At 42.9% G+C, this 72,089-nt stretch overlaps 1 protein-coding gene and 1 long non-coding RNA gene across 2 annotated transcripts in view; one reads left to right on the forward strand and one right to left on the reverse strand.

The window, feature by feature from the left end:
* Positions 1-8,590: 8,590 nt before the first annotated feature.
* Positions 8,591-56,900, forward strand: LOC143648725 (uncharacterized). The gene is made up of 3 exons (XR_013158747.1): positions 8,591-8,796; positions 13,849-13,937; positions 56,388-56,900. It is a non-coding gene; the product is annotated as an uncharacterized LOC143648725 (long non-coding RNA).
* A 5,104-nt stretch (positions 56,901-62,004) lies between these two features.
* ETS2 (ETS proto-oncogene 2, transcription factor) overlaps positions 62,005-72,089 on the reverse strand; it is a 17,987-nt gene continuing 7,902 nt past the window's right edge. Inside the window, exons 4-10 of the mRNA XM_077119070.1 lie at positions 71,843-71,962; positions 71,239-71,439; positions 69,253-69,336; positions 67,640-67,864; positions 67,055-67,318; positions 64,794-64,912; positions 62,005-63,530 (exon numbers count right to left, since the gene is read on the reverse strand). Coding sequence (XP_076975185.1) covers positions 63,315-63,530; positions 64,794-64,912; positions 67,055-67,318; positions 67,640-67,864; positions 69,253-69,336; positions 71,239-71,439; positions 71,843-71,962 — 1,229 coding nt within the window. The 3' untranslated portion in view covers positions 62,005-63,314. The remainder of the gene's footprint in view (positions 63,531-64,793; positions 64,913-67,054; positions 67,319-67,639; positions 67,865-69,252; positions 69,337-71,238; positions 71,440-71,842; positions 71,963-72,089) is intronic.

A 72,089-nucleotide genomic window follows, 5' to 3' on the forward strand; every position in this document is an offset into this window, starting at 1 on the left:
GGAAGATAGTTTGGCAGCTCTTCAGAAAGTTAAGCATAGAATTACCACATTGGGTGGTGTGATGGTGGCTCGGTGGCAGAATTCTTGCCTGCCATGCCAGAGACCTGGGTTCAATTCCTGGTGCCTACTCAGGTTAAAAAAAAAAAAAAAAAAAAAGAGAAAGAGTTACCATATGATTCAACAATTCTACTTTTAGGTATATAACCCAAAGAATGGAAAGCAGGCACTTACAACAGATATTTACACACTGATATTCATAGCACCATTACTCACGATTGCCAAAAGATGGAAGCAGCCCAACTGTCCATCAAACATTGATTGAATAAACGTGTGGTATATACACCCAATGGAACATTATTCAGCTGTAAAGAGGAATGATGTCCAATCAACACATGTGACAACATGGATGAATCTTGAAAGACAAGATTCTCTGCTTGAATGAAATAAGTCAGGCAAATATTGCATTATCTCACTGATATGAAACGATTACAATAAACAAATTCATAGACTCATAATTTAGAATATAGTTTACCAGGGGCTGGGATGAGGGTAGGGTATAGGGATTTAAGGCTTAAAAAGTTTCTATTTGGGATGATGGAAAGGTTTTGGTAATGCATGGTGGTGGTCACAGTACAACTTTGGTAATGTAATTGACATTATTAAGTCATATATTTGAATGTAACTAAAAGGATAAATTTTGGGGTTGTATATATCTTATTAGAATAAAACTTTTTTAAAAATCCATACAACTGCATAAAATAGACAAAGAAGCCTAAATTAAACGATGGATGACAGTTAGTGGTACAATTATAAACACTAGTTCTCATTGGTTGCAACAAAGTAACAGAGCAACGCACTGTGGTATATGGGGATCCAGTAATTTGTTGCATGATTGTTCTATAAACTCACAACATCTCTTGCAAAAAAACAACAGAATTCACTTCCAAGAGACCTGCTCTACAATAAATTTAAACCAAGTTGTTTAGGTTTATGAACCAACTATAAAATGACTATATGAAAATTTGGATCGATACAAAAAATGGATAGCACTGAATTTAGTAAATTATATGGGTAATTAAAAGGTTTTTGTCTAAAAAATTTCTTTAAAAGAACTGATTATTTAAGGCAAAAATAGTAAAACTGTATTGACAGGTTGAATTATATGAGAAATAAGTTATGTGACAATAAAATGTGTGGCAAGGAGAGCAGGAAAAAACAAAAATATAGTATTCTAAAAATTATACATTAAAGAAGAAGTGGTATAATAGTATTTCTAGATAAACTGTGATATGTTAAAGATAGATATGGTAAACTCTGAAGCAACCATTTAGACGATAGTAGTATAAGCCAATAGCACACATAAAAATACAAACTTAATCCAAAAAATGTGGGAAAAGAGGAAAGAAGAAACAAAGCAGGGATGGGAAAATAGAAAATAAATGCCAAGAAGGCAGATTTCAACTCAACCATACTGGTAATCATTGCATTACATGTAAATGGTCTGCACGCCAATAAAAAGACAGACACTTTAGGACTGGATAAAAAAAACAGACATAGCTATGTGCAATCTATGGAAACACATTTTAAATATAACAAAGACACCTTAAAAGTGAAAGGATAGAAGTCGATATACCAAGCAAACCCTAATCAAAATAAAACAGGAGTGGTTATATTAATGCTACAGAATGTAGACTTTGTAAAAGAATTATGAACAATGCTAAAGAAGGGCATTTCTTACTGACAGAGGCCCAAGTCATCACAAAGACATAACAATGTTAAATATGTTCATATACAATAAGTGAAGCAAAACTGATAGTACTGGAAAAAAGACAAATCAACACTTACAGTTGGAAATTTCAGCACTCCTTCCCCAATAATTTATAGAACAAGTAAACAGAAAATCAATAGGGATATAAAAGACTTGGATAACACTATTCACCAATTTAACTTAATTGACATAAAATGTCACCCGAGACCAACAGAATATCCATTCTTGTCAAGTGCATATGAGTTGTTCAGAAAGATGGACCATGTGTTCAATTATAGAACAAGCCTTAATAAATTTAAAAGGGTTGAAATCATACAAAGTATATGCTCTGAACACAAAAGAATTTAAATATGAAATCAATAAAATAAAATATCTGGGAAATTCCCAAATATTTGGAAATCAAACAACATTTTCTAAATTGCTATGGATCATTGAAGAATCACAGAAAGACTAAGACTATTTTGAATCAAATAAAAATAAAAACATGACGTATCAACATTTGTGAGCAATAGCTAAATAAAATAGAATAAACTTCCACCTTAAGATGCTAGAAGAGCAAAAAACAAAAATTACAAAAATTAACCCACAAATAAAAGGACAAAATAGTAAAAATAAGTGAAATAGAAAAACTGGAAAAAAGAAGATGTGGAATGAATGAAACCATAGCTGATTATCTGAAAAAAAATTAATGAAATTGATAAACCTCTCGATTTATCCTGAAAAAAACAGTGGACACAAATTACCACATGATGAATGAAAGAGAAGCATCAGTACAGATCATATAGACTTTAAAGGATGATAAGGAAATATCATAAAGCATTTCATTTCAATATAATTCTTATTTTTTTAGTGGAGAATATCCTTATTCTTAGGACATACATGCAGAAATATCTAGAGATAAAGTGCAACGCACTTTCAAGTGGTTCAGCAAAAGGTTAAATGTTGGAACTAAGTGGTAGATATGCAAATGTTCATTGTATTCTTTACTTTTTCTATTTGTTTGAAAATTTTTATAACACAAAATTGGGAAAAATACATTGGGCACAAATGCTTGTAATAGAAAGGCTTCCATTGTAGGAAAATTAGTTGAAATAGGGTTAATGATGGGAAGGACTCTCTGTTGACCTTTTTTTCCTTGAGGGCAGTGTGGTGACATCCCTGTGCCAGAATGAGACATCTTGATGATGCTGGTGGACTGAATATCCTACAGACAAATGCAGAGAAGGACCTAGATCACTGGGAGGTCAGTTTTGACCCTTTCTCTAGCAACAAGGGTCAACGAAAAACATTGAATAACTTTATCTAGATGTACATCTTCTACAAACAACTTGTGAAATGCCCATGGCAGTCAGTGTTGGGATTTGCTTAGTGAACAGGGGCATAATCTACTTAATTCTTTGCAGAAGTTGGGAAAAGAGGTCTTGACTCACCCAGACATGCAACATTGACCTAATAGGATACTAATTACTCATAAGAGCTTTGTTTACCCAAACTTGCTGTAAACCAAGCTCAATATAAAATGAAAGCATGCATAAAGAAAACGAATCGCTTCTAAGAATATGACACAAATAGATTAACCAGGCTTGAAACTCCCTTTTTCAGAAATGATGTTGCTAATAGGAAAAGAATAAACAATAGAAAAGTTGATAAAGCCTACACTTAGGGGCTAAAAATAGCTTTCCTATATTTCTAGGAGATACATATTTAGAATTGAGCAAAATTGAAAGTAAAGATAATTGGCAGTCTCAAGACAAGTTAGATGAAACAAGCAGAGTTTCCCATATTTTGATATGCCACTTTGTGACTAGAAAATCTGCAAAGGAAACAAGCAGTTGAATAGTTACCGATTGCAGTAATATACAAGGAAAAAAGCCCTGATAACGTGCTTCCTTTTGGCCTTGTTTCTTGCCTGATGTTTACGCATTGTGGTGGGGCAGAGCTAGGTATCCTGTCCCTGTGAATGTGAACCCATTGTAAGTAGGACCTTTTGATGAGGTTACTGCAGTTAACATGTGGCCCAGCTCAATCAAAATGGGTCTTTACTTAATCCTATTACTGGAGTCCTTTATAATAAGAAGAATGAAATTTAGATAGATAGAGAGAAAGCCATGGGAAGAGAGGAACTGAAAATCAATGGAACCTGGAAGAGGAGGGAGAGGCTAGGAGAGTCCACCATTTGTGCTGCCATGTGACAGAGGAGCCCAGGACCAAGGATCACCAGCAGCCAGCCCCAGAATGCTGCCTTTGTGAAGAAAGCATCACTCTGATGATGCCTTGACTCGGACTGTCACCTAGCCTCAAAGCCGTGAGCTAATAAGTTCCCATTGTTTAAGTCAGCCCTTTGCATGGTATTTGCTTGAGCAGTCTAGGAAGCTAAAACAGGCATAGATGACCCTCTCTGTTTTGAATGGAGACTTGAGAGTGGGTGGAAGGTACAAAAAATGTCAAATTACTTATTTGCAGGATGTAATCTTACCATTTATTGCTTTTTTTAAAAAATCATCTATCATTCAACAAATGGATTAGCTCAGTTACTCTGATGCTGCTATAGATGCTAGGGTATCATGCTAAAAAATATACAAAATAAATTTCTGTTCTTATGTCACTTATATTATCGAGGATATAGTAAAATACAAATTATTTAAATAAAGAGAAGAAGATGTGAGCAAGATTTTGGAGCCTACAAAACCTGGACTCATCCCATCCATGTCTCCAGCTTGTTGGGGGGCAGTGAGTGATACCTTTGACCTTCCCCCACCCTCAGACTTCCAGGTCTCATCCATCCCGCTAGAGAACTTGACTAAGTTTTCAATAACAGCTCTGCTAGCCCAATCTTCTCATGAAGTGGAAAGCTGAGTGTGGCACAGTGTTGAAGAGCTTGGGCTTTAGAGGAAAGCATTTCTAGTTTGGTCAATTATTTAATCTCTGCTCTTGGTCAAGTCTTTTCACCATGCTGAGCTTCAGTTTTCTTGCTGCAACATGAAGTAATAATGCTTGCCTCAAGTGAGATAGCTTAGGCAAAATAATAACCATGGGTCCTGGCACACAATATGCATACATGGTTTTTGCTCCCTGTGTGAGGTTATACATGAAAAAACACTCTGCAATGCAAAGACAGTATTCGTAATCATTTAGATAGTGAAGCAACTAAAAAATTGGGGGTTTATCCTCAACCAGTTGGCAGTCAACACCCAACCTAAAGAGCATTTGGTTAATAATGGATGAGTTCTTACCATCTCCCTCAATTTTGACCATCTTTGTTCTAAAGATCTGGAAAAGTTCCTTGTGTTGACAACATTCCTGATAACATATGCATTATTGTTAACATAAAGCATATACTTCTTGTGGAAAATAGGTCCATTTAATGTTAGGGCCATTTTTCTTCCAGCTTTTCCTAGGCACTTCAAGACTCACCAAGAAGTTCGGAGAGGAGCTCTAGTTATTGCTGCGGTGTGGTCACTTCTAGGGAAGACAATGGCATGAGACAGTTCCCTTCGGTCCAAGCATCAAAAGGACAGCTGCCCTCCATTATTGTGATGACAATAATCTTATCTCTAATTTAGGAACATTGAGGGTAAAGCTACAATGATGCTTGTAATTTATTTTAATCTCCAGAACATAATAAATGAGTAACAATATAAGACTGGGATCCCAAACTTGCAAAGATCTCTTATAATCAATTATAGAAAGACAAACAACTCAACTTAATAAATGGGCAAAAGTCTTGAGCAGGTACTTTACAATAGAGTAAGGGTCAGCAAATTAAGGCCTCACAAGCTCAATCCAACCCCCCACCCTCACTCCTTCTTCTTTTTTTCTTTTTGTATGCTGTATGGCAGGGTCACATTTCATTATTTTTCCTTGTGAGTGTTCTGTTATTGCAGCACTATTTGTTGAATTTTTGTTTGTTTGCTTTGTGGGGGGGAAGTGTACAGAGCAGGAACTGAACCAGGTCTCCTGCATGGCAGGCGAGAATTTTACCACTGAACTACACTTGCACTCCCTCTTCTTTTGTAAATAAAGCTTTATTAGAACACAGCCTTCTCCATTCATCTGGGTATTGTCTATGGCTGCCTTTGCACTACAATAGAAGAGTTGAGTAGTTGGAACAGACACTATATGGCCTGTAAAGCCTAAAATATTTACTATCAGGCCCTTTACAAAAACATCTGCTGAGCCCCACAATAGAGGATATCCAAGTGGCCATTTGAATATGAACAAAAGCATATGAAAGGGTGCCCAACATTGTCAATAGAAAAATGAAAATTAAACCCAGAGTAAGATACAACCATTTGAGTTGTTAAAATTAGAAAGACTAACAACACCAGGTATTGGTAATGATAAAGTGCAACTAGAACACTCATACATTGGTGATTCAAGTATAAATTGGCACATCTTAGAAAAACAGTTGAGCAGTATTTACTATAGGCAAGCATAACATATGTCTACGATTCAGCAATTTCTGGATATGTACTTAAGAGATATGCAGGAGAATGTTCATAGAAACTTTTTTTCAGTGGTAAAATTCTCACTCTCACTCACTGCCATGTGGGAGACCTGGTTATTATTTATTGATAATAATACCAAATTATTACCAAAACGAAACACAAATATCCATCAATGGTAGAATGAATTAAGTAAATTGTGGTATGGTCATTCAATGGAATAGTAGCTAGCAATTTTTAAAAACCTAACAATATGCAAGGTTGTCTCACTGACATAACTTAATATTACGTCAAAACCAGACTCTAAAGAGTACATATTATGATCCCATTTCTATGAAGTTCAAGAACAGCAAAACCTATACATGGAACAGAAAACAGAATAGCAGTTACCTCTAGGGTTGGGAATTATTTATTGTCAGGGAAGGGACACAAGGGAGTTTTCAGGATGCTGGAAATGTTCTAGATTTTGCTCTGGGAGGTGGTTACATGACTGTAGACATAGGTAAAAGATCACTGAATACGATGCCTAAGATTTGAGTGCCTACTGTATAAATGCTATACCTAGATAAAAAAAGAATTTTTTTTATAAGACTGGGACTTGAAACTTATGAGAGCAGTTGATATACAGAGTGAATTTGTAACCAGAATTCAGACTAGAATGCTTTTTAAGCTTCGCCCTAAAAAGAAGGAAAATTTCAGAATGCAATTCCTCATTTGTAACTCTGTGATAATTGATTTCTTGACCCCTTTCCCCTCCACACACACACACACAGCTGAGGAGACCATGCCCTGACCTTGGATGGGGCAGGGGGGGTGAGGGGGGGTTTCGAACGTGAAGTCTACAGGGTGTGTGTCTGGTACCGAGGGGACCAGTGACCCAGCTGACGCTTGCTGGGTGCCAATGGAGAGATTTTCCTTTTCTCTTAGCAAGGGATGTGGTTGGGAGATGCACCCTCCAGAATGCCAGCTTGTCCCATGGAGGACCCAGAGACAAATTATGACACAAGGGTTTAACCCATTTCTTGGTGAAGCCCAGCCTGACCTTACAGACTAAATACTGGGGCTCATCACGTCATGCCTCAGATGTGAAAGCGCCTCTTCACAGGATACAGGTGGAGGCAGGGCCCCAGACATACATGAAGGACAGCTAAATGTAGCTTCTTTTTAGGTCTCCTATGCCATCTTAATATTTCTTGGAAGGTGATTTAGATTGTCTGCTGCTTTCAAACAATCCCTATGCAGCATGCCATTATTTTCCAATTATTTCACACTTGCTGGGATTCTGAGTCCAATCAGATCTCAAGTTCTTGGAGGGCTGGAGCCCATTCCCAAATGTTCTTGTACCTCCACTTCTTATCTCCCTTAGCCATGGACATATGCTCACCCTTAAGTGCTCAATTAATGAAGCACATTGATTGGCAGGTCCATAAATGCCCTTTCCAGATGGGTTTGGCTTAAAGCAAACTCTGTCCTCATACAGTAATGGAAGTGTTGCTATATAGAAGTTAGTCAGAGAGAATCTCCTACCCTCCTTTGAATACACTCTCAGCAAAGAAACCTTTATGAGAACAAAATTGTGGTTGCGGGAGTGACAGATTTGCATTTTATCACCCTTTCTTCTTGCCTTTCCGGTGGCAATTTCCTGCCTTAATTAATAGAGTATAACAAAGACAATTTGATTTTTCTTAAAAAATTGAGCATCCTGCAGTATTATACCCTGGTTCAATGTGAAATTAATGTCATTGAGTAGGTTCATGATGCATTCCTGTCAATTCCAGAACATTCTCTAGAAAGTTACTTTAAAAGCAGTTACCTAAAAGGAGGGACTTTATTTTCCAGTATTATTTTCTTTATTACCTCTGCTTCCTTAAGAGTAAAAGGAATGAATATCAGACTCCACTCCTGCCAGACTCCCTCATGGTAGGCGAGAATTTTACCACTGAACTACTCTTGCACTCCCTCTTCTTTTGTAAATAAAGTTTTATTAGAACACAGCTTTCTCCATTTATTCAGGTATTGTCTATGGCTGCCTTTGCAGTGTAATAGAAGAGCTGAGTAGTTGGAACAGAGACTATAAGGCCTGCAAAGCCTAAAATATTTACTATCAGGCCCTTTACAAAGGTTTCGTTTAATCACAGGTTCATTTAATCACAGGATCAGACTAGGTGAATTCCAGCTTTGAGGGTTTGCAGTGTCTATATTTGGAAGTGTTTATGTGGCCCAAGCACCAAATATTTTTGTCTTTCACCCCACTCTTTGCAAGTGGGCAGAGAGACCTGCCTACAACCACATCCTAAAGGAAAAGGGGCTGGATCAAGCAAAGCTGAAGAAGACAAAGGCTGGAGAGCAGGTTGCCATGGCGATTCCATCTCACATCTACCATGTTCCTTCCAGCTCCTTGTAACTCATGAGTCAACACACTGTTACACGCACGGGGCTGTGGGTGGCCAGTGACCTTTCCTCTTGACCGATGGTTTGGAGTCCGGTGATTTACCAGAGAGGCACAACACAGAGCAGCCTCAGAGCCTCTAGGAGGCGTAGGAAAGACCCCCTTCAAGGAGAGGCTGCTGTTGTGAGCCGAGGGTATGAAGGAGTCGACTCGTTGTGTTGCTCTAGAAATGGGGAGGGTCTGTTGAAAGTGGACCCTCTAGGGCCTAACTCAAGATATAACAGTTCTCTCAGCTCTCTACAGGATTAGCTTTTGGTGATAAGGCAAGGGGTCTGGTTGGGATTTTATGGCAACTGATGGCTGAAGCCTTTAAGATTTAGTATCCTCACTATTATTTTATGGAAGCTAAATACCTGAGTGGGGGGTTCTTTGAAAACTATACGTGGGAGCTTCTCCTAAGGCCTTTTCTATTGTGGTATTCAGGTGGAGTGGTCTAATCTACGCGTGGGGAGTCATGGCCACTCCAGCAAGTCCCAAGTTCCACAAACACCACTCCTTACCCCCTTTAGTCTCATTACCTTTGCCCTGGAGAAAAAAGTATACCTTTCATCTCCAGACCAACTTTTAAATAAATCTTTATAGATGCCTTATACTTTTTTTTTTTTTTTTTTTTTACATGGGCTGGCACAGGGAATTGAACCGGGGTCCTCTGGCATGGCAGGCGAGCATTCTTGCCTGCTGAGCCACAGTGGCCCGCCCTGCCTTATACTTTTTTATCCCATTCAGAGAATCTGATGGTGCTTGATTGGGTAGGGATTTTATTTCAGCGTAAAGATTCTGTCTGACACCTAAAATTAGATATTTAGGAGGCATGGGGAACAAAATCGCCTGTTAGCTTCAATTTTACAATTACTCTCATCTATCGGGTTTCATTTATGCTAACCTTGTGATTCAGACTTGAAATGTCATCAGTGATGGGAAAAGTAGAGAATATTCAAGTGCAAAACCGGCTTCAAAATGACCATTGTGGAAACTAATCATAAAACTACATCTGTGAGTATCTGTAAAGGTCAATAATCCGGTGCTGATGGGGGCGAAACGGCAGAGAATCAGAGTCTGTGGATGATGCACGCGCTCCATAGAGCTATTGTGTTAATGTGCCTCTTTCCCTGGTGTTGTCAATGACTTCTGGTGAGGTCTGAAGATGGGGGTTCCCGTCCAGCCCCACTTCTGCCTCTGCTCTCTCGGCAGAGCAGAGACCCAAAGAGAGAGAAGGATTTCTTGGGAAAGTGTAGCTTGTATTTATTCAGCCTCCTTCATATCCACAGCCCTTGAAGAAGCTCAGGAAAAAACATTGCCTTCAGCCTCGGTTTTCTAAGGTTCAGGAGTAACCCAGCAACACAGTCATAAATCCAGAAAGCACATTAGCATCGTGTTATGAGTTGAATCGTGTCCTCCCAAAAGATCTACTGAAGTCCTAACCCCCGGCGTTCAGAGTGTGACTTTATTTCAAAATAAGATCACTGTAGATGGAATTAGTTAAGATGAGGTCATACTGGATTGGGTGGGCCTGTGACCCAGTGTGACTGGTGTCCTACTAAGGAGGAGAAGAGGCACAGGAGGAGAAGGCATGAAAGATGGGGGCAGAAACCAGATATATCAACAAGCCACGGAATGCCAAGGATGGCCAGCAACTAGCAGAAGCTAGAAGAGGCAAGAAAAGAGTCTCTCCTAAGAATTCCAGAGACAACATGACCCTACTCAAACCTTAATTGTGCACCTCTTTACGGAACCATAGGAGAAAAAATTTTGGTGTTTAAGATGCCTAATTTGTGATACTTTGCTGCGGCAGTTCTAGGAACTAAGCCACCCTGTTATATTTGCAGACAGAAAGTCCTAGGTATTAGCTCTGTCAGTCCTCTTCCTTCCCCAAGGGAGTGGTGGGGACCCTCCCAGAAACTTACCCAAGAGGAGAGGTGGTCTCTGCTCACACAGGAGCTGAGAGCTGGGAGAGTTTGGAAGTAAGGCAAAAGTAGTCTTATTCTCTGCACCCCATGCCCCCACCCCACTACCCTGGGAGGAAACAAAGTGGGGTGACCTCCAGAAGGAAACAACTCAACTTTTGAGCTATCCTACCTTGTTTTCTCTGATTGACTCTGACTATGGACAGAACATTCTATTAAGGACAGAGTTTGTTCATTGGCAGAATGATTACAAAATATAACCCATAGGATTCTTTCACTTGCTGTAGCAGAAATCCAACTCAGGTTGGCTTTTGCCTCAAGAATATTGGCTTGAGTAATTTACAAGATCATGATGGGCCTTCAGGTATGGCTGGATCCGGCATTCTAGGATGCTTTCAGGACTGTCTCTTTCCATGTTTTGATTCTACTGCTATTTATGTAATAGCTTAGTTGTCTAGAAGGTTTTCCTCTGAAAGGCACAAAACTGGCCACTGGAGTTCTAGGATTCCAGGGGTCTTGGGACTTATGATTTCAGGAGCAGAGAAGCCCCCTCTTTCTTAGTATCTATACTTAGAAAGAGAACTCTGCCTGGAGCTCCTGGTGTCTCATGTCCAGCCCTGTTCTGTGGGTCAGAATTATTTCCCAGGTTGAGAAAGGCAGTTTCCTGAAGGGAAGAGAAGGGGGCAGAGATGCACTGTAGGCCCAACAGCAAGTTTTCAGTACCAGATATATGGAGACCAGCCTCTCAGATGGAATGTGTTAGGTGGGTGCCTGGTGAGAACTTGGCAATACTTACCCAGCAGAAGTTGGAGAAGGAATAAATTGGGTAGCAGAAAAAAAAAAAAGAACCTGGAAAAAATCCTCAAAACGCACAACCTCACTACTCTGAAATCCTGAAAATGCTGCGTCAATAATGACAATAAAAGGTTTTGTCAGTTCCTTTGCACTCAGCCTGGTTGATAGGCTGCTGTTGGCAAATGTAGAACTTTCTCAAGGCTGTGTCCTTCAGATTCATTTTGTAGTTGACATTTTAAAAATGTGCCACCCACAGGTTTCCTTTGAGAAATTTGAGTATCTGTGAACTTAATGTGCGGGTAAATAAAGAGAGAGCACTTGGGAGAAAATTACCTCCTCTGAAATACTTCTCACTCACAGCCTATTTCTGAGGAGATGAACAAGAAGGGAGGAAAAGGGTAGAATTCCTCTTTGATGTCTGAAGCTTTCACAACTCAGAACAAGATGTAAGTTATTTCTAACCCCCTGGACCTGCTGTGCCAGTCTTGGCCTCCATTGTCAAACTGAGAAGCAACTCTTTGGGGTTCATGAATGAACTTAGATGGGACAATACTTACATTCTTTCCTTTAACTTCCAATTGAAATTTAGCATTTTCTTCAATTGTTGAACAGTGGTAATAGATTACAGCAGCATTTGCAGTGCCTGTGATTTTTTTCACTGATTGCAATTGCAGATGGCTCAGACCATGTGAAGTAAGTAGGTTGAGTCACATGCCCCGACAAAAGAAGCTGCTCTTAATCGTCATCCTCATCCCTGTGGCTGTGAACCCATTGTAAATAAGACCCTTTGAAGATGTGTGGTCAGTGAAAGGGTGGACATATTTGACCTTTATCAGGTGTGGCCTTATGGGGTCAGGTGGGCATTAATTTGTATTACTGGGGGCCTGATAAATAGAATCTGGAAGACAGAAGATTCTAGTTGGCAGAGAAGATGCCAGGCATCAAAGGCCTCCCCATGTGACAGGAGTGCAAGCCAAGGAACCCCAGTGTTTTCGTTTGCAAGCTGCTGGAATGTGATACACCTGAAATGGAATGGCTTTTAAAGGGGGAATTTATTAAGTTGCAAGTCTACAGTTCTAAGGTCATGAAAATGCTCAAATTAAGGCATCCAGGGACGATACCCTGGTTCAAGAAGGCTGATGATGTTCAGGGTTTTTCTCTCGGCTGGAAAGGCACATGGCAATGTCTATTAGCTTTCTCTCCAGGTATTTTCAATGGCTTCTCCAGGGCTCTGTCTGTTCTGGCGGCTGTATTGGCTCTGATACTTTTTCCAACATGGTTCCCTCTTAAAGGGCTCCATTAAGCAACCCCAGCTTGAATGGGTGGAGACACATCTCCATAGAAACCATCTAATCAAAACTTACCACCCACAATTGGTCACATCTCCATGGAAACAATAAAAAAGATCTCAACTAGCAATATTGAGTGAGAATTAAAGGACATGGCTTTCCTGGGGTACATAATAGCTTCAAACCGGCACACGCAAGAATTGCAGCAAGCCAGCACCAGAATGTTAGAGACTCGGGGAGAAGGCATAGTCTTGGCCCTCCCTCCATCATCCTTTCTCTCTTCTGTCCCAGCCCCTAGGACTCCCTTTGCTGTCTAGGAGACCATTCTCTCCACTGAAGCTCTCTTCTCTGAGTACCACATTAGTGAGGTTCATTTGCATGTCTTAGAAATGATAAACAACAAGTCCTTTCCCCAAAGACCCTTCAATAAAATCTCCATGGCCCTGAAAACAAAACCTCACCACCTTCCAGGTGGAAGCAGTCAGTAAAACGATAACCTGGCCCCCAGCTCTCAGTAACCATTTGCTTTGACCCTCATCTTTGATTTCCATTCAAGGGGCTGGGAAGGGGTGGTGATGGGGAACAGGTGAGAGCGCAATTGTTCCCAGCTCAGAAGGAAAATCATGGCCCTCCAAACAGGCGGCCTTGGTCAGAATGTCTTTCCTACGTGACTCACCCAGACACAGCTACAGCTAGACCCTGGGATGGCCAGGCGGGGAGATTGGCTCTTTGTAAGGGCAGCCAGCACCACTGATGTGGAAATCCAAGCTTGGGCTGGGGGGAGGTGGGGAGCATGTCAGAAGGCTTGGCAGAGGCGAGCTTCAAAAAGGGCCTTAGCTGCTGACTGCAGGCGGGATGTAGTCTAATATGAAGCTACTTTATGACGCTGGCTAAACCGCGAAAGGGGCGCTGGAAAGAGGCAGTCTTCAATCCTCCCATAGGGGAGCAGGGGTCGGTGGAGATTAATCTTACTGAGACAGGGTGGGCCACCGTGGCTCAGCAGGTGGAGTTCTAACTTGCCATGCCAGAGACCCGGGTTCGATACCCAGTACCTGTCCATGCAGAGAAAAAAGGTTAATCAGGCGCCAGCTTCTTGCAGTACAGTACTCCCACCCAGGCAGGAAGACCAGAGCTACTTTGGGGTGTCTGCGACCCAGAACAAGGAGCTCAGCTCTGTGCTTTTAGTGTCCCTGATCAGGCTGCACAACGCATAAGACACGGTTTGGACTCTCAAAACCATGACCAGGACAAGCAGGCAGAGCCCCGTCACACAGGAAGGACTGCGAGGTAAGGACGCTTGCACTGTGGGCAGTGGGGCAGCCTGAGTCCCGCCGGGAAGGGTGTACCCATGGGGAGGGAAAAACATGAGGACATGTTCCACTACGTGCCTCAGTGTCTGCCCTGTAGAACCCTCAGGGACAAGTTTCTTCAGACCCAAGCCCTGGTAAAACCTTTGCTTCTTCCGAGGAAGTGGTATGTTTCATCCTTGATCTTGTGTCCTTTCCATTTGGCTCAGAAAGGTCAGGGTTACATTTGTGACTCAACTTCATGGATTCCTAAAGCCCCCTTCTAGTGTTTTCCTCGTCCCATCTTTCTACTTTAGCTCTCTTTGCCCTGGCCCAGATCCCTTAGCCATTCATGTTTCTAGCCCATGGTAGGCATTCCTGCATGTTACCTCAAAGGCTTCGGGGAATGAGGCAGAGGATGAGATGGTGCTGTCCACCAGACCTGCCTAGCAGGGGAGTCTGGGTGTCTTCAGGCACGAGACTCTTGGTGTCCCCAAAGGAAATCCGTTCCCCTGCAAATCCCTCCCATGGGGCTGGGGTCAGGCCCCTAAGACACTCAGTTATGCAAACAGCCCCCCATCCCACAGGGGGCTTGAGAGCTAGAGATCTTGGTACATGGGATGCTGGCTTTTGGGCCTTGAAATTGAACTAGATCTACATCCATCAAGGTGAGTAAATCTTCAATGCAGATTCTGGGCAAGAAAATGAAGCTGCAGAAGGATAGGCACAGGCTATTATTACTCATAAAAATTAATTCAAAACAGTCGTGGGGCATTTGGGAGCTCCCGCTCTCTGGGAGCACCCCTGGGAGACCACCGTGGTGTGCTCTTTAGGGTGGGTCCCTCCTGGAGGAGCCTGATGGTGCTCCAGGGCCCCTGAAGGTAACGCGTCCCCTCTGAGACCCCTCTGCAGGGAAACCACCACTTTCTTCAGGAGACATGGGGAGGACACAAACATTAACTTGTAAGCATTTCTCATTCCCTTGCTCCCTCTTGTATTCGCTTCCTGACCAAGTACCACAATTTGGGTGGCTTAAAAGCAATGTATTCTTTCTCAGCTCTGGAGGCCAGAGTTGGCCATGGAGGTGGGGCAGGGCTGGCGCTCTCTGCAGGCTCCAGGGACAGTCCTTCCTGGCCTCTCCCAGCCTCCTGAGGTTGCCCACTGTCCTTGGAGCTCCTTGGCTTGGGGCAGCAGCTTCCAGCCTCCAGCCTCGGTCACCACAGGCTGTCTTCCCTTTGGTCTCCTCTTTCTCTATCTCCCCACCTCCTTTTTTTAAAAAAAAACTTTTTTTTTATTATATAGTATAACGTATATACAAAGCAAAGAAATAAAAAAGCATTAGTTTTCAAAACATCTTCAACAAGTGGTTACAGGACAGATCCCAGGGTTTGTCATGGGCTACCATATGATCCTCTCATATTTTTTCCTTCTAGCTACTCCAGAATATAGGAGACCAGAGGGCTTAAATACTTTATCATCACAATTGACTTTTTTTCCTTCTTTTTTTTTTTTTGTGAAAAATAACATATATACAAAAAAGCCATAAGTTTCAAAGCACAGCAGCACCACAATTAGTTGTAGAACATATTTCAGATTTTGACATGGGTTACAACTTCACAATTTTAGGTTTGTACTTCTAAATGCTCTAAAATACTGGAGACTAAAAGATAACAATTTAATGACTCAGCATTCACATTCATTTGTTAATTCCTATCTTCTACGTATAATTCCACCATCACCTTTGATTTTTCCATTCCTCTCATTGGGGTTGTTTGGGCTATGGCAATTCTAAATTTTTTATATTGGAAGGGTCTGTCACTAATATGGGGTAGGGAGATGGAACTATCTGATGTTCTGGAGAGGCTGGGCTAGGTTTTAGGACTTATCTGGACCAGGGACCCATCTGGAGGTTGTAGGTTTCTGGCAAGTTACTCTAGTGCCTGGAATCTTTGTGGAATCTTATATATTGACCTATGTGTTCTTTAGGATTGACTGGAATGGTCCTTATTGGGATTTGGCAGGTTATGATAGGTAGCAAGGTCTAACTGAAGCTTGTGTAAGAACAACCTCCAGCGTAGCCTTCTGACTATTTGAACTATCTCTGCTGCTGATACTTTAATAATTACACTTTTTCCCTCCATTGGTCAGGATGGAATTGTTGATCCTAAGGTGCCAGGTCTGGATTCATCCCTGGGAGTCCTCTCCCACATCACCAGGGAGACTTTCACCCCTGGATGTCATGTCCCACATAGGGGGAAGGGCTATGATTTCACTTGAAGACTTGGGCTTGCAGAGACTGAGGCCACATCTGAGCAACAACGGAGGTTCTCCAGAAATAATTCTTAGGCATGCCTGTAGGTAGTCTAAGCTTCTCCGCTACCTACATAAGCTTCACAAGAGTAAGCCTCTTGATTGAGGGCATGCTCTATAGATTTGGATATCCCTACAGTTTGACACAGTATCGGGAGATTCCCTGATGGTAAGATTTAATAGTTCCATATTCTTTCTACCCTCCCCAAAAGTATTGGGGAGTTTGCCAATACTTTTGATTATCTGCTTAATATATTCTATGATGTTTCCAGGCATTACAATAATCTATGCAGGATTAAAAGACCTCTTTCTTATTCTGTGCTTCCTGTGTTTCAGTTGTCCAAATGAGCTTTACAGATAGGTTGAATTAAATTATGCATTACAAAAAATTTCAGTTCCAGATCAAATAAATCTTTCTTCCATTCGTCTCAAAGAGTATGTGTTGTTCAAAAATATACACACTGTCCTCCTTACCCCTATGTTCTGAATTACTTTACCCCAATCTGTTTGGCTCCATTCTTATCTCTGAATATCAGGTAACATAAATAAAACAGCCTCTCAAAATCCAGAAATAATAATCACCACTTCAGACTTAATGTGTCTGCTCTAAAAGCTTACAATCTAGGCCCCTGTTTTCTTATGAACATTTTCCAAAGGTGACCATCCTGCTGTTGTTTTTTTGTTTCTGGCTTATTTTGTCTCACCAAATGTCCCACATGTTCATTCACATCGTTGCATGCCTCACAATATTGTTCCTTTTTGTAGCAGCCCAACCTTCATTCGTGAGTACATGCCATCGTTGGCCAATCTGCTTCTCCATCAGTGCATCCTTCAGCCACCTGCATTTATTGGGCATCAAAGTCCATAGTCCACCAACATTCTCACTTTTAGAAAACTTCATTGTACCCAAGAGAAAGAAAACCAATAAATACACCCTTGCCAAATAGGAAATCTAAACCTCCTCTTAACTCTTGTCCCTCACCCTATCATTTACCTCAGCTGTTGCTGCAGTAGTGCTGATGGTTTCCTTTTGAACATAACTCATAGCCTGCAATAGCAGTTTTCTCCCTGTACCCTGGACTAACCACTCTTTATATAAGAGTTAAATCTTTGAAGTAATTCTTACCAGAACTCATTCATATTTCTAGTGTGAAACAGTGGAACATGTAGGTCTATACAACCCCTTTCAATCTTGTTCATCTTCAAATGGTGATATTACTTCTAGACCCACTAGAGAATCACCTTTGCTCCTTTCTATTCCCTTACATTGGAATTCAACCTCATTAGCCAACAATTCACCCATCTCTAGCTTCTATGTATTTCTAAGTGCCCTATATTCTATATTACAAGCCTCTGATTATACCTTTATGCTGGTCATAAAAGTGGAATCATACAGTATTTGTCCTTTTGTGTCTGGTTAATTTTGCTCAGCATTATGTTCTCAAGACTCATTCATCTTGTCATGTGCTTCAGGATGTCATTTTGTCTTACTGCTGCATAATATTCCATTGTATGTATATACCACATTTTGTTCATCCACTCTTCTGTTGATGGGCATTTGGTTTGTTTCCATCTTTTTTGGCAATTGTGAATAATATTGCTATGAACATCAGTGTGCAAATATCTGTTTGTGTCCTTGCTTTCAGCTCTTCTGAGTATATACCAAGAAGTTATATGGGTTATAGGGCAACTTGATATTTAGTTTCCTAAGGAACTGCCAAGCAGTCTTTCATAGTGGCTGCACCATTATACTTTCCCACCATCAGTGCCTACATGTCCCAGTTTCTCCACATCTTCTCCAACATTTATAGTTTCCTATTTGTTTAATAGCAGATGTATTAGTTAGGGTTCTCTAGAGAAACAGAACCAACAGGAAACACTTGCAAATATAAAATTTATGAAAGTGTCTCACGTGACCGTAGGAACGCAGAGTCCAAAATCCACAGGGCAGGCTGCGAAGCCGATGACTCCAATGGATGGCCTGGACGAACTCCACAGGAGAGGCTCACCAGCCAAAGCAGGAATGCAACCTGTCTCCTCTGAGTCCTCCTTAAAAGGCCTCCCATGATTGGATTTAGCATCACTAATTGCAGAAGACACTCCCCTTTGGCTGATTACAAATGGAATCAGCTGTGGATGTAGCTGACGTGATCATGACCTAATCCTATGAAATGTCCTCATTGCAACAGACAGGCCAGCGCTTGCCCAATCAGATGAACAGGTACCACAACTTGGCCAAGTTGACACCTGTCCCTAACCATGACAGTCCACCCCTTGTCAACTTGGCACATATATATATATATATATATATATATATATATATATATATATATCACCTTAGACCATACTTAATTTCCAAATGAAAACAAATAAACGCACATTTTTTTTTTTCCTGACAATACTCAACTGTCCTGCATATAACTGGAAACACATTAAATCTCTCCAGAATAGTGTGCAAATCCTTGGGCAACATTCATTCTTAAACTTGATATCTTACAACTTAAATAGTATAACACAAACAAAACAGCATTACAGTCCTCGTTTCTGTAACTGATCACGTGGTCGAAGTTCATATTTATCACTACCTTCTTCCACTACCCATTCCATGTTCCCTTTCCCCTCAGCAAGCACTTCAGCTGGCCGTGGTTCTTTGCCTGGTGGGGTGACCCAAACCTTCATTCCTGAAGTCTCAGAGCCATTAGTGGTCCTGCCTGGATTGTGTTGTTGCAGTTTTCCATTGATTTTGATCACAGGGCATGGTAGTACTAATAGACGCCCCAGGGGATCTCCTATATTCCAAGAAAACTCTTCTTTACCTCCATTATGTAGTTGCAGTCCTGCTTCCTTCTGATAGTCAGGGTCAATTACCCCAGACAATAATGTAATTCCCTTCTTGGTGTGTTGATCCAGAGGCATAAGTAGCCCAAAGTGGCCAGGTGGCAATCTTAACTTCCAGTTCAGTGGTATCACTGTTGTTTCTCCTGGAGAAAGCACACCCTGTTTTGGAACTAAAACCTGTAGACCAGCAGAACTCAGGGTAGCAGGGACAGGAAGCAAAAATTTTCCTAGTGGGTCACTAGGAGTAATAGTGAGTGGCACCACACCCATTTCCACCCCTTGGTTCCTGGACCCATGGATCCTGGCTATGGGAGAAACAGCACCATACAGTGGACGCTGATTCAGAGCATACACAGCTTCCTGGAGAACATTACCCCAGCCTTTCAAGTTTTTGCCACCTAGTTGGCACCGTAATTGAGTTTTCAAAAGGCCATTCCACCGTTCTATCAATCCAGCAGCTTCTGGATGATGGGGAACATGGTAAGACCAGAGAATTCCATGAGCATGTGCCCATTCTCGCACTTCATTTGCTGTGAAGTGTGTTCCTTGATCCGAAGCAATGCTATGTGGAATACCATGACGATGGTAAGGCATTCTGTAAGCCCATGGATAGTAGTTTTGGCAGAAGCATTGCATGCAGGGAAAGCAAACCCATATCCAGAGTATGTGTCTATTCCACTTAGAACAAATTGCTGCCCCTTCCATGAAGGGAGTGGTCCAATGTAATCAACCTGCCACCATGTAGCTGGCTGGTCACCTCGGGGAATGGTGCCATATCGGGGGCTGAGTGTGGGTCTCTGCTGCTGGCAGATTGGGCACTCAGCAGTGGCTGTAGCCAGGTCAGCCTTGGTGAGTGGAAGTCCATGTTGCTGAGCCCATGCATAACCTCCATCCCTACCACCATGACCACTTTGTTCATGAGCCCATTGGGCAATAACAGGAGTTGCTGGGGAAAGAGGCTGACTGGTATCCATAGAACGGGTCATCTTATCCACTTGATTATTAAAATCTTCCTCTGCTGAAGTCACCCTCTGGTGTGCATTCACATGGGACACAAATATCTTCATGTTTTTAGCCCACTCAGAAAGGTCTATCCACATACTTCTTCCCCAGACCTCTTTGTCACCAATTTTCCAATTATGGTCTTTCCAAGTCCCTGACCATCCAGCTAAACCATTAGCAACAGCCCATGAGTCAGTATACAAATGCACCTCTGGCCAGTTTTCCTTCCAAGCAAAATGAACAACCAGGTGCACTGCTCGAAGTTCTGCCCACTGGGAGGATTTCCCCTCACCACTGTCCTTCAAGGACACCCCAGAAAGGGGTTGTAATGCTGCAGCTGTCCACTTTCGGGTGGTACCTGCATATCGTGCTGAACCATCTATAAACCAGTCCCGAGTTTTCTCTTCCTCAGTCAATTCACTGTAAGGAACTCCCCAAGAGGCCATAGCTCTGGTCTGGGAAAGAGAAGGTAATGTGGCAGCAGGAGTGGAAACCATGGGCATGTGTGCCACTTCTTCATGTAACTTACTTGTGCCTTCAGGACCTGCTCTGGCTCTATCTCGTATATACCATTTCCACTTTACAATAGAGTGCTGCTGTGCACGCCCAACTTTATGGCTTGGTGGGTCAGACAACACCCAACTCATGATAGGCAACTCAGGTCTCATGGTAACTTGGTGGCCCATGGTTAAGCGTTCAGTCTCTACTAAGGCCCAGTAGCAGGCCAAAAGCTGTTTCTCAAAAGGAGAGTAGTTATCTGCAGCAGATGGTAAGGCTTTGCTCCAAAATCCTAAGGGTCTGCGTTGTGATTCTCCTATAGGGGCCTGCCAAAGGCTCCAGACAGCATCTCTATTTGCCACTGACACTTCCAGCACCATTGGATCTGCTGGATCATATGGCCCAAGTGGCAGAGCAGCTTGCACAGCAGCCTGGACCTGTCACAGAGCCTCCTCTTGTTCAGGTCCCCACTCAAAATTAGCAGCTTTTCTGGTCACTCGATAAATGGGCCGGAGTAGCACACCCAAATGAGGAATATGTTGTCGCCAAAATCCAAAAAGACCAACTAGGCGTTGTGCCTCTTTTTTGGATGTGGGAGGGGCCAGATGCAGCAATTTATCCTTCACCTTAGAAGGGATATCTCGACATGCCCCACACCACTGGACACCTAAAAATTTTACTGAGGTGGAAGGCCCCTGTATTTTTGTTGGATTTATCTCCCATCCTCTGACACGCAAATGCCTTACCAGTAAATCTAGAGTAGTTGCTACTTCTTGCTCACTAGGTCCAATCAACATGATATCATCAATATAATGGACCAGTGTGATGTCTTGTGGGAGGGAGAAACGATCAAGGTCTCTGCGAACAAGATTATGACATAGGGCTGGAGAGTTGATATACCCCTGAGGTAAGACAGTGAAAGTATATTGCTGACCTTGCCAGCTGAAAGCAAACTGTTTTTGGTGGTCCTTACTAATAGCTATTGAGAAAAAAGCATTTGCCAGATCAATAGCTGCATACCAGGTACCAGGGGATGTATTGATTTGCTCAAGCAATGGTACTACATCTGGAACAGCAGCTGCAATTGGAGTTACCACCTGGTTGAGTTTACGATAATCCACTGTCATTCTCCAAGACCCATCTGTTTTCTGCACAGGCCAAATAGGAGAGTTGAATGGGGATGTGGTGGGAATCACCACCCCTGCATCTTTCAAGTCCTTAAGAGTGGCAGTAATCTCTGCAATCCCTCCAGGAATACGGTATTGCTTTTGATTTACTATTTTGCTTGGTAGGGGCAGTTCTAGTGGCTTCCACTTGGCCTTTCCCACCATAATAGCCCTCACTGCACGAGTTAGAGAACCAACGTGGGGATTCTGCCAGTTGCTCAGTATGTCTATGCCAATTATACATTCCGGAACTGGGGAAATAACTACAGGATGGGTCCGGGGGCCCACTGGACCCACTGTGAGATGGACCTGAGCTAAAACTCCATTGATCACCTGGCCTCCATAAGCCCCCACTCTGACTGGTGGTCCAGAGTGACGTTTTGGGTCCCCTGGAATTAATGTCACTTCTGAACCAGTGTCTAATAATCCCCGAAATATCTGATCATTTCCTTTTCCCCAATGCACAGTTACCCTGGTAAAAGGCCGTCGGTCTCCTTGGGGAAGACTTAGAGGAAGGTTAACAGTATAAATTTGTGGCAGTGTAACAGGTTTCTTCCCCATAGGGACCTGGCCTCCCCTTCATTCAAGGGGCTCAGGGTCTGTAAACTGTTTCAAGTCTGGAAATTGGTTAAGGGGCCGTGACTCTGTGTTTTTGTAATTCAGGTTAGACTTCTGTTCCCTTGACCTAGAACTCTTTTGTTTATACAGCTCCAACAAGAATTTAGTAGGCTGCCCTTCTATTGTATTTCTAGGCACCCCATGATTGGATTTAGCATCACTAATTGCAGAAGACACTCCCCTTTGGCTGATTACAAATGGAATCAGCTGTGGATGTAGCTGACGTGATCATGACCTAATCCTATGAAATGTCCTCATTGCAACAGACAGGCCAGCGCTTGCCCAATCAGATGAACAGGTACCACAACTTGGCCAAGTTGACACCTGTCCCTAACCATGACAGCAGCCATTCTTACAGGTGTGAGATGATATCTCATTGTAGTCTTGATCTGCATTTCCCTTATACCCAGTGAAAATGAGCATCTCTTCATGTGCTTTTGAGACATCTATATTTGCTCTTCAGAAAAATGCCTATTCCTATCTTTAGCCCATTTTATAATTGGGTTGTTTATTCTTTTGTTGTTGAATTGTATGATTTCTTTGTATATACAGAAAATCAAACCTTTGTCTGATATGTGATTTCCAAATATTTTCTCCCATTGAGTTGGCTGCCTTTTCACTTTTTGACAAAGTCTTTTGAGGTGCAGAAGCATTTGATTTTGAGATGTTCTTATTTATCTATTTTTTTCTTTTGTTGCTTGTGCTTTGGGTGTAAAGTTTAGGAAGCTATCCCCTATAAATAGGTCTTGAAGATGTTGCCCTCAGTTTTCTTCTAGAAACTTTATGGTGCTAGTTCTTATATTTAGGTGTTTGATCCACTTTGAGTTGATTTTTGTGTAGGGTGTAAGTTAGGGGTCCTCTTTCATTCTCTTGGCTAATGATATCCAGTTCTTCCATGCCCAATTATTGAAAAGACTATTTTGTCCCAGTTCAGAGGATTTGGGGCCTTATCAAAAATCAGTTGACCATAGATTTGGTGGTCTATTTCTGCACTCTCAATTCAATTCCATTTGTCAATGCTTCTGTCTTTGTGCCAGTACCATGCTGTTTTGTTTTTCATGGGCAGGCACAGGAATCAAACCCAGTCTCCGGCATGGCAAGCAAGAACTCTGCCTGCTGAGCCACTGTGGCCTGCCTGGTACAATGCTGTTTTGACCACTGTGGCTTTATAATAGGTTTTAAAGTAAGGGAGTGTTAATCCTCCCACTTTGTTCTTTTTAGGATGCTTTTAGCTCTTCAGGGTCTCTTTCCCTTTCCGATGAATTTTTGGTAGTCAGCTTTTCCAAATCTTCAGAGTAGGTTGCTGGAATTTTGATTGGTAGTGTGTTGAATCTGTAGATCAATAAGGGGGGAATCGACATCTTAACTGTATTTAGCCTTCCTATGCATGTGCAAGGAATGTCTTTCCACCTATTTACATCTCCTTTGATCTATTTTAGCAATGCTGTGTAGTTTTGTGTATACAAGTCTTTTACGTCCCTAGTTAAGTTCATTCCTAAGTATCTGATTCTTTTAATTGTTATTTTGAGCGGATTTTTTTCCTTAACTGACTCCTCAGCTAGGCCATTGCTTGTGTATAGAAATGTTAATGATTTTTACTCATTAATTTTAATTCCCACTACCTTGCTGAATTTGTTTATTAGCTCAAGTAACTTTGCTGTAGATTTTTCAGGATCTTCCAAGTATAGTATCATATCATTTGCAAATACTGAGAATTTTACTTCTTCCTTTCTAATTTGGATGCCTTTTATTTCTTTGTCCTACCTGATTGCTCTAGCTAAAACTTCTAGCACAATGTTGAATAACAGCGGTGGCAGTGGGCATCCTTGTCTTGTACCTGATCTTACAGGGAAAGCTTTCATTCTCCCTCCATTGAGTACGATGCTGGCTATCGGTTCTTCATATATTCCCTTTATCATATTGAGGTAGTTACTTTTGATTCCTATCTTTTGGAGTATTTTTATCCAAAAAGGACACTGAATTTTGTCAAATGCTTTTTCAACATCATTCGGGATGATCATGTGATTTTTCCCTTTTGATTTGCTAATGTACTGTATTACATTAGTTGATTTTCTTGTGTTGAACCATCTTTGCATTCCTGGTATGAATGCAAGGATATGGTCATGATATATAATTCTTTTAATGTGCTGTTGGATTCGATTTGCTAATATTTTATTGAGAATTTTTGCATCTATGTTCATTAGGGAGATTGGCCTGTGTTTTTCTTTCTTATAGAATCTTTACCCAGTTTTGGTATTAAAATGATATTAGCTTCATAAAATGAGTTAGGTAGAGTTCCTTTTTCCTCATTTTTTTGGGAAAAGTTTGAGTAGGATTAGGTTAGTTCTTTATGGAATGTTTGATAAAATTCCCCTGTGAAGCCATCTGGCCCTGGGCTTTTCTTTGTAGGAAGATTTTTGATGACTGATTGAATCTCTTCACTTGTGATTGGTTTGTTGAGATCTTCTATTTCTTCCTGAGTCATTTTAGCTTGTTTGTATGTCCCCAGGAATTTGTCCATTTCATCTAAGTTGTCTAGTTTGGTGTATAGTTGTTCATAGTATCCTCTTTTGATTTCTTTTATTTCTTCAGGGTCTGTGTTAATGTACCCCTTCTCATTTCTGATTTTGTTTATTTGCATCCTCTCTCTCTCTCTCTTTTTCTTTGTCAGTCTTGCTAGTGGCCCATAAATTTTACTGATTTTCTCAAACAACTAGCTTTTAGTTTCATTGATTCTTTCTGTTGTTCTTTTATTCTCCCATTCATTTACCTTTGCTTTAATCTTTGTTATTTCTCTTCTCCTGTTTGCTTTGGGGCTAGTTTGATGTTTTTTTTCTCAAGTTCCTCCAGGTTTGCTGTTAAGTCCTCAATTTTTCTCCTTCTTTTTTTTTTTTTTTTTTTAATATAGGCATTTAGGGCAATATATTTCCTTCTCAGCACAGCCCTTGCCACATCCCATAAATTCTGATGAGTCGTATTCTCATTTTCATTCATCTCCAGATAGCTACTGATTTCTCTAGCAATTTCTTCTTTGACCCACTAGTTGTTTAAGAGTGTGTTATTTAATCTTCATATAATTGTGAATGTGCTTGTTCTTTGATGGTTATTGAGATCCAGCTTCATCCCATTGTGATCAAAGAAAGTACTTTGAATAATTTCAATATTTTTAAATTTATAAAGACTGTTTTATGCCCCAGCATATGATCTATCCTGGAGAATGTTCCATTGAGCATTAGAGAAGATTGTATAAACTTGTGCTTTGGGATGCAGTGACCTATATATGTCTGTTAGGTCTAATCATTTATCAAGTTATTTAACTTCTCTATTTCCTTGTTGATCTTTTGTCTGGTTGTTCTATCTATAGAGGTGAGTGGTGTATTGATGTCTCCTAATACTATTGTTGAAACATCTATCACTCCCTTCAGTTTTGCCAATGCCTGTCTCATGTACTTTGGAGCTCCTTGATTGGAAGCATAAACATTTATGATTGTCATATCTCTTGGTGAATTGACCCTTTAATTAATATATAGTGTCCTTCTTTTTCTCTTATGATGTCTTTACACTTAAAGTCTATTTCATCCAATAGTTGTATAGCTACTCCTGCTTTCTTTGGTTATAACTTGTGTGGAAAATCTTTTCCATCCTTTCACTTTCAATATATTTATATCCTTATGTCTAAGATGAGTCTCTTGTAAGCAGCATATAGCTGTATTATGTTTCTTAATCCATTCTGCCAATATGTATCTTTTAACTGGTAAGTTTAGTCCATTAACGTTCAAAGTTATTACTGAAAAGGTGTTTTTTTATTCCATTATCCTATCTTTTTAATTTTATTTGTCAGAGCTATATATTCTTTTCCCTCTTTCTCTTTGTATTCTTTAAATTCCCTTAGTGGTACTCTTCAATTCTGTGCCCTCCTCCAGACTTCCTTCTCCTGTCTTTTTTTTCAGTCAGCAGAGTTCCTTGTAGTATTTCTTGTATGGGCTGGTCTCTTGTTGACAAATTCTTTTAGGACTTCTTTGCCTGTGAAAACTTTAATTTCTCCCTCAATTCTGAAGGACAGTTTGGCTGGGTACAGAATTCTTGGCTGGAAGTTTTTCTTTTTCAGAATCTTGAATATATCATACGACTGCCTTCTCACCTCTAGGGTGCTAGTTAAATAGTCTGAACTCAGTTTTATTTGATTTTCCTTGTATGTAGTAGATTGTCTTTCTCTTTCTGCTTTCAGGATTTTCTGCTTCTCTTCAACATTTGACAGCCTGATTAGTATGTGCCTTGGGGAAGGCCTATTTAAGTTTAATCTGTTTAGAGTTCTTTGGGCTTCTTTGACTTGTATCTTTATGTCCTTTATGAGGGTTGGGAACTTTTCCCCCATTATATCCTCAACTGCTCTTCCTAGTCCTTTACTCCTCTCTTCTCCTTCTGGGACACCAGTGATTCTTGTATTTGTGTGACTTGTTTGTCTATTATTTCCCTGAGTTCCCATTCAATTTTTTTCCTTTTTTCCTTTTTTTTGTCATTTGCTACTTTGAATCTTCAAAGTCAATTATCCTGTCCTCTATATCACCTACTCTTTCTTCTATCTCTTCATATCTTGTGTTGTGTGCCTCTAGTATGTTTTTTATTTGGTCAACAGAATCTTTAATCTCTGTGATTTCCACTATTTTTCTGTTTATTCTTTCAAATTCCTCTTTGTGCTCTTCTACTGTCTTCTTGATTTCCTTTATGTCATTTGCTACCCCACTTATTTTATTTAATTGTATGAACATCTTTGATTAGTTGTTTCAATGTCTGTGTCTCCTCTGGTGTTTTAATTTGTTCATTAGGCAGGGCTATATCTGTCTGCATTGTGATATGCTTAGTGATCTTCTGCTGTCTTCATGGCATGTAAATATCTTGATTGATTTACTTTGGGAGTTGATTTCTTTCAGTAGTCTAAAGGCCATGTGTTTGTGGGATGGTTGTACAGCAAGCAGCAGGGCACGGGGTGGAAAGCTCAGTACAGTGATTTGTTTCAGGGCAGGTATGGGCACAGGTTGAGGATGTTACACTGATTCTTATGAACGTGAACACCCAGTGGCCAGGGAGGATGTAGCTGCGCAGGTGCACTGGTCTGATGGGTGTAACCCTGCTATGCACTGGTCTAAGGCATGGGGCCCTTTTGTGCATGTGTAGAGCTGTGGCAGCAGGTCGGCATTATGCCTTTGTGGATTGATGGCAGATATGACCTGACTGCGCAGGTCAGCACTTTCTCAGAGCTGGGAAGTGTGGCTGAGGCTATGTGCATGCACGGTTCTAGGACTGCTGTAAAGTTTGGTTCCCAGAGCTGAATGATGAGATTGGGGGCCCGTGTGTATACGTGGGCCTGGGAGTGCTGTAAACAGATACACTGAGCTTGGGGTGGAGGGGGAGTGTTAGGCTGTGTGACACTATGGGCAGGGGGTGGGGGTAGGCTAGATATGGAGGTTAGTGCCCACAACCTTTATGCACTGGCAACAGCCTGCAGGGAACTAGGAGGGGGAGGTAGTGCTTGGGAGGGGTGCAGGAGAGGTGGGTTAGGCTGCACTTGGGGTGGGAGTGTGGGGCAGGTACATGCACTGGTGGCTGGTGAGGTGGGGGTGCCTGGAACACTGGGAATGGAAGTGGGTGATGGGATTGAGGTGCGTGGGGTGTGGGGTGAGTCGCTGGTCATGGGGTTGTACTGGTGAGGGTAGCGCGCCCAAGGAATGTGGCCTGGCTTACTTCCTTGTCCTGTGTTCCCCTATATGCACTCCCACGGGCTCTGCGGCTCCGTACCAGGCTCCAGCTTTCTGCCTCTCAGTTCCTTGGTGTCTGCAACGAGGGCTGCTGCACGTGGTGCAGAAGGCTCTCCTAGGTCAGCTGCGCTCCTGAATTGCTGCCTCAGTCACCCTCCTGTCCCTTCTCTAACTTTTCCATGGAGCAGAGCTAAACTTGAGCTACTCTAGTTGGCCATCTTCCCAGAAGTATCTCCCTACTTCTTATAAGGCCACCAGTCTCCAGTCTCTGGAGGTAGGGCCCAACCTCATCCAGTAAGACCCTATTTCCAAATAAGGTCATATTCTCAGCCTCCAGTGGACATAAGTTTTGAGGAGATGCTATTCAACCCAGTATAACTTCCAAGCACTTGGTCTCCCCACTTCTACAGCTGCCCATGGTTTACATCCTGATGACCTCCAGGTATGAAGTTATGACCTCCCGCCTTTGTCCTCCTTTGTCCTTCTTTTGGATACACACAAGTCCATGCCTCCCAACCATGCAAACCCATGGGCCACACCTCCCCACCTGTGGGCAGAGGTTCTCATGGGCTGCCCCGAGTTGCCAAGGCTGTCAGGGAGCCTGGCGAGGCAGGTGGTGTGGGTTTACGGAAGATCATCTTAAGAAACAGGGATGATTCAACTTTCACTTAAGGGTGGCTTCATTTGTTTAACAAATAGAAATAGATTTTTTTTGAACACCTACATATGCCAGGCTGTGAGTTAAGTACTGAGGATACATCAGCTTTGATCATTCCCTGTAGTAGAAAATATTGAATTGTTTCTGTGAAGGAAAGCGGCCAAGCCTTTCTGGGTTTTGCCGTCTGCCCTCACCTCTGTACAACACCACTGCCCCACGTGCTAAGGGTGTTTCCAATATGTGGAAGCAAGTTACAGTCGTGTGAAGAGACACCCGTGATTCCGGGCAGTGAAAGCTGAATGATGTGGGAGTCGCTTTTCACACACCTATTGCTGGAGAAGGCACTTGTCAGAGTCTCTCCTTCAGCGCTGTGGCTCCATAGCACCATGGCTTCATGGTAGCAGGGCTCCATGGCTCTGTGATACTGTGGATCCATGGCACCATGACTCCTGACTCCATGGCTCTATGGCACTGTGGCACCATGGCACCATGCCTCTATGGCTCTATGGCTCTGTGGCCCTGTGACTCCTTGGTGGGAGTCTATGGGCTTGGTGGCACTATGATCCTGTGGCTCTGTGGCCCTGTGACTCCTTGGCACCATGGCTCCATGGTTCCATGGCACCATGGCTTGATGGCACCATGGACCCATGGCTCCGTGGCCTTGTGACTCCTTGGCACCATGCCACTGTGGCTCCATGGCTTCATGGTCCTGTGGTTCCATGGTAGTGTGGCTCCATGGCACCATGCCTCTGTGGCTGTATGGCTCTGTGGCTGTGTGGCACCATGGCACCTGGCTCCATGGCACCATGGTTCTGGACTCTGTGGCACCGTGGCACCATGGCTGGGGCATCCAGGAAAAATGTCATCAGAGCCGCATTCTTGAAAGGCTGGGAGCGTGCAGTGGCAAAACCTGCATGGGTTCTGAGGTCACACCCCCTGCGGAATGCCGGCCTTCTCTCCTTGAGCCCAAGTTGAGCCATAGGACAGAGACCTGGCACCATCACTCACGAAACCGAGGATGCCTGCCACTCAAGTGGTCAGGCCTGCCCTGTCCACTTAACAGTGATTTATTCACGACAATATGGGATTGACATCTGGGCCCAGATGCGCAGTCTGTGGTCTCAGCCTTGGCAACAAGTGAAGTTAGCTGGTCCGTGGTCAGGGATGGGGACTTCTTCCTGTGCCAGTCACGGAGACTATGGAGTGGTGGGACTAAGGTGGGGGAGGGGCCACTTGCTTCAGGCACAGCATTTAAGGGATGACCAAAAAGCTCAGTAAATGAGATAAATAACATTTAATGCAATATTTTAAAAACAATCTATATTAATGCATTAAAAAATTCATAATGAACAAAATAGAAGATTAGAAATCAAGAGCATTTGATTTGATCAACAGCATTGCTGCTTTTTCTTTCTGCCTCAGGCCTAGTAGGACACTGTCAGGCACTGGCTAACAGCTGTCCCTCTTTGAGGATTTATGTGCTGGTCACAAGACAAATACGGCCACTCTGCCAGGTAAGCATTGCAGCATAGCTATTCTTGGCAGATGAGCAAACTGAGGCTTCTTGGAGCTAAGTGGCTGCCAGGTCGTGGAGCCATTGGGCAGCTGGGCTTCGTCGGCCTCACTCCATGTCCTATGCCCTTTAGTGGCTGCGAAGCCGCCTCGCTGTCCAGAGGATGCCAAGGGCGTAAGAAGATTTGATCAGCTTCTTTCTGAGAAAATGACTGAGTCGTTGCAGTCGGAGCTGGAGTTTGTAATCGGGAACTTCTATCTGATGAGGCTCATAATAGCTGGGTTGGTGCATGCTTTTTCGTTCTGTGGTTTTTGTTTAATCTCTTTTTTATTTCATTATTCCTTTAACTATGTGATTCTTTTGTCTCCATAATCGGTCCTAATAAACGCTGTAATTATAAGGCTCCCTGACTCTGCTGAATTGAGGGGAGCTCCCTCTGCAGCTCACGGGACCGTGGCACGTGGCCTCTGCCATGGGCGAGGCTTGACTCGCCCACCTCTCCCTCAGGTTCAGCTCTTTCAAGCAGAGAACTTGTCCATCTTGTTCACAACTTTATCCCCAAAATCTGCTCAGTACCTGGCACATAGAAGGTGCCTAATAGATGTTTGTTGAATGAATGGATGAATGGGAAAAAACCTGTCTAATCAGTGCACAACCCTTGAAAAAGTGCATGTAGTATTTCTGGCATCTGTACTTGAAACTTGTCCCTAGGGTAGTGCTCAGAGCTAACTGAGAATATTTGGAGGCTGAAATTTATGAATTTTGGGATGCTTCATAAAACCATATTTTAAATATGTATTTCTAAATCTCCAGTTGAAAGGGACACAGTGGATACATGTTACTTAACTCTAAGGGGGTAAAAATATACCTTTGGTACCAAATACCTGGAAATCAGGTGTGTTTGCTTTCATTTGTCCACTGAGGGGCACACACAGCTAAGTTGGCAGGTGCCCTGTTCAGGGACAAATGAGCTTGTCTGTCAGCAGCGTACGTTGGTTTGTGGTTTGAAGTATTTGATGCTTGTCTTCAGGCTATTCCTGATAAAATATTGTTCCTTGCAAAGCTTTGCCTGTGCACTCCCTGGGCAGGATGGGTCCTCAGTGGCTGACTTTTCTGAGGGTAGCTGTGAGTCTGTGGTGTGTTGAGCAAGTATCTCAGAGGTTAAGTGGGAACAGGGTGCCGGCATGAATTATGGATCAGTTCTGCCCTCCCTAGCTTGGAGTCCTGGCTCCAGAATGCTAACTGCACAAGCTCTACCCTGATCCCACCTCTGCCCTTCCCCAGGTGAGGCTGCTTGTACCCATGGGTCTTTGTTTCTGCTGGACTTTCTGCCACTTCCCTTTCACTCCTTCCAGCTCCCACCTCTATTCCACAATTGTCTGGAGAACTTCACCATTCAAAGTTGGGTCCCAACAGGGACTCAGACCCCATCCAAGACCAACAATAAGAACCTGCATTTTAACAAGATCTCCAAGGGACTCACATGCCCATTAAAGCTTGAAAAACACTGTAAATAACTCTACTCCATCCTTCAGTGTTCAACTCAGGGGCCACCTCCTCCAAGGAGTCTTCCCCAGGCCTCTCCCTGGTTGCTGCAGGTGAGGTGAGAGAGCCTGTCATGGCCACGTCTGGTTTATGAATCTTTCTTTTCCAATGGCTGTGTACTAAGGCTTTCTCCACTAAGAATGTGGCAAGGGTGTTTCTAGGACAGGTGGGCAGCTGCAGGGAGGACTCCAGGGCAAAACAGACCTGTCCCTTGGGTTTGCTGCAAAGTTCTGGGGACACATTAAATCTGAAATGAAAGCCCTTTGGTCTAGGGAAAGACAGAACAAGAGGTCTGGCTGTGGAGAAGGCTACCCCATAAGGTGAGTTCACCAAGCTTTCTAAGTGCTTCATTGGCACCCACTGCGTACATCAAGGCAATCTCTGTGGCATGTAGGAGCAACCTCAGGTGTTCAAAGTTACTGCCAAACCCAAATGACATTTTCTAGTCCTGTCCCTGCCATGTAAACTGCTTTGATGACATGCGCTATAAGGGAGTCATGGGTTGCAGAGCTTCTCTGGGACCCACGGGGCAGGACCAAGTGCAGTCTTTTGTGTAGGAGGGTATGAAACCCCCTTGCATCTCCATCCCTGGCTCATTCTCCCTACCATCCAAGGGAAGGGCTTAGTCACTGATCCAGCAGGAGGCATATTTGTGTATGCTTATACGTATATGTACGATGTCTATGTATTTATGTGCATATAATATACTACATTATATAATGTAGCATATGAATGGAAATATTAAGAGCTTTATTATAGGAATTGGCTGACATGACCATGGCGATTGGCAAGTCCCAATTCCTTTGAAGGTTTTGGTAAATTCCCCTGGAAAACTGGCTGAGGTCGAGATAGAAATTCTTTCTGACTGCTGAAATCTCCCTTTCTTCCTCCATCCTTCAGAGGGTTGTGCTGAGGCTCATTCTATCAGGGCCCACCAATTCTCAACAGCCTTGAGCCCCCATTGCCCCTGGTAGTGACCTGCTTAGAAACAGGCATTTCACCTTCATTTCACCTTCCTCATCTGCCCAGTCTTCCTCTCTCCACTCCCTCGCTGCTATTTCCAAGGGCTGCCTCCCAGCACATCTGCTCCCAAGTCCTTGCCTAAGGCTTTGCTACACGGAGTGTGTGCCGGGAGGCGTTAAAATATGGCAGTGGCCCATGATGAGAGGCTTTGGGAGGAGGTGGTGCCTGGAGACAAGCAGAGTAAAGCTAGAACATTCTATAGCCTCTTTGGGGCTGAATTCCAAATATCATAGGCATTAACTTCCTCACATTCCACATTGTTCTAATTTAGACAAGGAAAAAAGACTCAGACTTTTGAGATAGGTGTGCAGCCCTGTGCTCATTGCAGCTATGCTGAGAACTAGGACTATGCCATCTGCGGCTACCCCAGCACCTGTTACGGTTTCTCCTGGGTCTTTCAGGTCAACCCCGGAACTAAGCTCTCAGTCATCTCACACACCTGTTCCCCTGCTGGCCTCCCCTCTCCCATCACAGTAAATAGCACCACTCCACAGCCAGACCAGACAGAAACAGATCCTCACAGCTCATTAACTACTACATCCCAGACCCTGAACAATTATTTTATGTCCTTTCTATCATATACTCCACAATGCTGCAAGGACAAGGTGTAGTCTTCATTGTAGACATGAGGATAACAAAGCCTGTGGTCATCAAGTTATTTGCCAAGAGTACACAACAGTGATGTGGCAGAATCAGGTTTCAGACCCAGAGCTCGCCGACCCTAAGTCTGGGGCCTGAACTCTTCCTTGATACATGATTATTTGTGCCTAATTTTCCTCTTCTATAAAGTGGAGATAACAGTAATACTTCAAAAGGTTGATGTAAGAATTAAACGTTTTTATATATTTAGAATCTGACACAAAGTCTCCCCATGGTAGATATGTCTACATCTTGATTTCTTCCCACAGACAGGACTGGCCATCGCTTTCTTGGGGGAGCAATAGAAATTATATAACCTCCTAATAATGGAAAAAGGCAGCCTACACCTTCTCTTTTGCTTCTAGGGCCTTGTACAATGTCTGAAGCAACAATACATATTCAACAAATGAATGCTCAATTTTATTCACTTTCCCCCTCAAGGGTCTCTTGACTTCCAGAATCTTCCATTCTAATGAGTCTTCTACATTTCCACTGAAATGATATGTGTCAAGTGAGATTTCTGTTATATCGCATCTTTGCCTTTAAGAGGTGTCACCACTTATACTGTTATCCCCAATCTTCGCCATGACACGGGAGTACTTCTTCCTGGTTGTTCTCCTAAACACAGAACACACTATCCAGGGTTCGCATGTGGTGTTATTTCCATCTCCCTGCCTCTGTAAATGCTTCTATTATGCCTTGCATCTCCTCTTCTGGTCAGGTCACTCACCCTCTGTGAATCCTTCCTTCCCTGGCCACTGAGCTCCCCACTTTCTCTTGGCTCAGTTTATGACTGTCCCCTTAGGGTGTCCTCTGTCTCCTCTGATGACTGAGTGACCAGATGGATATGAAGGTTGGTGGATCAAGATCCTAAAGGATTAGTATGTGAGCACAAGGCTATAATATGGCTCCTGGAGTATAGCCCCATTCAGGGATGGCCTTGAAATGTAGTTGGGGGGGGGGTGAGTTTCTTTCAATGGGCAGAGATTTGGGCAACTTACCTGGTCATCTACTTGTGTAAAAAGAGAAGTGCTGTGTACAGGTCCATGAACAGTGGCAAATGGCCCAGTTGGCTGGAGAAGTGAGGAAGGGGGATTGATCTGAAGATCAGAAGGAAGTAGATTTGAGGTAGGAGAATGTAGATACACAAGGAAATTGAGGGGGTGCAAAGTGGGAAGATCTTTACATGCAAAGTCCCACCAGTGAGCATTTAGCATGAAAGAGGCACTAAATAATTAAGGAGACAAGTTATCTTTGTCAGCTGATATAAGACAGCTTCCATCATTGGCCATCCCAGTTGGTGAAAGGGAGCTTCCATCACTGGCCATCCCAGTTCTGCACAATTAGAATATGAGTGAAGGGAAGATGATGACAGAAGTGAAAAGTGTGCATGGACCCCCACTTACCAAAGCTCATCTAACTATCGCTAACTGTTGGGGTTCAACCTCCCAGGAAAAAAAGACAAATCTAAGCTCCCTTATGGTACCATTCCTTGCAGAGACCAAATAGTTATTTGGTAACAAGTTTACTAGACTAGGTTTCTTCCATCCTAGAAGGGTCAATAATTCATCAAACATCAATCCTCTGGCTCATCTAAATGTGTTTGTGGCTGATACACGGGCAGCAAAGCAGGTTTGGAACATGGCATCCACCCTCCGCCGACCTCCCAGGAATTACTCTGAGAAAGGGCAGAGGCAGGGCACTGGGACTTGCAGGAGCCACTGGGGACAGAAAGCGGGCATTGAAATCATAAGGACAGGGCTACCTCTTTTTATGGACAGCAGGCCTCCACTCTCCAATTGTAACAGGCTGGTCTTTAAGAAGAATAGAAAGTGGGTAGAAAAAAATGAAAATATTTCCTGAATCCTTAGGCCAGACCCACAAAGAACAAAATAGGATTAAAACCATTGGCCCATAAAGAGGCCCAAGATATTTTGTTGAGTGAAGTAGCAATGTGCAAAACAACATATATATATAGAGAGAGAAGTACAGAGAAAGTTCTGGAAGGTCAGTCCCCTGCCCAGCACCCTTCTGGGAACTGAGATTTGAAAAGCAGGAATGAACCATCCTTTCCTTTCTTTTTTTTTTTTTTTTTTTTTTTTTTTTTTTTTTTTTTTAAAGGAAAGACAGAGAGAAGGAAGGAAGGATAGAAGGAAGGAAGGAAGGAAGAAAGGGAAACATTTTTAAACATTTTCTTGTTTTTATTGTATTCTGTTTCTCCGTTTTTGTTACATGGGCTGGGGCCGGGAATCGAACCGAGGTCCTCCGGCATAGCAGGCAAGCACCTTGCCCGCTGAGCCACCGCGGCCCACCCCTTTCTTTTTTATATGCCTCTTTTTCAATTTGACTTTGTTAAAACAAGTATATATTATTGTGTGCAACTTTTAGAGATCCTCTTCTAACCTCCAAATTCCTTAGGGATATGATTACCTAGAATTTCATTTCTTTTTTTTTTTTTTTCTTACAGATACTCCCCTTTCCCCACCCCACCCCCATCTCCCAGTAACTTCTAATCTACTTTCTATCTGTGCAAATGTGCTATTTCTAATCATCTTTTTTGTAAGTGATATCATACATTATTTCACTGAGGATAATGCTTTCAAGCTTCTTCCATGTTGCAGCATGTCTCCAAACTTCCTTCTTTCTAAAGACTGACCATTCCATTAGGTGCATATGCCACATTTTGTTTATCCATTCATTTATTGATGGACACTTGGGTTGTTTCCCACCTTTCAGCTATTGTGAATAAGGGTGATATAAACATTGGTATAAAGTATCCATTGAGACCCTGTTTTCACTTTCTTTGGGTATATATCTAGAGTGGGATTGCCACTCATATAGTAATTTTGTTTTTAACTTTTTGAGGAACTACCATATTGCTTTCCACAGTGGCTGCACCATTTACATTTCCTCCAACAATGTACTAGAGTTCATGTCTATTTATTTATTTATTTATTTATTTTTCCCTATCCTTCTCAACACTTGTTATTTTTCATGTTAAAAAAAAGGAGCCATTCTTGTGGGTGTGAAACTGTATCTCAATGTGGTCTTGATTTGTATTTTCCTAATGGCTAATAATGGTGAGAACGTTTGCATGCATTTATTGGCCTTTTGTGTATATTCTTTGGAAAAATGTCTATTCAAGTTCTTTGCTAATTTTTTAATTGGACTGTTTGTCTTTTTGTTGTTGCAGTGTGAAAGTTCTTTATATATTCTGGATATTGAGTTGTTTTTCAGCATATGGTTTGCAACAATTTTTTCCCATTCTATAAGTTGTCTTTTCACTTTCCTGATAATTCCCTTCCATGGTATTGTGTAACTTTTAACGGACAGTGTCCTCCACTGATCTGACATGTCACCATCCCCTGGATGTGACCAGCTCCTTCCTGCTTCCTCTGCTCCCTAGCCAGAAATGCCCACCTGTCCCACTCTCCAGCCTAAACCCTCCCATTCCTGAGCTCAGAGCGTGTGTCTCCTTTCTTTCAGGGACTCCCCGCTTTTCTGGTGCTGAGTGCTAGTGGCCTGCTGGGAAGTTAAGATTGCAGGGGACAGGGATTATGTCTTCTTATTTTCATCCTCCTCTTCTCCTCTGGACTGCAATGCTGTCACAGGGTGGCTTAGTGCAAGGCCTTTTGAATCAGACAGTTGGCCTGGAATCCTGCCACCCCACTCCTGGCTCTGTAGGCCAGTGGATCTCCTCACACTTCAGCGTCCTCACCTTGAAAGTTGAAACTCATGAGGATGAAGCCCAGTGGCCGATGTGAAATGCCCAGCACCATGCCTGGCAGATGGAGTGTCTCAGCAAGTGGGAGGCACCATGGTCATTACCAGCATCAGTAGGAAAGGCTCCTTGACTTACTTGGATAAAGATAAAAGCAAACTGTCTCATGCAGGGTTTCCTCCCTGGGTTTCATTCCTCCCTGAAATGATGGCTGCTAGACATATCTACTTTGGTGGGGGTGCAGTGGAGCTTGCAGAAAGTGGGTCAGACAGCTGGTGGGAGGCTGCAGAAGCCAGAAGAGGCTTCTAGGGGTATCCAGTTGCTGACAGCAAGGACTCTGGGCCTGGGCCCAGGCAGTCAGCATGGTCCTTGGGTCATGTCCACCAAGCTCTCATCTACAGCCTCTGACTCATCCACAGCCTCAGGCACCCGGGGAAAGTAGTAGCTGCATCAGTTGTGCTATTAGACCACAGGGCCTGGGAAAGCTGACCATCTCTTGGCTGGGGTCAGCTGATGGTGTAACTTGCCCGCAGGAGGGGAAAGGAGAAGAGGGGGCCCTGCTTCTAGGCATGAGTCCCAGGCAAGGTGGGTGGATACTCACCTCAGTCAAGACTTGAAATATTTGTCTTTCTGTTGTTGCATTGCAAAAGTTGTTTATATGTTCTGGATATTGAGTCCTTTTCCAGTACATGGCTTGCAGCAATTTTCTCCCATTCCATAGGTTCTTTTCCATTTCTCAGCATGTGGGGGAGACATCCTGCCCCAGACCTGCTGAAACAGAATCTGCATTTTGACAAGATTTTCGGGTGATTTGCTTGTACATTTGAGTCAAAGAAGGGCTAACCCAGGAGTCTTTCTGGATTCTAAGTAAAAGAATGCGCAAGAGAGGATTAACTTGGCCCAAAGAGAGTTCTAATTTTGTCCCTGGCTCCTGGGAAGTGACCTCCAAGCCCTTGGAGTGTCCTACCTGATGGGAGGGTTTTGGGTTGCATAGGATGTTCTGTGCTGACCATGTGATTGGGGTGGGGGGTTGTGATACCAACCCAACCTCTGGAAGGACTGGAGACTAAGGTCAACCACAAGGGCAGTCAACTGAGTCTACTTTACTGAGCCCCAATCAAACCTCTGGCCACCAAGGCTTGGGTGAGCCTCCCTGGTTGGTCATTCTTCATGCCTCCCTGGTTGGTCACACATCATGCTGGGAGGAGCAGGCACCATCCATGTAACTCCACCAGGAAAGGACTACTGGAAGCCCCTTCCTGGCAACTCCTGCCCCTGTGCCAAGCTTCTTTTCACTTTGTTGATTTTAATCTGTGTACTTTCATTGTAATGAGCCATAACCATGGGTATAATAGCTTTTCTTAGTTCTATGGGTCCTTCTAGTTAATTATGGAACCTGAAGTTGCTCTTAGGGACCTTCAAATTTGCATTTGGTGTCAGAGGTGAGAGTGGTCCCAGAGACCTCCTGGACTTTGCAAGTCAGAACACCAGCAATCATATTGTCATGGGGCCGGGGTTAAAAGGAGCCTGGAGCCCAAAAACCGTGCTGAGCATTTTAGGGCCATGAGTGAATTCACAAAAGTGGAGAGACCTCCCTGGTAGGTGATATTTGGCCTGAACACTGGAGTAAGTGATGACATGGGCCATGGTAATATCCGTGGAGTGAGGAGCATGTACAAAGACCCTGGGGCTGGAGTATGCTTAGCATGTGTGAAAAACAAGAAGGCAGCTAGTATGGCTGAAACAAAGTAAATAAAGGGACCAATGGTAGGAGGTGGTGAGGTTGGATCATGCTGACCGTGTAGCTCACCATAAGAACTATATATTATAGGAACTGACTCATGTGACTCTGGGGATTGGCAAATCTGCATTCCATAGGGCAGACCACAGTTGGAAACACCCTTGAAGTTAAGATTAAATTCTCCAGGAGAAGCTGGCTGACTGAAGAAGAAACAGGAATTATTTCTGAAATCCTCAGTTCTGGCTTTAGGACCTCTGACTGATTAGATGGGGAGATTATCCTCATTGCTAAAGGCAATTCTTTGTGGACCATAGCTGCAATCAGCCATAGATGCAATCGACTGACTGTAGATGCAAATCCTTCTACAAAATACCTTTACAGTAACAATCAGGCCAGTGCTTGCTTGACCAACAAATGGGCACCATAATTAACCAAGTTGACCTAGGAAATTAACCATCACACCCTTCAACAGAAAGATAGGCACCAAAATCAACAGAAAAAAAGGGACTCAGAGAAAACAAACTTATGGAACAGAAGAAAACTTCCTTGAAAACTCACAGCTAAAATCCTTAAAGAAATCCCCTTAAGGTAAAGCATCTGGGAAACAAGAGCAGGATGTTCTTTTTTTTTTTAAAAAAAGGAACATTCATGGGTGGTGGGAACATTCATGACTCAGTGGCAGAATTCTCGCCTGCCATGCCGGCGACCCGGGCTCAAGTCCCAGTGCCTGCCCATGCAAACAAAACAAAACAAACAGTCCTCTCTTAAAGAAAAAAGGAACATTCATAACTCCTGGATGGGGTGTAGGAAAGAAGACAAAGCGAAAACAAAAATTATACAGACAGATTAGATGATATCAAAGAGAAATTTCCCCCCAAATAAAACTAAAGTCCAAGGAATTGATAATAGGAAAGAAAAGACAGGAAGGTAAGAGCATCCATACAGGAGGTCCTGCATCTAACTAAAAGAAGTCCCAAAAAGAGAGAGGAGGAAAAAAAAAGGAGACAATTATCAAAGAGACAATGCTGGAAATTGTTACAACTGAGGGCTATAAATCTGAAGACTGAGGCTCAAGCCAAGGCAAATCCTGAAATATCAGTGTACCTGACAGAAGGTCTTAGAAGCTTCCAGGGACAATAAATAGTCCATATAGCGTACACTGGTGATCAGACTGTTGTTAGAGTTGGTGGTACATTCTATTATATGCCCCAGGAAAGAAACCGCATTCCTAATCTTAATCCCGTTCATATAGGTATGAACCAATTTACAAATATGCCCTTTAGGATATTATTTTTAGCTAAGGTGGGGCCAACTGAATCAGGGTGAGAAGGCTTTATAAACAGAACCTGAAAGTATGGAAGTCACAGAGGCCAGAAAGAAGAGCATACCTCCATGCAATAGGAGACAGAAATACAAGCCAAGGAACCCTAAGGACTCCAGCAGCCAACACCAGAACACGTTGATTCCAGGAGAAAACCAGCCTTCCCAATATCTTGATTTTGCCCTTCTAACCTAAAACTGTGAGCCAATAAATTCCTGTTGCCAAGCCAACCTATTGTGTGGATATTTGTCATGGCACCTTGGCAAAATAAGACAGAAATCCTGACAGCAACCCAGGGAGCTAGAAGATAACAGAGCCATGCCTATGAAAGTCTGATGGCCATGTAATTCTAGCACTGAATTCCTGGCTTATCAAACTCTCAATCAGAAATGAGAATAGAATATAGACATTTTCGTATGTTCAAGGTCTCAAAAAATGTATCTCCCATGCACCGTTTCTCAGACAACCACTGGGCAGTGCTCTTCCAAAATCACTGAAAAAATTGAGAAAGACCAGGCATTCCAGCTGGGGCACTCAACACAGGGGGGAAGAGAAGGGCCTCACGGGGGAGGGGTGGTAGTGGTGGCAAAGGGACCCTCAGCATAACAGCTCTGCAGCAGACCTAGGGAGCAACTGGTCCAGATGGAGATGGAAAAGCACAAATGCCAATAAGGATTCCTCCAAGAAAAATACAGAACTGATAGACTGATGTGTTGTTCATATGGACAATAAAATTGAGAAAGGGTTTTTCAGATGTATTGTAGCTTTTGAAAAGTAGCCATAGGTGCATGGGACAAAAATAAGGTAATTATTAACTTGAAGACAAACAAAAATGTACCAGACAAAATTGCAATCTTGTTTCCCTATTTGGCTCAGTGAAAAATATTTACATAGTCATGATATTGGCTTAACTGAAAACCCAGACAAGCTACATTGGAAAGTAGCCAGAAAAGGGAGAGGACACTTGGGTGACACGGTGTTGGTTCGGGTAACTATAGGAGAGCTATACTGATTTCCTATTGCTGCAAATTACCACAAATATAGTGGCTTAAAGTGACACCGATTTATTCTCTTAAAGTTCCAGAGATCAGAAATCTGAAATGAGTCTCACCGGGCTAAAAGCAAGATGTTGACAGGCATGTCTGCCTGCCGGAAGCTCTAAGGAGAATTCATTGTCTGCCTTTCCCAGCATCTAGAGGCCATCCATATTCCTTGGCTTGTGGCCCCTTCCTCTGCCTTCAGTCCAGCAGGGTAGCATCTTCCAAATTCTGACTCTGACCCTCCTTCCTCTCTCTTATGAGAACCCTTGGCATTATATTGTGTGCACCCAAATAATCAGGATAATCTCCCCGTCTCAAGGTCCTCAACTTCATCACATCTGTACAGTCCCTTTTGTCATGTAAGGGTGCATACTCACACATTCTGGGGACTAGGATATGGACAGCTTTGGGGAGGGGCATTATTCTGTCTGCCCCAAAAGCTAACGTCCAAAATGGGCAAATGGAGACCTAGGCCTATGAGCATGTTATTTTGAAATATAGAGACATATGCTAGAAAAATATATTTATGAAAATCTATACATGAAAAGGGTCAGTAGTGATTGCACCCAGGGGACTGGAGCCAGGGATGAGAGGCAAACCAGGGGCAGCTACTTTTATGGTAAGGCTTTTATACTATTTGAATTTTAAACCATGTGCAGCGCACGCTATGATAAAGAGTAAAATGCCCACTGCCAGGGGCCAACCCCATGTCAAAATCTTCAGGTGGACGGCAGACTCAGAGTTTTTAGCAGGCTCCCAAGACTGTTGGATGCAAAGCCAGTTTGGGACCTGCTGCTGTGACAATAACCTGCTATCATCTGCTCATGTCTGCTCTGGTAGTTTATTTCTGATTTATCTCCCACCGAGGGTGTGAGTGGTTACGCAGCAGGACCCGTGAGCAAACTTCTTTTGGGCTGCCTCTTGCACATGTCTGTTGTATTGCATTTCCAAGGTCCCCTGAATTGACATTCACTAAATGTTTGTGGAATGGACATGCAAACACATAGCAAGCCTCAAAAAGCAATACCCATCATTTTTACCAAATATGGTAGTTTCAAGGCTCTCGGAATGGTTTCCCGAGGCTCACCTCCCGACTGCTTTTGGGCTGTGTGAACACCTTTTCACTGGTCTGCAAAGGAGAGAAGAAAGGCAAGAAGTGTGTACAAAGTTTGCATACCCCTGAACAAATGTAATGGAAAGCACTGTCTTTTCATTTTAGATTACCTTTTTTTTTCTGTTAAAAATACCCTTTTATAGGGCGGTCAACAGTGGCTCAGTGGCAGAGTTCTCACCTGCAATGCTGGAGACCAGGGTTTGATTCCTGGAGCCTGCCCATGCAAAAAAAATATATGTATATATAATATATATCCTTTTATAAAGTAATAGTAATAATGATGGCAGGTTTTTCTTTCTAATTTCTTATTTGGCAAAATGGAAAGCTGTCAACCCTGTATGCTGTACCCCTAATTTTTTGTTATCATGAAATTGTAAGGGTCTGTGAAATTCAAAATCTGGCAACCTCTGAAATAGAGGCTAGTTTCTGAGGTCCATGGAACTTTCTTTGCTCTGCCATGGTGCCTGCCACTTGTCCTGTGCTACTGTGTGCCAGGGTTCCATGCCAGCTGATCAATTCCCCTTTTCTGTAGACAATGACTTTGTCCCAGTGGTATCTTGTTCAATAACAATTTGCTGAATAAATTGATGAGTGATTGGATGACTTTCAGGAGCTAAGAATGGAGGTTAGATGATGCATCATTTTTGAATCGTATTTTTATTGCTTGCAGTATATAATTAAGCCTGAGCAAGGACCCTGCCTTGATCTGCCTTTCAAGCAGGGCTCGTGCTCTGTGGGTGGTTGGCAGGAGTTTAGCAATGTGATCGTTCCTTGGATGTCATGGTTGTGCTCCTTGAACTTGGCTTTATTAGGCCTGTCATGTGAGAGAGATGCGGAAGGACCACATTCCACACTCATTGCTACGCTGGGAGGTGGCCTTAAGTCCTGCAGAGACGTGGCAGAAATTCTCTCCCTGAGAGGGACTGCAGGTTGGAGAGGGTTATTGTTATTTCTCTTTTTTCCTTTCATTTTTCAAATCTAGGGAAGCAACAAACCCTGTGGGTTTTTCTTCCTAAATGTCCCATGAACCTATCAGGTTCTCAGCATCTCCGTTACCATCCCCTGCATCCCAACTACAGTCATCTTTTGGTGGGTCTACTGCTATAGCTGTTCTCCCCATATCCACATGGGCTTCCTTCAATCTAGTCTCCCCACCATAACCTGTGTGATCTTTTCAGAGTGAGAACAGTGTCCTCTTTTCATCCTAACTGTGCTTAAACTCCAGCCTCCTTCCCACGGCTCTACCTATCTCTCCAGTTCCTTCTTGCACCACTCTCCCCCTCATTTTCTGTGCCCCATCCCCTACTCAGGACTTTTCAGCAGCTCCAGGGAACTGTGCTCCTGCCTGCTACAGGAACTTTGCACCTTGTTTCAGTGTGCTAAAGCTGCTGGAATGCAATATGCCAGAAATGGATTGGCTTTTACAAATAGGATTTATTAAGTTACAATTCTAAGGCTATGAAAATGTACAAATTCAGGCATCAACAAGAGGATAACTTCACTTACAAAAGGCTCATCAAGTCTGGCATTTCTCTATACTTATGGAAAGTTACATAGTGATATCTGCTGTTATTCTCTCTGGGCTTTTGGTTTCAAACAGCTCTCTCAGCACCTCTGAATATTTGTATCTGAGCTTTCTCCAAAATGTTCCCCTCTTAAAGGAAACAATCTAATCAAGAGATCCCACCCACAAAAGTTCTGCTCCCACAAGACTGAATTAGAAGAACATGACTTTTCTGGGGTACATAAGTTGCAAATCAGCATTTACTTGCTCTGCCTTCTACCTTTTTTTAATGCCCATCTAATCTTCCTATCTTCAGTCAAGCTACACTTTCTCCAGAAACCTTCTTGGACCTGAGTCAATGAATTTGGTCCTTTCCACCAGATGACCTATCTCTGGGTGTAATGAAATGCTCCTAATGTGATAAATTACCTATTGTGTGTCTCCCTCGCAAGGATGTAGGCCTGTTGTCATGCAATATTATATTCTGGCCTGAATTCAGGAGATGTTCAGTAAATATTTGCCAAATGAGTGAATAGGAAGCTGGAAAGAGAGCAGAGGATAGGGCTGGTTGGAGAGGAGGGTAGGCAGGAAACACTGGTCAGGTAAGGAGCAAGAATGAGGACTTGGGTGTCCAGAGAACCTCAGGTTGAGTGAGTTGAGCTGCTGGTCATCCACTTCAAAGACTAATGGATGGACCTGTGTCCCTAAAAAGAGGAGCTTCCCCCCATCCCCACCCCAGGCAGCAAAACAAGTCTGTAGGGAATATTTTGCCTTGGAGTGGGGAGTGAGGAGAACGGTGGTTGCAGGATGGGTTACAGGCAGAGGGTGAGCATATAGAGGAAAGGAGGTATGATTCATGGACTAGAAAGAACCCAACATGAAGGCACATTCAAGATGTTCTCCCAGTGGACATGCTGATCTGTGCCAAGCTCTTGGGAGATGCACCCATTTTATAGCTACAGAAGTCCAGGCAGCAAGAGGTGGAGGAGCTGAGACAGAGCTGAGTGGAAGGCAAGTTTCTACTTTCCAGTTCCTTGTGTCATGTTCCCTGTAATATCCTGGCAGTCACCTCCCTGTCATGAATAAAATAGAGGGGATGGAGAGACAGATGTTACCCCCTCCCTCCTTTCCTGCTTTGGCTGGTCTTGCTAAAGAGATGCAATCCTCTTACCCTCTCCCATCACTCTTAGACTCTAGGTTTGAATGGCACAGGCTTCCCTAACTATCGTATCTGAAAGAGCTCCTCCATCACCACTTACTAGTCCTCTACCCTGCTGTGTTTGTTTCCTGTGGTTGCTGTAACAAATCATCACACGTGGGTGACTTAAAACATGAGGAATCTATTTTCTCACAGCCTGAAGGCCAGAACTCTGACATCAGCATCACTAGGCTGAAATCAAGGTGCTGGGAGGGCCCTCTTCCCTCCCAGAGGCTCTTGCGGAGAATTCGTTCCTCACCTCTCCCAGCTTCTGGGGTCTGCCAGACCTTGGCTTGTGACCACATCACTGCAGCCTTGGAAGTCAGTGACTTCAAATCTCCCTCTGATCCATCTTCCCATGGTCTTCTAACCCTTATGTGGGTCATGTCTCCCCTGCCTTCTTCTTGTGAGGATACGTGGGCTGCATTGAAGGCCCACCCAGGTGACCTGGGTTACCCTCTGCATCTCAGGATCCTGACCTTGGCCACATCTGTAAACTCCTTCATATTTTGGCTATATAACATAACATTCACAACAGGCTCGTATTGGGACCTGGAGGTCTTTTGAAGGGCTATTTTCTGGCCACTACGGCTGTTTTATTTTTATTTTTATCTATAATATTTATCACTGCTTTGTACAGATAGAGTGGTTTGTCTGTACTGACTGTGTTCCACTGGAATGTCGCCTCCATGGGGGTAGTGACCTGTCGGTGTCATTTGCCGCTGTGTGTCCACTTTGTGGTTGGTGCCCAGGAAGTCCCTGATGGGTGGAACCAAAACACCATTGAGAATGATAATGAGAATTCAATAGGGTTATAAAATTAAAAAAAACCAAACCAATAGATCCTGTGTACTCATAAAATTAATACACATAAAATTTAATATAAAGATTCATAAAAGGGGGAATTTATGGAACTCTGGGGCCAAGATGGCGGCTTAGCAATGTGTGCATTTTAGTTCGTCCTCCAGAACAGCTACTAAATAACCAGAAACAGTACAGAACAGCTCCTGGAGCCACGTCAGTGACCAGACACACAGCGTACCCCAGTCTGGACCAGCTGGACAGGCTGCAAGCCCCCCCAGAACCGTGAGTTCCCAAAGTTGTGGTGGCTGGCACCCCTCCCCCACAGGCTGCTTCCCAGAGGGGAAAGGAAAGAGACTTTACCAGCAGCAGGGGCTGAGCCCAACCAAATGCCAATTGTGGAATTAATTAACAAATTCTGACTACTAAAAACAGGCCCACAGCTCAGGTGAACCTGGTCAAAGTGGAGGTTGCTCATTTTTCCCCCGGTGCCAAGGGGACAGGGTTGATGGAAAAAGAAAAAAAAAAAGGAAACAGAGGTTTTTGTGACTGTATTTCTACAAAGGCTTAACTGCCTTTGGACACAGCAGCAGGGCTTCTCAGGCTGCAACTGCCCCAGGCATAGGCAGAAACAAGCTCATCTGAGGGCTTGTCTGGAGCCTGTGCCTTCCCCAGGGGAGGGGTGAAGCCCAACTCAGGTGGAATCCCTCCCTCAGGGAATTCAGACACCAGGGCTTGGTAATTTGAAGCCATTAAAACCAACCTACAATCTCTCCTCTATCTCCACCACACCCCCAGCAGGGAGAGTCTGCCAAAGTTAAAGGTCATCTTATGTTGGTGGGACCTGCAGGCAGACAAGCATCATATACTGGGCAGGATAAGAAAAACAGAGCCCAGAGACTTCACAGGAAAGTCTTTCAACCTGCTGGGTCTCACCCTCAGGGAAAACTGATGCAGGTGACACTTTACTCCTGATAGGAAGCCAGTTTGGTCTGGGAAAATCCAGCTGGGTTCTATAATACCTAAGTAGACCCTCCTAAGGGTGGGGAGAAAAGGCACCATACAAGCAGGGCAAGAAACAAGAAAACAAGAACTGAAAATTTGTCCTTTGTTAAACAAAACCTAACCTAGAGGTCCAAATAAAGCTGAACTGAATGTCAAAGAACAGATAGACAACAAATTCATCCAGAAAGAAAACCCTAGGTAAAAGAAGTGAAAGCAGTCTCCAGAATAAACTAATTAAGGCAATTAAATGCCTAGACACCAGCAAAAAATAACAAATCACACTAGGAAAATTGAAGATATGGCCCAGTTAAAGGAACAGACCAAAAATTCAAATGAGATACAGGAGCTGAAACAATTAATTCAGAATATATGAACAGACATGGAAAATTTTCATCAAAAACCAAATCAATGAATTGAGGGAGGATATAAAGAAGGCAAGGAATGAACAAAAAGAAGAAACTGAAAGTCTGAAAAAACAAATCACAGAACTTATGGGAATGAAAGTCATGGTAGAAGAGATGAAAAAGATAATGGAAACCTACAATGGTAGATTTAGAGAGGCTGAACATAGGATTAGTGAACTGGAGGACAGAACATCTGAAATCCGACAAGAAAAAGAAAATATAGGGTAAAACATGAAAAAGTATGAGCAGGGACTCAGGGAATTGAAAGCCAGTATAAAGCACAGGAATATATGTGTTGTGGGTGTCCCAGAGGAAGAAGAGAAGGGAAAAGGAGGAGAAAAACCAATGGAGGAAATTATCACTGAAAATTTCCCAACTCTTATGAAAGATTTAAAATTACAGATCCAAGAAGTGCAACATACAGCAAAGAGAATAGATCCAAATAGATGTACTCCAAGACATTTACTAATCAGAATGTCAGAGGTCAAAGAGAAAGAGAGAATCTTGAAAGCAGCAAGAGAAAAGTAATCCATCACATACAAGGGAAGCCCAATAAGACTGTGCATAAATCTCTCAGCAGAAAACATGGAGGCGAGAAGACAGTGGGATGTACATTTAAATTACTGAAAAAGAAAAACTGCCAACCAAGAATTCTACATCCAGAAAAATTGTTCTTCAAAATTGAGGGAGAAATTAAATCATTTTCAGACAAAAAAATGACTGAGAGAATTTGTGACCAAGAGACCAGCTCTGCAAGAAATACTAAAGGGAGCACTAGAGACAGATATGAAAAGACAGAAGAGAGAGGTGTGGAGAAGAGTGTAGAAAGGAAGACTATGAGTAAAGGTAAAAAGAAGGAAAATTAGATATGACATATAAAATCCAAAAAGCAAAATGGTAGAAGAAAGTACTACCCATGCAGTAATAACACTAAATTTTAATGGATTAAACTTCCCAATCAAAAGACATAGACTGGCAGAATGGATTAAAAGACAGGACCAATCTATATGCTGTCTCTCCTCAAAGGACCTGAGGGCAAGGACACAAATGGACATTTGCACACCAATGTGTATAGCAGCATTATTTACAACTACCAAGAGATGGAAACAGCCAAAATGTCCATCAACAGATGGGTGGCTAAACAAACTGTGGCATATACATACGATGGAATATTATGCAGGTATAAGACAGAATAAAGTTATGAAGTATGTAACAACGTGGATGGACCTTAAGGACATTATGCTGAGTGAGATTAGCCAAAAACAAAAGGACAAATACTGTATAGTCTCACTGGTATGAACTGACATTAGTGAATAAACTTGGAATATTTCGTTGGTAACAGAGACCATCAGGAGATAGAAATAGGGTAAGATATTGGGTAATTGGAGCTGAAGGGATACAGATTGTTCAACAGGACTGAATATAAAAACTCGGAAATGGACAGCATAATACTACCTAACTGTAATACAATTATGTTAAAATACTGAATGAAGCTGAATGTGAGAATGATAGAGAGAGGAAGGCTGGGGGCATAAATGAAATCACAAAGAAAGATAGATGATAAAGATTGAGATAGTATAATCTAGGAATGCCTAGAGTGTGTAATGATAGTGACTAAATGCACAAATTAAAAAAGTGTTTTTGCATGAGGAAGAACAAAGGAATGTCATTACTGCAGGGTGCTGAAAATAGATGGTAATTAATATTTTAAAATTTCAATTTATGTGTGAGACTAAAGCAAAAAATGTTTATTTCATACAAAATGTAAATTTTGACTAGTGCATTTCCTAATATAACTTATGTAGATAGTTGGTTGAACAACATAAGTACATGGAACCTTGGTTAGGACATGAGATTTTGCTGGTTTGTCCAGAGTGATTTGATCAGCGAGTGGAAAAGTATTTGCAAAGTTCCCTTCAGGGAATGGTGAGAATGGGGGAAAATTCAACCACCCCAAGTTGAATCCTTGATATTCTCACAAGCAGTGTGGACAACCAAAGCTATATGCTGAGCACCCAGTCTTGGAGTTTGTTCATATGAAACTTAACCCCACAAAGGATGGGTCAAGCCTACTTAAAATTAGGCCTAAGAGTCATCCCCAATACAGCCTCTCTCTCCAGCCAACACAACAAGCAAACTCACCACCCTCCCCCTGTCTATGTGGGACATGATGCCCAGGGGTGTGGACCTTCCTAGCAATGTGGGACAGAAATCCTAGAATGAGTTGAGACTCAGCATCAAGGGATTGAGAAAAACTCTAGAATGAGCTGAGACCCAGCATCAAGGGATTGAGAAAACCTTCTCGACCAAAAATTGGGAAGAAGGAAATGAGACTACATGTCAATGGCTGAGAGATTCCAAACAGAGTTGAGAGGTTATCCTGGAGGTTATTCTTATGCATTGAGTAGATATCACCTTGTTATCTAAGATGTAATGGAGAGGCTGGCTAGAACTGCCTGAAAATGTAGAGCTGTGTTCCAGTAGCCATGTTTCTTGATGATGACTGTATAATGATAAAGCTTTCACAATGTGACTGGGTGATTGTGAAAACCTTGTGTCTGATGCTCCTTTTATCTACCTTGTCAGCAGATGAGTAGAACATATGGAATAAAAATAAATAATAGGGGGAACAAATGTTAAAATAAATTTAGTTTGAAATGCTAGTGATCAATGAAAGGGAGGGATAAGGGGAATGGTATGTATAATCTTTTTTCAGTTTTCATTTTATTTTTCTGTTGTCTTTTTATTTCTTTTTCTGAATTGATACAAATGTTCTAAGGAATGATCATGATGATGAATATGTAGCTATGTGATGATATTGTGAATTACTGAATATATATGTAGAACGGAATGATCATGTATTAAGAATGCTGTGTTTCTTTCTTGTAATTTTCTTTAAAAAATTTAAAAATTAATAAAAAGTTAAAGATAAAATAAAATAAAATGCCACCTTTTGTCAATCAAAAAAAAAAGATTCACAAAAGAAGATTTGAATGAGTGGGGAGGTGCTCAGTACTTCTGAATCAGAAAAGATTCCAATTTCCTGCAGAGGTCAAAATTCCAAAGGGATTTTTCCTGTAACATGACAAAGTGGCTCAAAAGATTCATGTGGAAGAAAAAGGGGTGAGACAAGACTAGCCAAGTAGGGGGAAAGGAAGAGTATTTTAGTTTCTTAAATGCTGCTGGAATGCAATATACCAGACATGGAATGGCTTTTAAAAAGGGAATTTATTACATTACAAGTTTACTATTTTAAGGCCATAAAGATATCCAAACTAAGGCATCCAGAGAAAGATACTGTTCTAATTTGCTAGCTGCCAAAATGCAATACACCAGTAATGGAATGGCTTTTTAAAAGCGAAATTTAGTAAGTTGCTAGTTTACAGTTCTAAGGCCTAGAAAATGTCCCAATTGAAACAAGTCTTTAGAAATGTCCAATCTAAGGCATCCAGGGAAAGATACCTTGGTTCAAAGAAGCTCCGATGAAGTTCAGGGTTTCTCTCTCAAGTGAGAAGGCACATGGTGAACATAGTCAGGGCTTCTTTCATCTGGAAGGGCACATGGCAAACATGGCGTCGTCTGCTAGTTTTCTCTCCTGGCTTTTTTTTTCATGAAGCTCCCCAGGAGGTGTTTTCCTTCTTCATCTCCAAAGGTCACTTGCTGGTAGACTCTCTGCCTTGTGGTGCTGCAGCACTCTCTGCTCTCTCCGAATCTGTCCCATTCTCCAAAATGTTTTCTCTTTTATAAGATTACAGTAAACTAATAAAGACCCAACCGAATGGATGGAGACACATCTCCACCTAATCCAGTTTAACAACCACTCTAGATTGACTCACATGTCCAGGGAGATTATCTAATTATAGATTCAAACATACAGTACTGAATAGGGATTAGAAGAAATGGCTGCCTTTACAAATGGGATTAGGATTAAAACATGGCTTTTCTAGGGTACATACATTCTTTCAAATCAGCACTTCCCATGTAACGCACATTGGCCTTTCTGGAGTCAAGGTATCTGTGCTGGTTTGAAAGCACTGTAATTAGATCATCTTCCTGAAGATGTGATTTAATCACGAGTGGTTGTTAAACTGGATTAGGTGATGACATGTCTCCACCCATTCGGGTGGGTCTTGATTAGCTTATGGGAATCTTATAAAAGAGGAAACATTTTGGAGAAAGCTAGAGATTCAGAGAAAGCAGAGCAGAATGACATAGCCACAAGAAGCAGAGTCCACCAGCCAGCAACCTTTGGAGATGAAGAAGGAAAATGCCTCCCGGGGAGCTCATGAAACAGGAAGCCAGGAGAAGAAGCTATCAGATGATGCTATGTTCACCATGTGCCCTTTCTGATGAGAGAGGAACGCTGACTGTCTGTATTTGTCAGCTCTGAAGCAACTGTCTTTTCTCCAAAAAGTTTCCTTTTCTAAAGGACTCCAGTAAATAATCAATACCCCACCTTGAATGGGAAAGTGTCACATCTCCATCTAATCAAAAGGTCATACCCACAATTGAGTAGGTCAATCTCCATGGAAATAATAGAGTCAAAGGTTCTACCCTAAACAATATTGATCAGGATTAAAGGACATGTCTTTTCTGGGGTACACAACAGTTTGAAATTAGCACAAAGAGTAATGAGTGGAGCTTGAACTACCAATTATTAAAACATTGAATCAACCTATAATAATCTAAATAGTATATTATTTTTTATAGAAAAATCAAAAGGGAAATTAATGAAACAGAAGACACAGCTTACAACCAAGTCTTTGGGCCTGTAAAACTTAGAATCATAAGAAAGGTAACATTCCAGACCAGACGGTAAAGAAAGAATTTCTTAATAAATTTTTCTGAAACAATCAGGTTAACTGTTTGGGGAAACACACACACACACACACACACACACACACACACACACACACACACACAAAAGCCTCACCCTCTGCCATAAATTTACTATAGCAATTAAAACCTGAGATCTGGTTTTACTTACTTGTTGTGAGGGTTGGAGGAACTATTTATTTCTCTATGTCTCCAATTAGAAGTTATCCATTCACAATGACATACTACCTGGCACAAAGAAAATGCTTAATATATGACATCTAATAATGTAAAAATGAAACTACATAAAATCTAGAAGAAAATGTAGGTTAGCATCTATAATAAAGATAGTAAATAAAAGCATTGAGGGAAAATGATCAGATTTGTCTACATAAAAATTCAAAGTACATACTGCATGTCAAAATTATACACACAATTAAAAGGAAAAACTTTCTATAAATATGATCCATGGCTCCTTCTTATTCACAATATATGAAATACATATAAGTAAAAATGTGTTAAAAATCCCAACAGAAAATTTGCAAAGAATATGAAAAAAGCAATAAAATTCAAAGTAAGCAAAAATAAAATTTTCATTCATCAAATTTGCAAAGTTTTTTAAAAAGGTTATTTACTAAATTTTGGCAAGGGTACTTAGAACTGAGCATTCTTATATTGCTGATGGGAGAGTTCATTGGTATAAACATTCTTGGTAGGCTTTTGTTAAAAACCTACCAAGGGAGTTCGATTCCCAGTGCCTGCCCCTGCCAAAAAAAAAGAAAAAACCACCAAGGATTTTCAAAAGTTTATGCCCTTTGACAAACTTTAAAATAAGATATGTTTATCTATCTATCTATCTATCTATCTATCTATCTATCTATCTATCTATCTATCTATCTATCTATCTATCATCTATCCATCCATCCATCCGTCTATCTATGGAAAGAGAGAGAATTGTTGCAGATTGAGTTATGCATCCCTGGGATGGGTGTGGGACATGTTTGTAATACTTTCCTGTACTTGTAAACTCATTGTAAATAGACGTTTTTGAAGATGTTATTTTTAGTTAAGGTGTGGACAACTGAATCAGGATGGGTCTTAATCCTATTATTTGAGGACTTATAAAAAATGTCATATGGAGAATTAAAAAGCCACAGGGAGGAACTGAAAGCTGGAGGTTGATAGAACCTGGAAGAGAAAGGAGAGGACATCACCATGTGACAGGAAAGCCAAGGAACCCAAGGATTGCTGCCCCGTTTGGAGGAAGCCAGCCTTCTCACCTCTGAATCCATGAGATGATAAATTCCTGTTGTTAAGCCAACCCATGTGTAGTATTTTGCATAGCAGCCTGGAAACAAAGCCAAGAATACAGCCCAAGAAAATAATTAGTGTTGGGACGGAACACATTGCAAATGAATATATATTACAGAATTACTTGTACTAGCAGAAAATTGGAACATCACCAAAGTCCAAAAACAAGAAAAAGATTCAATAAACTGAGAAGCAGAGTCAGGATGCTGAATACTTTGAATGTGAGGAAGCAGGAGGACAGGAAGTTGAGGAGAGGGGACCATGTGATTAGATATAGGCTATTGTCACTGCTGCTTTTGTTTGGAGAGGTGGATTAGAGGGAGCTTATTGCATTATTAAACATACGTACATGAAAATAGATTTGCCATGCATGGACCAATGAGGAGATTGTACTATGAATTAAGGAATATAACTTAACCAATTCTGAGTAGTGGAGATCCAAAAAACAACATAAAATTTAAAAATCCAATCTCCTCCCTCCTCATCCCCCTTCCATCTATCTGTCTGTGACAACTGGACTTTGGGGCAGTGAGATCCATTTTTTACTTCTGTCTCCCAGAACTGTAAGACAATAAATTTGCCTTGTTTTAAGCCACTACGTTTGTAGTAATTTGTTGCAGTAGCAACAGGCAATGAATACAGGTAGTAGCCTGGGGCTAAGAGCAGCAGAGCCATTATCATCCCTAGGTCTGAAAGGACAAGGGTAGACGGTCAGCAGAATCCCGAGGAACAGAGCCATGTGGAGTCAGCCCCTTAAGGGGTGTATGACCATAGGACCCCCGGCAGAGGCAGTTCACAGTGTCCTTGTCTGGAAGGAGCTAGGAGGTGAGATGTGCTGGCCTCATCCTTCACCTTTACATCAGTTTTCTTCTGGGCCTCTCCATTGGCTGGACCCAAAGGAAGTTGGAGAAGATCAGATAGTAGGAAACGGAAGGACAAAATGATGATGTTGTCACTGTGAGGTCAGGGAGTGAGAAGAGAGGTAATCAGCATGCTGAATTGGAAGGACATATGTGTCTCTTCACCCTAAGTCTGGAATTTAAGCCCTATTGCAATGGTTCACAAACTTTGCCATGCATCAGTATCATGAGTGAAACTTGGGAAAAATACAGACATCCAGGTCCACCCAAAAGCACCTGAATGGGAATCTCCTAGGAGGAGCCCAGAGGTGTATGTTTACTTTTGCATTGTCTTCGCAGTTGCATTATCTTTCTAGTAGTCCTTTTCCTGGTACAGCAGCTTCATATCTTTGCATCTTGAGACGCAATGTCTTACTTCACCAAAAAAAAAGTCCTTGAATCAGAGTCAAACAGATGAATCATTTGTCTATGATGCACATGAACATTGTGTCACATGAACTTTGCATTAGAATTGGCTCTTACGAAAAGATTTTCAAGTGTGATCTCTTTTGACTCCACAGCAGATTGGAAGGGGCTTAACTTTAACCCAAGCTTGCTCAGTGTTGTTTGTCTCACATATCCCTTTGTCACCAGTGGGACCTTCTCAAAGCAAAGTTGGCTTATATTTGGATTTCAAGAATGTAGGATCATCTTGGCCATAAAATATGATGTCCCATGCTGGTTAAATTGGTAAAAGATGGCGTTTCTTCGGTTGCCTGGCTACATTTAGATTTAGATTTAACTCATGTTCAACTTGCTCATGAACTCATATAGTTTTTAAAAAATGTTATAGTTCCCTCTGGAAAAGTGTGAATTCTGGTGATCCATTTGTCTTGTGACCACATAATTTATTGTCCTAACTGGGACAATTTTAAGAGTGAAAAGGGGAGCTATTAGTAATATACCCACAAATGGAACACCATCCAGGCCTGTCCAGGGCACACTGAGATGTATGTTCACCCTCCCCATTTGTGAAATAGAGCCAAGTCCATGGGGAATCAAGGTGTCTGCCGCTCATTCGTTGTATCATGTCAAGTCTGGATTGAAACCTATATGATCAGGTCTTTCACTACATATTCTGTTCTGGCTGCTGGGTAGAGATGGATTAGGGGGACCCAGAGTGAGGTGGGAGCCCAGATAAGGGAGATTTTTGCAAGAGTTAACAGTGAGCCAAGAAACATATAATGGTGGTTTGCACAAGGATGGTGGCAGTTGAGATAGAGAGAAGAGAATAGAGGAGTTTGAAGGTAGAAACTGGTAATAGGTGATGGATGGGATGCAAAGGGGGAGGAACAAGGATGGGGCAGGAAGTGTGCCCAGGTGAATGGCCTGAGCAATGGAGTAGATGTGGTGCTATTCATTGACACAGGGACTCTACAGATAAAGTAAATGTGGAAAATGAGTTTGAGATTCCTGTGATATAACTAAGCTGAGATATGATATAATTAATTAGATGGCTGAATTTACAAGGCTCAAAAGAGATATCAGGCATGATATCCAGGGATGAAAGTCTCCCTGGCAGTGTGGGAAATGACTCCCAGGGATGAGTCCTGCTCTGGCACTGTGGGATCAACAATATCATCTCACTAAAAGGGGGAAAAGAAGTGTAATTAATAAAGTATCAGTGGCTGAGAGAGTTCAAATAGAGTCGAGAAGCTACTCTGGAGGTCACTTTTATGCAAACTTCAGTTAGACGTTGCCTTTCTGTTGCCATGAATTTACTATTTCTGGATATCTAAGTTATAGGATACAATATTTGTCCTCTGGTGCCTCGCTTATTTCACTGAGTGCAGTGTTCTCAAGTTTGTCATGATGCAACGTATCTCAGAACTTCATTCTTAGGGCCAAATAATATTCCAGGATCTGTTAATATCATTTGTTAATCCGTTCTTCCTTTCATGGACGCTTGGGTTGTTTCCACTTTTGATCATTATGAATAATATTGCTAAGAACATTGTTGTACAAGTATCTGCTTTCACTTTCTCCCAATATGTTTTAATCCCAACCACAGGACTGACTATACAGAGACCTTTAACATCTGTGGATTCTGTCACCTCTATCACAGCATCTGGCATCCATTCTTTGTCTCCTCTGCATATGATACTGCCACTAAATTTGCTGACCAGGAGAAATTGGTTACTTTGGCTTCAGCTGCAGATGCTGTAGCAGTGCTGGGACCCAAGCTTCACAGTCCAGGTGGAACTCATATACTGCTGCCATCTTTACATTGGGCTCCTTCACTGGCACATGATTCCCAGAGGGCATGGAGGGCTTGGATTTTACTGATATTATTCCCGGTGGCTGACACCTAGTGCTTGTTATTGAAGGGCTGAATGGATGAATACAAAAATGAAGGAATTTTGGAACCACACTTGTGATTTATTCTGAGATCCATAAGTAGCTTGAGAAGATGGAAGCTCCAGGGTCATGTAAATTCAATAAAAAATGCAAGTCTGATTGCTGAGGACCTGAGAATTATAAACAAGATGTTAAATTCTTAGAACGATGGATGACCAACTTCACCCACAGGTGTGGGAAGATGAAGAGCATGCTCACACTGCTGATCATTCCCTGGGGGGCAGGAGAAGGGGGTGAAAAGACATGGGAAGCGGGCGGCAGCAGATGGTAAAGGTGAACTGTGCCCCCAAAGAAAAGGTTCAGGTCCTAATTCCCAGCCCCATGGATGGAGCCCTATTAGGAAATAGGGTATTTGAAGATGTCTCTTGTTAAGAGTAGGCCAAATTAGAGTAATGTGGGGCCTAATCCAATATGACTGATGTCCTTATAAGAAGAGGAAATTTGGACACAGGGACAGACAGACACCAGCGAGAAGGTCATGTGGTGACAGAGACAGATATTGAAGTGGTGCAGCTGCCAGCTTATGAAATGCCAAGGACCGCTGGCAAACACCAGCAGCTGGAAAAGTCTGGACAGGTTCCTGCCCTACAGTTTTCTGAGGCCCTGCCAACACCTTCATTTTGGGTTCCTTGCCGCCAGAACAGTGAGAGAATTAATATCTATTGTTTTAAGCCACCTATATGCTGCCTCCATTTTTGCATTCAGCTCCTTCATTGGGGCATGACTCCTAGAGGGCATGGAGGGTTTGGCATTCATGGGATGCTGCTACAAAGTGTAGTTCATTGTGGGCTTTATGTGGAGATGTACCACAGCTGAAGCACAGCCATTGTCCGCTTGAGAGCTCATTTTTTAAATTTACCATTTGTCCTCCCCTTTCAGTGTCATACTCTGCCCTCCAACCAGGCCCTCCTGTTAGCATCCTAGCCCATGTGTCCCTCCAGGACACAGGCATCTGGGGCTGGTACATGGTTGAGCATATCTGACCCCATGCCTTATAAACACACATGGGTATACTGAGACCCGATTACATGTTGGGAAAGTATGAAGCCACGGATGCGAAACAGTAGGTAAGGCTGAAATTTGCAGTCCTGGGCCATTCTGTCATCTGAACGTGACTTTGGGAGGTGGAGGAGACATTCACAGCACATGGTCACAGGCCAGGTCAATTCCAGTCACAAAAGTGTCATCAGGGTGGCTATGGCCAAATATGGCCTTTCTCCTAATCTCGGATTTCAGGGAGAATGCTGTTGTTCAAACCCTGCCCAGGAGTTACAAAAGAATTACACAATAAGGGTTTTCCCCCTTTGCTGTTTCAGGTCTCACCCTTCTGTTTTGCTCCTGCTGAAAAGACAGATTAGCATCTGGCCCAGATTATGGGATTCTTGCAGCTGTTCCAGCTAAACTAGCTGTTGCCAGCTGCTCTACATGAGTACTGTGTGTTCTGTGGGTAGGAGGCTCGTGAATAATTTAAAATTGAAGCCAAGGATCATAGACTCTGTTTGGTAGGAGGAGGAATTGGAAGCATGGGGGAGCCCCTGGGTAGCATTTATAATGATTTAAACCAAACATGACAAGAAAACAACATCAAGAAACCAAAGACCTGGGTTTGAGTCCTGGTTCAGTTAAGGGTTGAATTAGCTTTATCACTAACTAGCTAATCAGATAATTAGCTTATCACTGAACTCTGAGCCTCGGTTTCTTCTCAGAAAAAATGAAAATATGACATTATGGATCCATATTTTTTGGCAGATTGCCTGGCCCAGGACAGCTTGCTGGAATGCTTTACCCTTACCCTCCATGGCAACTGCCAGACTTCACACAATCTTAAGCCAGGTGCAGGTTAATCAACCCATAGCCACCCAATGTGTCACCACTTTACAGAAGGGAAACTGAGGCACAGAGTTATTAAGTCATGTGCCTAAGTCCACATACTAGTATGTGACAGAGCTGGGAGAGGGTGATAATCAAGGTCTGGCTCCAAAGCACAGTAAATCCTACTCCCAACTTGCCTGATGTTTCAAAAGAAGGCATGATATAATTTGTCCCCCCCCCCCCCGCCCCACTTTCCTCTGTATTTCCTCTGGCTTCCACACCCGGTGCCTTATACACCAATCCAGCAGCTCTGTCAGGCATGGAATCATTTCCTGTTGTGCATCCAACATTTGACAATTCTCAGGTTCTATCATAAAAGAAGCTGGACATGTATATATGAGAGGAGAAACTGGACACAGGATGGGCTTGAAAGCAATTAAACTTTGCTTCTTCCACACCAGGTGGAAAAACTTGAAGCCCTGCCAGAAGACCCAACTATGTGTTGCTCTCACACAGGCCAGCACAGCTCTCCTTTTCATCATATCAGTTTTGAGTATACTAAGAAAAATATCTCTATATAACATTTAATTTCCTTCCTTTCCCTCTTTTTTCTAATTTAATAAAAAAGATTTGAATTGCAGGGAAGCATGGAAGAAGAGACAATGTGAAGGACTATAGAAAGAGAATTTTGAGAGTATTTATTTCACTGGAGGCAAGTGGATTTTACCTTTATCATCCCAAATATTAGAAAATTATTTTTGCTTTAAGTTGAAAATGCTCCATCCTTAACTGGCCGTGAAAGGATAAGATTGCAAGCATGGGCACTCGATCAGAGAAGAGTCCTACCCCTTTTGTCCTGGTGGCCTTTTCTCTTTTCTAGGTAAGTCTTGAAGTATGGTCCACAGACTCCTGGGGACCTCTGAAACCCTTCTTGGGGGGTGGGGATGGGGTGGGAGTGGGTCCTCTAGTTAAAACTAATTTTATAAAAATATTAAGATATTGTCTGCCTTCTTTACTGTATTCACATTTGCACTGATGTCATAAAAGGGTGGATAAAACTGCCAGTGCCTCGGCACAAATCAGAACCATAGCACTGAACTGTCCCAGCAGTCATTGTATCCGTCACAGCCAGAAATTTCCAGCGAAAGAGGAAAAAGTACATCATAGTTTCTGTATAATAAAATGGAAAGTACATGTAAAAAAGTTCAGCTGCATTTTGAAGTATGGTGGTTGCCATGAGGAAACACAGCTGTGCATTTGAGTTACAAGCAAAACTAACCACTTCTTCTTGGAATACTTTAAAGAACATCTGAGAGACATGTTATGATTATTCAGACTTGAGCATTTGGCAGATATTTGCTCAAAAAATGAATGAAGCAAAGCTGTCACTTCAAGGAAAATGACTGACAGTATCTGTTACCAGTGGTAAAATTTGAGCTTTCAAGTTAGCCTATTTGTTTTTTAAAAAGTTTGTCTGCCATTGTGTACTTGATAGCTTCCCAGTAATTTTCTGATGAGATTGCCAGTGATATTGTGATTGTTTAATAATATATATTGTAATGTGTCAACATTTTGAATGGTATTTCCCAAATGAACAATAACACATGATGCTACAAAATCACAAATGGACAAAAAAGTGCAAGATTGACTAGAGAAAATGTAATGTCACTATAGGAAAGTTCATTGATACGGTTTCATATTCCAATTGCAATTAACCTTTCAGAAACTATTGTTTGTCAGTTTTGGTGTAGTACAAAATAATATCTACAAATATCTGAAACAGCTGTTAAATACTCCTCTTTGTTCCAATTACAAATTGAGGCCAAATTTTCTTCATATATTCAATCAAAATCAATTGTAACAGATTGAATGCAGAAGCAGGTATAAGAATCTAGCCTTCGTCTGCAAAACCAGTCATTAGGGAGATGTGCAAGGTAAAATTTTTGAAAATTTTATTTTTCACAAGAAAACATGCTTCAGTTAATGCTAAATATAGTTATTTAAAAATGAATTAATATCTTAAGATTTAATTCTAATATTGATAGATAGAACCAGTGGTGTGCTGGTAAATTTTAACAACCAGTTCCCTGGGAAGAAAAAGCCCTAAATTTGTAGCCTTTGCTGATTTCTGGGTGTAAATGCTCTCATCATGGCCGTCAAGGAACCAACGTGTCACTGATGCAGAGGTGGGAGGAGAAATGCACAATCAGCTCCTATAGCCCAGGGTGAGCCAGCCCCTGCACACAACTGGATATAATCCAGACAGCCTTCCTCCCTGAATCTGAGGTTTATAAAGCAGTCCTGAGGACAAGGGATTTAGAGAACAGCTGTCCTAGGACCATCACTGCCATCTCCACTAAGCCCCTTCAGCAGTGCCCGAAGTCTAGGAGAGGACACAGTTGTGGCCTCAATTATTTAAGTACTTGAACCTCAAATCCCAATGTACTTCCTATTAACATCCCCAAGTCTCTCTTCTCATTTTTCTCTGCCAATATGCTGGCGAGCACAGAACTCTTGAATCTTTATTATAATCCTTTCTTAAGGATTTATTTTTTGCTTTCAGCAGGACTTCCTGGGAATCCTTTCAGGAAGGGCTCAGAGTTGGTTCCAGCTTTGTTGTGGTTGACGATAGAACTTGAGTGCAAAACCAGTTAAACACATTTGACTCTTGATTAGCTTATATAAACAAAATACTTTATTATTTGAGAAAGAAAAGGCAAAATTACAAAACTTTCATATGAAAACCTGTCCATTTCCACATCAGAAAAGTCCTCAATGGATCTCAGTTTCCATAACTATTAGGTTCAATGCTATAAAACTGCCATTCTTATACATAAAGTTGATTGAATATTGGCAATTCCATGTGGTTCGACCCCAAATAAAATGAGCTGGTAGTTAAGATTTCTTCAGCAGCAAGACATTCCTAATTCCATTTCTGTTTATGTAATAAACAGATGTCCGAGTAATAAATAGGTCTGCTTGAGAAAAACATCCTGTGGTCAAACATACTGGAAATTATATTTTTGTGAGTATTTAAGCTGCATCATGTCAGTTCTGGCTTTTGGCTCTTTCCAGCTTGCCCTACCACCCCAGTTCCGTGGCCTCATTACTTGGGCTATTCCTAAGAGATGAGAAAAGCTGTTTGTCCAAGGTCACGCTGCTAGCAAAGCCAGTTTGATTTTGGTGTGTTCGTTTATTAAAGGTCACGAAAGCATGGATGACCCAGGCGCTCCTCTGAAACAAATATCCAGGTCTCTGCTGCAATCAAAACATTTCCTCTGAATGAACTATTCCAATGCATCCTCTTTCACATCATTTTTAACTCTCTTTGTCTCTAGGTATTCTGCATCCAAGAAAATAAGAAAGAACTATCTTGCTGTGGACATGAGCAGAAAGGAGAAGCATGCAAGCCAGATAATTCTAGGCAAGACAGGTGAACAGACAGGCAGAGCCATGCGTCATTTATATTCAAGAGGTTTAATAAGTACCTCTCCACCCCCTGGAACATTCAGCTCTGTACAATATATTTCACTTTACATGGAGCTGAGATAAAAATAAAGCTTTCTTACAAATTACATTTTTTTCCAGTGAATTGCTTTTGCAGTAAAAATAGCTGCTACATAAATCCCTCCTGATCTCTGAAAAGGAGTCGCATAGTTCCAAAAATAGTATTCTTATTTTAATTATACAGAATAATCTGGGGCATGGAAGCGGTAGAAGGGAAGGAAACGTCTGGTCAGGGAGAGGGGAGCTGGGGAAACGTGGTCAAACTAAAAAATAAAATAAGTTCTGCATATAAACTTATTTGGACATGCACAGAAGTGGAAAACATATGCCATTGTCAAGAAAAATACTGCTTTATCACTAATAACTTTTACATCACAATTAAAGGAGAAACCACAGGGAGGCTGGATGAGCCCCAGATAACAACAGATTCTTGTAAAAATTCCCAAATGTACAAACTCCTTGCCAGATAATAACCATGGCAAAACAAAACAAAACAAAACACAAAAAAACAGGGATTAACCCTTGTGGACCTTATTCCTATAAGCATATTAAATGTAAATAATACACATTTTACAACGTCTCTTAGTCTGCTCTTGGCAGATGAAATCTTTGCAAAATGCTGTGTATGTGCTATTGAAAAATGGACTAACCACTGAATGTCTGCATTCTCATCTCAAATACAGTTATATAATTATTTTAAATTACAATATACAATTTCTGTTAAATAGGACTGTTCAAGGATCTTGATAAGATTACAATCATATATACAAACTACCTTCTGAAAATGGCATGATTGCTTCCTCCCACCTTCCAACCCCTCTCCAACAAAGAGAATGCGTTCGCATTTGCTATTCCTGGTTACAAAAGGCAAAAGGAAGATTAAAAAGACAAAAAACAAAAAACGTCTGCGTGTCTACACGATGTGCTTTCTTTTACGAATCCAGAACCGCCCAAAGAGTCCTGTCTCACAGCCTGCTCTGACCGGGCTGGCTTTCTGAGCTCTTCTTTCATGGCCACCTTGATTTAATGGCATTATAGTGTTTTCCCATCAGCAGGCGCTGGAAGCCGGGAACCAGGAGGCCAAGGGAGACAGCCTCTTCGAGGAAGCGCGGTTTCGGACGAAATAAGGCCACTGCTTCTTTGCGACTGTCCCGGATGTGCTAAATAAATCCCTTCCTCCCCAGGTCCTGGGGCAGGTCAGGGTTTCCCACACCGTCCCACACGGGGCCCAGGGCCAGTTTGGGGCAGTCTTCTGCGGGTCTCAGTCCTCCGTGTCCGGCTGGACCCCCAGGATGGCGTGGAGCTCCTCCGGCGTGAACCCCAGCAGGTTCTGGAGGTCGCACACAAAGCGGTACACGTAGCGCTTTCCCGACGTCTTATGGATAATGTTCTTGTCATAGTAATAGCGCAGGCCCCGGCTCAGCTTCTCGTAGTTCATCTTGGGCTTGTTTTTCCTCTTTCCCCACCTGCGGGCCACCTGGGGCGGGCACAGGCAGAGGGTTAATTCAATTCATCAATTAAAGGAAAGCTAATGGTGGTTGCCCCGATTATAGGATTTGAATGCATTCTCACTAGAAACTTGATAACTACAAAAAGTGCACGCAGAGGGCTCACTTTGCTTTTGAATACGTGCTCCTGGGGCCCTAAGGATCCAGCTCTAGCCAAGGGTCCACTGAGACCCTCGGTCGTTTCTCTACAGAGGGGAAGTACAGAGAACCCTGGGGAGAGGCCTAGGAGGGCAATGCTGGGGTCACCCAGCCTCCTGGCTCTTCTTCTGACTAGAACAGCGAGCAGCAGCTGAGCAAGGATTCCCAGCCAGGTGATGTGTCTCCCTCTTCCAGGCTTCTGACTCCTGATGGAGTCAGGGAAGGGAGAGGCCAGTGCTAGAAAGCAAAGGCCTCTGGGTATGAGATGTGCCCCGGGCCGCCCAACGCTGAACCTCAACCCTCCAGGGCTGGGGCCAGCAGGGCTGGGAGCACAGAACACAAAGAGATCCCTAAGTCTCCTCACCCGGAATGGAGAAAGGCAAATTTCCTAAGGTACTTTCAGACAGGGTGATGATTCATTTTCTGTGTCAACTTGGCCAGGTTATGGTGTCCGACTACATGCTAAGACCCCAGTTAGATGTTGCAGGGGGAGTATTCTGTGGATGTGACTAGGAGCCACACTTAGATGCCTTCAACTAAAGGAGATGCCCCTTGATGGGGCCCACCCAACCCGCTGGAGGCCTTCAGAAGAAAGACAGAGGGTTCTCAAAAAAGAGAAATTCTGCCTCAAGACCACAACATCAACTCTTCTCTGAGATTCCAACCTGCTGTCCCCTCCTACAGACTCGGGACTCAGAAGGCCTGCAAATCTTACACTTGCTTGCGTCCACAACTGCATGAGCTGATTCCTTAAAATAAATCTCTTTACACACACACACACACACACACACACACACACACACACACACACACACACACACACACACACACACACACACACACACACACACACACACACACACACACACACACACACACACACACACACACACACACACACACACACACACCCCTGCTGGCTCTGTTTCTCTGGAGAGCCCTGGCTTGCCAAGGGCCAGCCAGGTTGCAGTCTGGGCCTTTTCATCAGACACCAGCGAAAACCCTTTCTTGTGCCCAGAGCAGTGAATCTGTGAACCCAACACAAGGGGATCAGGTTTTAGAGCCCAGAGATGTCCACAGCGCTCCGTCCATACCTCGTCGGGGTCAGCAAGCTTAAACTCCCATCCGTCCCCGGTCCAGCTGATGAACGACTGGCAAGATTTGTCTGAGAGTAACTCCAAGAGAAACTGCCACAACTGAATAGGTCCGCTTCCTGGGGGCGGGGGGAGGGGAAGAGGGAGGCGCTTTATTCATTCTTATAGATTTTAAACACAGCAAGGTTTTAATCATCTTAACGAAGTAGACTAACTTAAGACTGCACACCCAACTCTCTGGATTCCAATGTCAATATGCAACTCCAGGTGTCCGTGAGGACTAAATGCCTCCATAGGATGACACCAGACACAAGCATGAGTTCTCCCTCTCCTCTTGGGAAAGGGCGCGGCTCGGTCAACATACTCTTGTCCTTGGTTGACAGGCCTGATCTTTCTAGAAAATAATGTAGGGCCCTCAACTCTTGGCATTAAAACTCCTTACCCTGGTTAATTGTTCCTTAAACCCTCCAGGTTTGATTCTAAAATCACACAGCGGGAGGGAGGGAGGGAGCAGTTGAAAGGGCATTTCACCCCCTAACGAGAGACATCTGCAGCAGGGTTTCGTTCTGCTACCTTCCTGCTCAATGCCTGTGGCTCAATTTCTTTGTCTGAAGTGTAGTTTACTCAACAGCCACACGAACGTCCACGGCCCTCATGCTCTTCACGCACCTTTTCTGAATTAATATTACCAGTATCACTGTAGCTGAAGGATGAATAAGCTACAGTTTATTCAGGGGCCGTTGACCTCATGGCTCCTCTCAGACCCATCAGTGTGGGGAGGAGAGGAGGAGCCCAGGGCTTCTGGCTCAAGCTCCCTTCCTCTTTGCACCAAGCAGCCGTGCCCCCGTGGCCATCAGCGATGACGCGCCGCTGCAGCACACAAAGGACGGGCATCCTGGGGCTGGGCAGGGGTGGGCCATCTGGAGACCAGGAGAGCTGCGCCCCTCTGAGCCCACCACCCCTCTGTAAACCGGGAGAGACCACCACCGCCTGGGAGGGGCCGTCCTGAGGACCAGAGCCCACAGGCCAAGTTCAAAACGAAAGGAGTGCTGACCCAACACTGCCAATAGACTCAGCGGATTCAACGCCGCCAAAATGTCCACCTTAAAATGGTGGCCAATGAAGAGAAGAGCGAAAGGAAACACGTGTGGCTGCTGTTGACCATCGCACCCCGACTGCCTGCCATGCATGGAAACTGCAACAGCGTCACGTCCTACTGAGGTGCCTTTTAATAAATCTACACGGTTGGTTTTAGATAACAGAAAATAAAAACAAAACAGATCCCTATGTATTCTTATTATAAGCTGTTGGACTTTATAAAGTTAGGATTTTGGGCGCTGGGAACCGATCCTGGGTCTCCGGCATGGCAGGCGAGAATTCTGCCACCGAGCCACTGTCGCAATGCCCTAAAGCCAGGATTATTTTAATCCATGGCCTCATATGGTCAAAATATGAAAAGAAAAAAAAAGACAGGGAGCAATGAAAAAAAAAAGTTCTCAGTATTTTTGCTGAAGTCCTGGAATCTTCTGGTTCTAAAAGTAGCCTTAATATCTGTACCTTGCCTACACTAGCTCTCACCCAAATTATAAAAATAAGAATAGATGAATGTCAAAGGCATGGAAAGGTCAGCACTCCCCTTATTACTAGACCCATATGCTGGGTCTGCTCTTCCTCACGCCAGTTTACATTCTTTGGAATCCCCAAAGCAGGTGAGTCACCACTGAAGACTCCCTGCTCCTCCTCTCTAGAATGAGGGAGCACTTCCCACCCCCTCTCTAGAATGAGGGAGCACTTCCCACCCCCTCTCTAGAATGAGGGAGCACTTCCCACCCCCTCTCTAGAATGAGGGAACACTTCCCACCCCCTCTCTAGAATGAGGGAGCACTTCCCACCCCCTCTCTAGAATGAAGGAGCACTTCCCACCCCCTCTCTAGAATGAGGGAGCACTTCCCACCCCCTCTCTAGAATGAGGGAGCACTTCCCACCTCCTCTCTAGAATGAGGGAGCACTTCCCACCCCCTCTCTAGAATGAGGGAGCACTTCCCAGGGGGAAGCAGCCGCCTGCAGAGTCGCATCCACTCCACTCAGCTCTGGGTATGTGCCAACTCCCGCAAGGCTGGCCTTTCTAGAATTCGGGGATGGAGCGTTTTGCATGGTACACGTGGACCGGGAACATGAACATCCATAAATCAGAAGCACCCTGGATGAGCATGGTGCTGCGGGTGAGTTGCCGGAGGAGAGCCCTCGGCGGCCCCACTCACCTGTGAAGCCGGCCAGGACTGCCGCAGGGATAACAGGTTTGCCCTGCTCCACCGGGTCCGCCCTCTCCTGGATGTAATCCTTGAATGACATGGTTGGCTTGCTGAGGCAGAGGGACTGGCTGCAGTCGTCCTCGAAGCTCTCAAAAGAAGGTACCCGTTGGACATCCAGCAAGGACGACTGGCTGTTCCAGGACTGGAGGAGCGAGTCCGAGCTCTCAAAACTGTCGGTACCGTTCTCAGGGGCGTCGTGGTCTCTTCGCTTCCCTGGCCAAGACAGACAACCAGGCACACAGTGTGATTTCTATCAGGCCCAACAGTCCACATACACTCTGCTGGTGAGGGGGGGGGGTTCATTCCATAACTTTTCAAAATACTCTTCTAATGAGGGGCTCATGTCTTTGGATAAACATACCATACCCATCAAATCTACCAATAGTTGTTTACAATAGAAGTTACATCGTAACTTCATAAAAGGAACCATAACTTCATATAATGGTCCCTCCTGCTATCTGATTGGGACGACCTGGATAGTTTTGCTTCTTCCCAGTATCAGACCAACAGCCACCTGGGAGCTTCTGATCTTACCAGAATTGTTGGTGAGCAAATTCAAGGTGGCTCCTGGGAAGTCCGGGCTGACGGAGCAGTAGCTGACACTGACAGTGTCGAGCCGTGACTTGGGGTACAAGGGGAACTCCTGCTCAGAACCGAGCACACCGGGCGTGGCAGAGGACTGGCACAAGGTGTCCAGAACGTTGCCTTTGGGGTAACTCTGCGTCTGCATTCCATATGGCGCCTGCTCCATGCCAAAACCTGTTTGGACAGCAAAGCTATTGGTGAGTACCGATCAGATGGGGACGACAGCCCTCTACTCTAAACTCTCAAAGCAATCCAAACATGGCTGGCCCCTCCATGAAACCTTGGTGGAGACACTGGCTTTTTGGTGGACAGGTTTTTCATCAAGTTCTTTTCTCCTTGAAACTTTCGCCTTCGCAACAAATAAACTCATATCCAAAATGATAACTGCCTCTAGACAGAGGACTAACCCACTCAGTGCCCCAAGGATAATACTTTCATACCTAAAACATACCACATGTTTTCACCCGACCCTCAGGATGACAGGGGTCACTGGCTCTCTTAGCTTCCGAGGAAACTAAGGCTCAGAGAGAAGTGATCTGCCAAAGATCATGTGATTTGTACAGGGCAGAGCTGGGTAAAGAAACCATACCTCCTGACACCAAGTCCAGCCCTTGCTCCATCCCTTTCATCATGCTCCTTGCAACTAAGTTCATTGGGGAAGATTAAATTTTTCTGGAGACCAAATGAAGCTCTGTTACTCTGCTCCAGGGTCAGAGAGACAGAAGGACTTCCATTGCGCTACATTTGGAAAGACCTTCTGAGTAGGCCAATTGGTGAGCCCTGAGCAGAGGGGAAGGAGGCTAGGTCTGCAACTGAACTCAACAGTTCAACCTGAGGCCTGACTGGGAGCAGAGGGCTGGACTGCCATAGTTCTGATGATGTGGACCACCCTGAACCTACCCTCGCTGGTATCAGAGAACAGAAGGACCCGTATTCCAAGCACCTGTTCAAAAACCCAGTGCTCCTAGCAAAGTCCGCACTGCCTCCCACACTTCTGTGCCTGCCATCTTTTAACTGCAATACTGGCTTCATATGCGGCCATAACCACCTGCTCTGCTTAATTCTCACTCTATGGACTGACTGTCCAGGTCAGTGCCAGCTCATCCAATGGTCAATACAGGACTGAGTCAGTAAGAAAAGAAGTTCATTTCACTATTTGTCTGTGATGCTCTTGACAGGTCTGCCAGCTTCAAACCAACAACCTTGTTTAAAGGAACACTTGAAAAGGTAATACAAACCCTTAGGCCATTTTACATTTTCCAGTTGCCACATTAAGAAAGTGAGAAGAAGCAGGTGAAGTTACTATTAATCTCTTTTATTTATAACCTAATATATCAGATATTATCATTTCAAAGTATAATCGATATTTTAAAAACATTGGGATATTTTTCATTTTCATTTCACACTAAGACTTTGAAATCCAGTGTGCCATTTCCTCTTACACACATCCCACTTTTCAAGGGCTCAGCAGCCACGTGGGAAGCTGCACCTTCCACTGTGAGTTTAAGTCTAACAGGATGAGTTAAAACCAAGTTCTTAAGGGCACAATCAATCGAACTGACCTAATGAGTTGCTATTAATCCAATGAGAGACTGAGTTGAGGTGTGAATTTCCTTCATATTGATCTTCTGTCTTTTCTTGGTTTTCTGAAAAATACACACAGGGGATGTAAGATTGTAAATCTAGGTAAAAACGACCTAAGAAAAAAGTTGCTCTCTAAACTACTGTTATATGGGATATATGTTTATTTTAGAATAACCAGCATGCATTAATGCTTCACATTTAACCTGACGGTGTCCCGCTTACTGCACATTATGATGTGATTTCAAAAAAATTGGAAACAGCAACACACACCCATTTCTAGTAACCAAGCAAAAAAGCTTTCTGACGTGAAAGTTGTCATTGGAAAAGTTAAATTTTCTACTGCTTATTTGGAAAGTTCTAGATTACATATTTAATTTTCACTTATTCAATAAAGAGATAAACATTTATGAAGCGCCGTCTGTATGTAACCGAGGCTGCAAACATAGCAGATAACTGAGACAGACACAATCCCTGCCCCATGAAGCTTATGGGCCATGGCTTCAAACCCTGGCAGCTCAAGAGTGTAGCAAGGGTTACAAAGAGAGTCTTATAGTGCTATGGGAGTCTGTTGCAGGGGACATATTCGCTCAAGAGAGAAAAAAATCGGGGCTCTGGTGCATGGCACTGAACCACGAATACACCGCGCCACACATACACCCACAAATGCAAACACACACCAACTAACAAAGCCTGAGTAATGGCCAACATGCTGATGCACAAGACATGTCCATCCAAGTTTAGAGAAAACATGGGGGTCTTTAAAGATAAGAATAAAAATACTTCATTTCTCTGGCTGCAGAGGACTTAACTAAAAGAACTAGTGGCCCCTGCAAGCTTCTAAGGCACATGCTGGAATTCCACACGCTTACATCAATTCAATGAGACACATTTCCCCGAACGCTACAAATATGCCAATTTTCTTACTTTTTAATTTAAATTTAAATGACCCCTCGCTATTAATATTCTTTTCTTTTCTAACTTGGTAGAATTATTTAGAGAAAACCCAAGGGACCCCTCAGAGTCAGAAAGTCCTGTGTCCTACTTCCTCTTTGAACTCCCTCGAGTTTCCTTTTGATATCATAAATCTGAAATCCCCATCAAAGCAGCTGACCCACACAGCCAGACCAGCCCCCCTCGTCCATTATGTTTGACCCAATCTAAAATCAAGCCCACCTGTCCTAAGCTCCCCCCATAAGATGGACAAGCCCTCACTCAATCAACAGGAGTCAAGCTAATTTCCTTTTTATGGCTAGAAAAACTGCCTGCTGACTCAGAAACCTGAAGTTCCTTCCATTCTTATGAGTTCTCCAGTTTCCCTTGCTGCGGCAAAACTTTGGTGGCCGGATAAAGTGCTGTAATCCACAAACTCAACTTGGATTTGTCTTTTGATCAGGTCAGTGTATTTTTAACATTGGCCCCACTGCTGTCTGAAGATCTGAATCCTGATTTGGTGGGGTTTCTATGGCTCAAGGGCCAGTTTCTGTTTAAAATGTCAGTGTATACACACTGACAGATTTGTTTAAAACTGGAAAACCAAAAAAAAGTCTCTCTTAAAGGTCTCTCTTTTAGATGTCTTTTCAACTTGGGAAAATTTACTTAAACAATTTACACAGTTTATCTGCATAAGGGCTGCCTATATCTCGGCTGACACTGCTTTCAGTTCTAGGAGGCAATTTTCCCCCAACGTGAGAATTCTTGTTGTCCTATATAGCTGAATCTACATGTTAATGAACGCAGTCCGGCAATAGTGAGCAAATTCGTGACCAAGCCTACGGCCTTGTGGTGTTACCTGATGCTACACACGTACACGCGCGCGCACGCACACACACACACACACACACACAAGTACTTAAGTGGAAAGAAAACCTATCATCTGCCGCCTTACATCCAACTCCTGGGATTTATTTTCAATCATCCGAAATGCCGAACCTACAGTTGGGAAGCACAGAGGCATGGCCAGGTACCTTTAATCATCTGCTCCAGGTGTTCCCAGAGAATGTCACCCACGTAGTCAGGTGCCAGCTCCAGAAAGCGCTCCTTGCCCAGGTCACACAAGACCTGGCCATTCATGCCAAACCTCTGGAGATTGACATTCACCAGGCTGAACTCATTGGTAGCCCAGAGAAGCCACTGGCAGACCTGCTGCTCGGTCCACAGCCAGGGATCTGTTAGGGAGAGAAGAAAAAAAGATGTAACAAACAAGGGGGGACAAATTGAAGGAGGCGGTGCAATCGACTCGCCCTGAATAAATGACCCACGAGTCCTGACGTGCTCCGAGATCAAGGACACACGCGAGACACCGTTAGGATGCCAACGAGGTTAATTCTAAGAAAACGACACCCACCCCTCCTAAGGCACATTTCATGAGTGCTGGATTAAGTGTTTGGTTGTGCTGAAATAAAAACTGGTTCAGGATAATTATATATATATATATAAACATATGCTACTCTTTGCAAGACACCCAAAACAGAAGTTTAAAAAAAGGAGTCAAGATAAAGCAACCACAGTAAAAATCGTGTGTCCAGCCCAAAGCAGATTCAGAAAAGAGCTCTACAAGGTAGCACTCACTTTTTGGAATGCCAAGGCGGCGTTGCTCCTTTTTGAAGCCGCTGAAGGTTGCTTTTAAGGCTTGACTCATCACGGCTTTACTGCATGGTGTTAACAGAGGCAGCTCACAGTTGTTCGATTCTAGAAGGAAGCCCCACGAAGACATTAATATTTCCAGGTGACAATATCAGATGGAGGGTTTAGGGAGAAAACTTACGTTATGTCTCTCTATCTATTTTAATCCCAGATCTTGATATAAGTACTTCAA

The sequence above is a fragment of the Tamandua tetradactyla genome, chromosome 10 (genome assembly GCF_023851605.1).
Source record: "Tamandua tetradactyla isolate mTamTet1 chromosome 10, mTamTet1.pri, whole genome shotgun sequence".
In the NCBI taxonomy this organism is placed as follows: domain Eukaryota; kingdom Metazoa; phylum Chordata; class Mammalia; order Pilosa; family Myrmecophagidae; genus Tamandua; species Tamandua tetradactyla.